This window comes from Humulus lupulus, chromosome 9 (assembly GCF_963169125.1).
Source record: "Humulus lupulus chromosome 9, drHumLupu1.1, whole genome shotgun sequence".
Classification (NCBI taxonomy): Eukaryota; Viridiplantae; Streptophyta; class Magnoliopsida; order Rosales; family Cannabaceae; genus Humulus; species Humulus lupulus.
The window spans coordinates 22606671-22678759 of record NC_084801.1 but is presented as its reverse complement, the minus strand read 5'-3'; the positions used below and the strand labels follow the sequence as shown (position 1 = coordinate 22678759).

General features: G+C 37.6%; 2 protein-coding genes and 1 pseudogene across 3 annotated transcripts; 2 read left to right on the top strand and 1 right to left on the bottom strand.

Annotated features, from left to right (window-relative positions):
• The first annotated feature begins 32037 nt into the window (after positions 1 to 32037).
• On the top strand, positions 32038 to 35290 carry LOC133802453 (putative wall-associated receptor kinase-like 16). Of its 2 annotated transcripts, XM_062240766.1 has the most exons (3): positions 32038 to 33025; positions 33460 to 33648; positions 33987 to 35290. In XM_062240766.1, exons 1-3 carry the CDS (start codon positions 32140 to 32142, stop codon positions 35204 to 35206), a joined length of 2295 nt encoding a protein of 764 aa, XP_062096750.1. In that variant the 5' UTR covers positions 32038 to 32139; the 3' UTR covers positions 35207 to 35290. The 2 variants fall into 2 exon arrangements, with proteins under 2 accessions (XP_062096750.1, XP_062096751.1); XM_062240767.1 differs by lacking the exon at positions 33460 to 33648.
• A 6311-nt stretch (positions 35291 to 41601) lies between these two features.
• On the bottom strand, positions 41602 to 58018 carry LOC133799508 (wall-associated receptor kinase 3-like; annotated as a pseudogene).
• A 3948-nt stretch (positions 58019 to 61966) lies between these two features.
• LOC133799507 (uncharacterized mitochondrial protein AtMg00810-like) lies at positions 61967 to 62521 on the top strand. Its single transcript, XM_062237521.1, has one exon. The coding sequence runs from the start codon at positions 61967 to 61969 to the stop codon at positions 62519 to 62521; it is 555 nt and encodes a 184-aa protein (XP_062093505.1).
• The last annotated feature ends 9568 nt before the right edge of the window (positions 62522 to 72089 follow it).

Sequence of the window (72089 nt, the reverse complement as noted above, 5' to 3'; positions counted from 1 at the left end):
TTGTCAGATAGAACGTACGATCAGAAAACCATTCGTTCTCTCTCTTTAGTTCATTTTCGCCACCCGAAGCATTTTTGAGGAAATCGTGAGTTCTAGGAGTCGGAATCAAGCGAGGATCGAGGCATAGCGATCCTAGGAAAGATTAGAAGCTTCTTAACCGAAGGATTCGACGGAAAACAACCCAATCGTAGGTAATCGAATTTTAAGTTTTGAGTTTTTCCGAGTTTCTAAGCTTTGAATAGATTTTGTGAATCGTTGGGTTTTCGGTTCGTTTGAGGGTTTTGAAGTATTGGGAAGCTTGGGAACTTTGTTTTGATGATTGGGGAATGTTTAGGTATGATTTTGGAGGCTTTGGAGTGTTTAAAATACGTTTGGGAATGGCCCAGAGTTGAGGGCCGCGGCCCTGTTCTTGGGGTGTCGCGGCCCTGCTTCGAAGAAGCAGGTGGAAGTTTTTGTACTTGCTGGGCACCGCGGCCCTAGATGGAGGGCTCCACGGCCCTTGCTTCAGAAAACTCTGGGGGCCGCGGCCCAAGGTGCCAGGGCTGCAGCCCTTGCCCTGTTTTCGCCCCGTTTGCTCGTTTTGACCCCGGGAACTTAGTTATGGGCCTCGGGTGTGTCCCTACTACTTGGATTAGTTTGGATTGATCTCTCGGAGGTAAGATATTGGTGTGGAAACCTATGTTGATCATTATTATTAATGATATCCCGTGTTTGGTTATGATTAGGTGACCGCTAAAGGACTAAAGGTTGATCGCTCTCAAGGGTCGTTCTTTTTATCATTTTAACTCGAATCTGAGGTAAGAAAACAGTGTATGAATACAGCTGCACCATGTATATGTATATGACATGCGTGATTATTACTGAGGCATGTTGGTTGATAAATGTGGACATGGATTGTATATTATATGCTAGTGAATGTTGTATACTTGTACATGTACTGATTAGTCAAGGTTACTGACCTAAAAGTCAGGGATGGCATAGCGTTATGAACACAGGGCCAAGTAAAGATTAGATCTAATCGATATCGGCATTGAATGGCTCTATGGCATTAATGCTGGACCGACCCTAAGGTCGATGAAACTTATAAGCGCTTGGCTAGTCTATGACTAGTTACTCAAAGCCAGGGCACAGGGCCCCGGTGACTGCTTGTCACATGGCTAGGGAATGATGTTCCAAGGTTATGACTCTATGGTCATGAAGAAGGTTATGTTGGTGACTAATCACCATGCACCTATCCTGTTTAAGTTATGAAAGGTTCATTATCTGTTAAGCCCTGGTGATCTTATTGTCACATGGCTAGAGGGGGCTGTACCCATTTCAGTGACTTTTGTGTCTGTCACCTATCTGTTTTGGACTGATAGTCCTGAATGATTATTATGATCATTGTTGATATTATATCATGTTATATTGTGTTTTCTTGCTGGGCCTTGGCTCATGGGTGCTATGTGGTGCAGGTAAAGGGAAGGATAAGCTCACCCAGCCTTGAGTGGAGAGCTTAGGTGATGTTGTGTACATATGCGGCCGCTTGACCACCACGGCCAAGGTGTTCTCAGAGGAACTAGGGGGTTTACCCTATTTTGCCGCTTAGGTCGGCGAGATTGTAAATTTGAAACAGTAATGACCATTTTGTACTGAGAAACACTTATAAATGTTTTGATAGCTTTGCAGAGCAGTTTATAATGTTAAACATCCTTTCCTCTTATTGGTTTTCCACCTTAACTTGTTAATTACATTTAGATCACGTTTTTAACCAAAGGACTCGGGTAACGGGTCAAATTTCTGGTTCACCGTAACTGTTCTGGGGTAACCAGGGCGTTACACACATTATGGATCAGGAGTAGACCCAAATAAGTTTGAGACACTCCTTAATGATGCCGAGAAACCAATTTACCCTGGTTGTACAAGATTTATAAAATTATCTGCGCTTCTTAGGTTGTACAATCTAAAAGCTAAACATGGCTGGAGTGATAAAAGCATTACTGATTTATTTAGTTTTTTGAAGGAGTTATTGCCTGAAGATAATGAAATTCCAATTTCATTTTATGAGGCAAAGAAGACGTTATGCTCATTAGGCATGCAGTACGAAAAAATTCATGCATGTCCTAATGATTGAATATTATATCGAAATAGTTTTGCAGACGCAAAATCGTGTCCTACTTGTGGTAAGTCACGATGGCAAAAGAAAAGAAATGGTGATGATGTCAAGGAAGGAGTACCTGCCAAAGTTTTGTGGTGCCTTCCGCCAATTCCTCGTTTCATCCGATTGTTTAGAAATGCCGAACATGCTAAAAGTTTGTCGTGGCATGCTAATGAAAGAATAAAGGATGGTAAATTAGGACATCCAACTGACACCCTTGCTTGGAAGAGAGTTGATTTGAAGTGGCCTTCTTTTGGAAATGAATCTCGTAATATTCGTCTAGGTCTTTCGACTGAGGGGTTTAATCCACACGCATCCCTTAGCAGTAAGTATAGTTGTTGGCCTGTTATGCTTGTTATTTACAATCTACCCCCATGGTTGTGTATGAAGAGAAAGTTTACGCTTTTGACCTTGTTGATATCAGGACCTAAACAACATGGTAATGGTATTGACGTCTATCTAGCTCCTCTTATAGATGACTTGAAAACTTTGTGGGATGAAGGGGTTAAGGTTTATGATGCGTATAGGCAGGAAGAATTTAATGTTAGAGCGGTCTTATTGTGGACAATTAATGACTTTCCTTCTTATGGAAATTTATCTGGGTTTAGTGTGAAAGGATATAAAGCTTGCCCCGTTTATGAAGAAAAAACATGTTCTGAATACTTGAAACACTCTCGGAAAATATGTTATATGGGACATAGGAAGTTCTTGCCTAATACGCATAAACTTCGGACTTGGAAGAAGGCATTCAATGGTAAACAAGAGTTTGAGGAGGCTCCTGAGCCATTGAATGGGATCCAAGTACTTGAGAAGATGTCTAAAATTGTGTTCAAGTTAGGGAAGCCCAAAGTTCGTACACCTACAAAGATGAAACGTAGTCGCAAGGCCAAGGTTGTGGAGGAGCCAAAAGGGTGTTATAAAAAGAAATCTGTTTTCTTCGAACTTGAATATTGGCCTTTCTTACTTATACGTCATAATTTAGATGTTATGCACATAGAGAAAAATGTCTGTGATAGTTTGATTGGCACTTTGTTGAATATTCCTGGGAAAACTAAGGATGGAATTAAGGCTAGACAAGACTTGGTTGCAATGGGTATAAGGGATGAATTAACTCCAAAACCAGATAAGAGATGAACATATTTACCTCCTGCAGCTTACACTCTTACTAAAGAGGAAAGAATGGAAATTTGCAGATGTTTGTTTAATATAAAAGTTCCAGACGGATATTCCTCAAATATAAGGTCATTGGTAGACATGAAAAGTTGTATTCTGACTGGCATGAAATCTCATGATTGTCATATTCTAATGCAATATTTACTACCAGTGGCCATTCGATCTGTGTTGCCTAGGAGAGTTCGAGATGTAATCACAAGGTTATGCTTGTTTTTCAAGTCACTGTGTTGTAAGGTGATTGATCCGCTAAAGTTACCTAAGTTAAGAGATGAAATTGTTGAGGTATTGTGTGAGTTGGAGAAATATTTCTCGCCGACATTTTTTGATATAATGATCAATTTGACAGTTCACTTGGTTAGAGAACTAAGATATTGTGGTCCAGTTTATTTAAGATGGATGTATCCATTTGAGCGATATATGAAGATTCTTAAGGGGTATGTTAGGAATAGAAGTCGGCCGGAATGATGCATCATCGAATGCTATATTGCAGAAGAGGCAGTTGAATTTTGTTATGAATACATGACTGGTGTATAGAAAATTGGGTTAAATGATGTTGAAAATGTTGAGATTCAGAGTCGTCATGGTAGCGTTGTATGCACAATAAGTCGAGATCTTCTAGATGAAGCGCATCGTCTTGTGTTGCAGAATATAAATGAAATTCAACCTTATATCGAGTGAGTTATATTCATATAATACATTAAGTTTAAGTTGTGTAATTTCGTATATTCAATTGTTTAACAGCATATTTATAATTGAAGGGAACATTTTAATTGGATAAAGACCAAATTTCCATCCAAGTCAAGGAACTCAAAATGGTTACAAGACGAACATTATCAAACTTTTAGTAGTTGGATAGAACAAAAGGTAAATTGTGTTGATTATTTAAAGTTGTCATTAATTAGTAATTAATTACAAGATGACATTTTTGGTTGTTTTTGGTATGTTGATTTGATAGGTTGTGTCAGAATTACAAAACACATCAAATAAGGTTTCAGACATTGTTAAGTGGATTTCTCGAGGACCTTCGGTTAATGTCATCAAGTTTTCATCATACATGATTAACGGTACTCTATTTAACACTAGGGAGCGCGATAACAACAGAAACACACAAAACAGTGGTGTTAGCCTTGTTGCTAAAACTGTGCAAGTCTCTAGTGCAAAAGATAAAAATCCAGTTGAATGTGATATGACTTTTTATGGAGTAGTTAATGAAATTTGGGAGTTAGATTATATCACAACTCGAGTACATGTTTTCTTTTGTGATTGGGTGAAAAGTGACAGCGGCATAATATATGAAGATTTTGGTTTCACATTAGTTAATCTAAAACGAATTGGGCACAAATCTGATCGATTTATATTAGCTTCACAAGCGAAACAAGTATTTTATGTGAATGATCCTTCAGACAACCAATGGTCAATTGTTCTTCCAACGCAAACAAGAGAATGGAACATTAAAGATGGTGATTTACATGATATACCTCTCGAAGAAGAACTTGTCACATTCACCGCAATAGAAGATAATGACGAAGTTGATGATGATTGTATTTGTTTCCGTGAAAACGGTGAAGGATTATGGGTTGATGATAATGGGTCTTGAGGTACCATTTAATAGGTTTCATATGTTTATGATATGTGAAATTTTTAGTTTCATCTTTTGGTTTCATCATTTTGTTTCATCTTTTGATTATGTTTCACAGATGGAGGCTGATCCTTTTGGTGGTAGTTTTGATTAGGGGGAGCAACGCCCTCATCCTTAGCCAGTGGAACAAGAAAATAAATCTGTGAGAGGACGTACATGGATGTCTAGAAACACCAAAAAAAGGAGTGAAGGACATCTTACTACTGTTGAATACAATGAGTATGGTCAACTAGTGGGTGAATCTAGAAGTAATGTTTCATCACAGCTTGGATCAGTTGTTTGAGCAACTGTGTCCATCAACATTAACAGTTGGAAAGATGTTAGTGTTGTGGATAAAAATAAAATATGGGACACAATGAAGGTATACTTTTATTAATTATATTTCATTTAATGTTTTTAAAATATATATTGTTTTGATAATATGCTTCTTATTACTTTCAAACTTGCAGAAAACTTATGATTTGGACCCCAAACAAAAGCAACAGATGTTGAAGGATGCGGGAAAGTACTTCCGAAATTGGAAGACTAATCTTACAAGGGTACATGTTTACGACGCTTTGAAATGATACCCAAATGAGTTCCCGCCAGCTTTGCCATTTGGATTTGAGAATGTCATAACTCCAGATGAATGGTTAAAGTTTGTGAACTCAAGATTAACTCCCGAGTGGCAAAGAAAGAGAGAGGAGATGCAAAATTATCGAGCACTAAATAAATGCAATCACAACCTCTCTAGAGGAGGCTATGTGCGTATTGAAGAGATGTTAATGGAACAAAGTGGGAAAAGTCTGACTGAACTTGATAGGGCAGACTTATGGAGCATGGGTCGTCGGAATGCAAAAGGAGAGCTAATTGGAGAGGCCTCTGAGATTCAAAAAAATATTGTAAGTGCTCATATTTAATAATGTTGATATATCAAATTATTAGCTTATATATATAACTTTTTGTGAATATTGTTTCACAGGATCATTACCGGCAACTCCAAGCTGAGGGTAAATGGGCACCTAATGGCCATGATGATGTGCTGACGAGGGCGTTGGGCACTCCTGAGCCTCGAGGACGTGTTAGGGCTGGAGGACACGGTGTGTCCCGCTCAGTGTACTGGAATACTCCAACACCTACCTCAACGAAAAATAAATCAAAAGCCTCTTCTTCGAATGACGACATTAGAAAGGAATTTAAAGAAAGATTTCGAAAACAAGAAGAAAAGCATCGTCAACAAGCACAACGCCTAGAAGAGTGCCTTCAGCAACAAGATGAGCTCTTGAGAAAATTATTGGCCCAACAGAGCGGGTCAGGATCTAACGTTGGAGTCCCACCAGCGCCATCATCATACTATGTGCCCGACCCACCTGTGCCACCAGCGCAGGCGTCCTACTATACTCCAGACCCAGTAGTGCCTCAAGAAGAACACCACATTACTGCACTACAACCGCTTTTGCAAGAGGTAATTAAACTTTCTTGAATATTCTGAAACCAAATAAATTTCTTTACTGCTTCAACATGATTATTTGTATATAATATGTTTCTTACGCAAGGCCGAGCATGCCAATTAACAATTGGTTCGGTTTCAAACATTGTTGCATCAGGTACACTCATTGAAAGAGAGGCAGGCAACAACTTCCAAGTTATGATTACGAGTGTTCTTAAGCCAACCTTTCCTCTCCCTTTTGCATATCCTGATTTGGACATGTACATAGTTGCTCAAGCCATTGGGACGCCAATAGCGTGGCCTAAGGATTTTGTCATTATATCTGAAGATGTATATCATGAGGTGATGCCATATTTTTACATAATTATCTTTACAATTCTATATTTGTTTGCAATTTTTTTAATTATTGATATAATTGTATACAGACTCCCTCTACAAGTAGGACCAAATCACAACGACCAAGAGCTCCATCAACACAACAACCTCGAGAAAGAAGACGACAAAAAACTCCTCCAACACAATTGGCCCACACTCCATTGGAACGATTACAGAATATCGTATCTCATTGGGATGATGGTGAGTGTGTCAATCTAGGCATAGAGTCTGAAGTTTTTGATCAGGATATGTCTCACTGTTATATATTTAAGGATGACATACTACAGTTTGCTCGAAAGGAGAAGATTGGACAAGCAGTAGTCGTTAGCTACATGAGGTATATATCTCACAAATAAGTTTGTTCATTTAATTTTCTAATTTGATTTATTCATTCATATAACAATTTTTCATATTTTTGTATTAGGTTCATTTACAGATATGTGGTACAACAAGGTCGCCAAAATAAGTTTTTATTTGTCAATCCTAATATCTTCGCCACTCAAGGGAGTTCATTCGACGATCGTGTTCAGAATCTGTTCAGACGTTGCAATGACGTAAAATCAAAAGAACAAGTTATGCTTGTCCCTTGGAACCATGGGCAAGTTTAAAAAGTTGTCATTTTTCCGACCCATATCAATAATTTCTTTGTTTAACATTTGAGCTATAAATTGTTTGTTTTTCTTATACAATGAACATTGGATGTTGCTTATTTTGGCACCATATGCATATCATGTTTATTGTTGTGATCCGGTGAATTCAGAGCTAAATAACCGTGAGGAGATTGTATCAGTGATCATCAGCGCTTTCAATCTTTTTTTTTCTATGAATCTTCCTGATGTCGAGATCCCTGATACTCTACGCATTAAGCAACCTCAGGTAAGTAACTTCAGCATAAATTTTTGAACATTTATAATAATTAAGTAGAATAATATGTATGCATTTTTTTAAAAGTTTCAATTTAATAATAAATTACTCATATTTTTAAATAATTAGTGTCCACACCAACCGGACAATGTGGCATGTGGATACTACTTAATGAGGATGTTGAAGGATTTGATTGAACATGCGAGTCCCGGGCATTACTTGAGAACTATATTATTAATTAAAATTTACAAATTATTTTTGAAACTATAAATGTAATCAAATAATTAATTAATATATTTTACTTTATATTTATTGCAGCTAACAAGCACATCATATACAGAGGCACAAATTGATGAGTTGCGACAAGAATGAGCGACATATATGTTGCTGATAATCCAAAGTTACCGACCTCGTTGATAGGTTTTTTTTTTATTTTTTTACCTCTTTCTTCATACACAATGCAATATTTGTTCATTTTGAATATGTCTAACAAATATTGTATTTCTTGTATATGTCTAACAAATATATTTTTTTCTTTCAATTTAATTGATTATTAAATCAATTTAAATTTACATTAAAATCATTTCAATTTAAATTAAAATAATTTCAATTTAAATTAAAATAATTTCAATTTAATTAATTATTAAATCAAATTAAAATAAAATTAATTATAAATTTATTTAATTTAATTTTTTTTAAATGTGAAAGACTTTCAATGTCTCCCACTCAGAGAGGTAAGTCACTTCCCACGTCTCCCAGTGGGAGAGGTTGAAAGTCAAACATTGACTTTCAACCTCTCCCACTGGGAGACTGTAGAGTCCAAGAACTTTACTTAGCTAATTGTTTAGTAGTATTATAGTATGTTTAGTGTTATCATTGTTACTTTGGATTTTTGGTTCAGACCGGGAGTTATTTGGACACTCATAGTAGTACTTATAGATTTTCTAAGTTTAACCTATAGTTTAAGAATATTAAGTATAACCTAAGGTTTGATTAATGTGTCTGATATTAAGGAATATATTATTATATTATAAGGTTTAGACATCAACCAATAGGATTTTAAGCACATGTTTTGAATGGTAATTAAGGATTTAGTATTTTTGAGGATTAAATTAAATAAGGGTAAAAGTTTGAATGTATAGGGTCAGTCAGCAGCTTTGAGCACGTTGAGGGCTTAGTCAAGGCTGTTTACTCCATTCAAACTCAGCTAAAAATGTGTAAATTCGTGTTTAAATATTCAGCGTATGCCGATATATCGCAGCTATAGGGGGCGATATGTCGCAGCACGTAGATACGGAAAACACGAATCGATGCACGGTCGCCTCGGGAACAAAGGTCCAGGCGATATATCGCCTATAGGGGGCGATATATCGCCTCCACCAGCATGAATTCAAATACATTTGAATTCTTTTCCCTTCATCCATTCAAACTCCTTCAACAGTCCAGCATCTTCTGAACGAGTCTTCAGCCTCTGCTGAACGATTATTCAAATGATTTTCACCTAAAAAGCCATTATTTTTATTCAAGTAAAATCAAGATATTTTCATTCCCAAACTCTATAAATAGGACCTAGTACCCAGCCATTATTCACCATTTGCTCTAAGTTCAGAGGCTGCTAGTGTTAAGTGAGTGTGAGAGTGTAAACACTTGGTTTGGGGAAAAACTATAAGCTTAAACATCATAAGCTTATCAAACACTTGGGAAGTGAGTTCTATAGTATTTCGGTGGAGGTTAGATTGATCTTGCAATCTTTGAGGTAAACCCAAAACTCTAGTCCTTTCTGTATTCTATGTTATTTCTTTTCTCAAAACCTTCTACTCAGTCCCCTAACCTTATTCTTATTTTTGGTTAGGGAATCCAAGTTCTTAAGCACTTAAGTGGTGGTAAGCATATTTTCGTTTAATGGTTTAGTCTTCCTATTCTCTTTCATTTCATCTCCTTTCTTTAGACTCACCCTTGTTCATTGTGGTTTTAGGAGTGTTCCAAAAGTCCTAACTCAGTCCATTTTATCCCGGTAACTTTGGTAAGGAAAATAGGCTAGAATTAATATGTTATGTGCTTATGTTATCTATATGTTTATGTTATTAAAAGTGTTATGATATGTATATGTGTATGTAGGCTTGGGCATATGACCCATATGACTAACAAGACCCCAAATGGGTTATGGGCATATGACCTACTTAGCTAGTAGGACCCCATTAACCCCATGGGCATATGCTTGTTTAGTCTATGGGACCCCAAGTAATAATGGCCATTATAATAAGTGTATGTTATATGTATTATGTTAAGTCTTTATGTTTTCTTATGAAATTGTGTATATGACTATGTGTTAGGTTTTTCCTTGCTGGGCATTAGGCTCACTCCTTTCTGTTTATGTGCAGGAAAATAAGCTTAGAGGCGGTAAGATTCGTGATGCTTGGGAGGATGTGTATCGATGATGAATGGAGTCAAGGGGCCGAGCGTTATCGATTCGAGGATGTAGTCTCCTTTTATGTTTTTTATGGTTTTACATGTATTTTCCGCATTATTATGTAATGTCTTTTATTTTTAAATCATGTTTTGGTTTTAAAGACAATGGGATCCCAAAATCCTTTTTAGTATTCTGTTTATTTGTAAATAACTCTTATTTTGCAAGTTACTCAATAAATTATGGTATTTTCGTAAAAATGTAAGTTTTATGTATAGTTTCGATAATGGTCCAATTAGTCTAGATTAGTGGGTCATTAGAGTTGGTATCAGAGAAACGGTTCCTTCGCATGAAGTTCTCCTCGATACACATGCTCAAAGCTCCGAATCGGACCGCCAAGTAAGTGTTTAAGTTACAAGTTACAAGTTACTTTGTCTATGTGTATAGCTAACAACTTTAGTGTTTATGTTTCAGTTAAAAATGAATGGAGCTTTAACCTACCAAGATATCCGAGCCATTAAGGCCTTAAAAAGAATAAGGGAGCCAAGAAACACCGTAGGAGCCCTAGAAAGGATTACTCGAAGGTTGCTTTTGTTTCACCAAGCAATAGGTGGCCTTCAAGAGGCTAAACAAATAATGCTAAGATCAACGGAACAATATGTATTAGTGATTAGGTTGTTTAAAGATTTCCATCCTGTAATAGCAGCCTTAGAAGAAATATGGGAAGAAATGAATGATGAGGATGAATCACCATTAGCAATGAGATACTACTTCCTCTTAGTTAGGTTCACCGCAAAATTTGAATTTCAATTCACCAAGGAGCAAAAGAATAGGATTCTCACAAACCTTCCTAGAGGGCATTTTGATGCTCATGATAATGATGACTATGAGGCTATAGATGATTATATGTTAGATGACGGATCAGATGTAGAAGATCCCGATTTTTAGATTAGTAGTTTTTATTTGTTTTATTCACTTTTATGTTATGATTGTAATAAGTGAAATTGTTTTCCAAATGAATAAACATGCTATTTGAATATCATGTGTGAGTTTGAATTTTTTTTCACAATCATAATAAATACTAAATAAAATGAATAATGACTGAGTTCGGTGAGGGTGGATACGAATCAATGAACCTGGTTTCCTTGTTGAGAGTTAGGGGGCCTTAGTAGTGGGAACGATTTTACTGATCCCAGCCCTCCCTCAATATGGTTAACTTTGGAACAAAGATAAGTTTCGAGCCTGAGAATTAAGTCATATAGGATTATTAGAAACACACTTAGAAAATAAAGATGACTTGTTTTTCTAAGTATAGAAACCCACTCTAATAATAAATAAAGACCTATATAATTTTTCATAAAAAAGTCATAATAAATAGGTCCGAGATATGTTTGTTTTAGAATAAGTTTTTGCCTTAGAGCCTATTAGGAAAAAGTTCTAACATGTTTCTTTTAACTGTTAGAACTCTGCTACGATGTCTCTCCGAAGATCTGCTCGCACCAACGGGAACGCTTCCACGATGTTCCAGCGACCAATGCGGTCCCTACCGTTCGCCGAAGGAGAGTGCGTGTTACTGCTCGCCGCAATGCGCCGGCACAGCCAGCTGACAACACTGCAGAGATTGCCAGACTGCGACAGCAAGTCGAGGAACTTCTGTAGCAACAACGCCAACAGGCTCAATCTCAGCCTCAGCCTCCGCCACAGCCGCAGCCGCAGCCACAGCCAATGGCCCCAGCACCCCAACAAGTTGGTCCGTATGGGGGATGGCCTATGACGAACTACGCTCCTTATCCTGTACAGCATATGGAGCCAGTGTACGAGAGGTTCCGCAAGCAGCACGCTCCAAACTTCGAAGGGACTACGGACCCCTTTGAAGCAGAAGAATGGCTAAGGAATGTGGAGCCGATCCTAGCCCACATGAACCTCAATAATGCTGACCGCATATCCTGCGTCTCATCTTTACTCAAGAAAGATGCCAGGATATGGTGGGATTTGGTCCAGCAATCCCACGATGCTGCCACTATGACGTGGACCCGATTTGTGGAGCTCTTCCACAAGAAGTACTACAATTCAGCAGTGCTTGCTACGAGAGTTGAGGAGTTCACCAATCTGAAGCAAGGGAACTTAACAGTGGCGGAATATGCTCGTCAGTTTGATCGCTTAGCCAAGTTCGCGGCAGAGTTAGTTCCGACCGATTATCTGAGGGTGAATAAATTCGTGAGAGGACTCCGACCAAAGATTGAGATGGGGGTGAAGCTAGCAAACCCGGGAAACACTTCATATGCCGACGTTCTTGAGACGGCAATTGAAGTAGAAAGGTTGCAAGCCAACGTGAGCAAAGAAGAAGCCAGCAAGCCGGAACCTAGGCAGCAGAGCCAACCTCAGGCCAGTCGGAACAACAATCAGTCCAGCAACAGTCAGTCCAACAACAATGGTAACGGACAGAAGAGAAGGCATCCTGACAACAAGCAAGCCGACAACAATAAAAGGGCACGACCAAGTAATGGGGGAAATAGGTCGGGCTACGTGGAATACCCGCCATGTGCCAAATGTCAGAAGAAGCACCCCAGAGAATGTCGTGCCAACACCAAGGAGTGTTTCAACTGTGGTCAAGAAGGGCATCGTAAAAGAGACTGTCCTCAGCAAAAGCCGGAAGGAAAGAAGGATGAAAAGATGGTTCCTGCTCGGGTTTTTGCTTTAACCCAAGGAGAGGCGGATGCTAGCAACAAGGTGGTCACAGGTCAGGTTTCCATCCTCAATAAATTATGTCATGTATTATTTGATTCGGGAGCCACCCATTCGTATATTTCGTTAGGAATGATAGATAAACTAGACAAACCTAGTGAAAGATTTAGAACTAGGTTTGCAACCGAGTTGCCTTCGGGCAAAGTAGTTCTATCATCACGAATTGTACGAGGCGTACCAATCAAGATTGAGGACAAGGAACTAGAAGGAGACCTGATAGAGCTGGTGATCAAAGACTTCGACGTCATACTAGGCATGGATTGGCTAGCACGGCATGGCGCAACGATCGACTGCAGACGCAAGAAGGTGACATTCGATACTCCTGACGGCCAGAAACTGTGCTTCATGGGACAAGCTTCAGGACTACGCACACCGTTAGTATCATCTCTCAAAGCTCAGAGAATGATGGAGAAAGGATGTCAAGCATTCTTAGCCAACATCACGAATGTGGAGAAGGAGACATCACTCAAAGTTGGAGATGTTCGAGTCATACAAGAATTTCCAGAAGTTTTCCCCGATGACTTGCCAGGATTGCCGCCAACTAGAGAAATAGACTTCACGATAGAATTAGTACCGGGCACCGAGCCTATCTCTAAGGCACCATACCGGATGGCACCTACGGAACTCAAGGAGTTAAAGACGCAGCTACAAGAACTCCTAGACTTGGGTTTCATTAGGCCAAGCCATTCACCATGGGGAGCTCCGGTACTATTCGTGAAAAAGAAGGACGGAAGTATGCGCATGTGCATAGACTACCGTGAGCTGAATAAAGTAACGATTAAGAACAAATACCCGCTACCTCGGATTGATGATTTGTTTGATCAACTCCGAGGCGCGACTGTATTCTCTAAGATCGATTTACGGTCCGGGTATCATCAGCTCAAGGTAAAGGGGGAAGATATTCCTAAGACAGCCTTTAGGACTCGTTATGGACATTACGAGTTCTTGGTTATGTCTTTTGGTCTTACTAACGCGCCAGCCGCGTTTATGGACTTAATGAATAGGGTCTTCAAGGACTACTTGGATAAATTCGTCGTTGTGTTCATCGACGACATTTTAATTTACTCCAAGGATGAAGTGGAGCACGAGGAACACTTGAGGATAATTTTGACGCGATTGAAGGAGCACCAACTCTACGCGAAGTTCAAGAAATGCGAGTTTTGGCTCTCACAAGTGGCGTTCCTCGGGCACATCATATCGAAAGACGGAGTTGCAGTAGATCCATCGAAGGTAGAGGCCGTGAAAGATTGGCCTAGACCAAAGAACGCGTCGGAAGTAAGAAGCTTCTTAGGGCTAGCAGGTTACTATAGAAAGTTTGTAGAGGGCTTTTCTAAAATAGCCACTCCACTCACCAACCTGACCCGGAAGCAACAAAAGTTTAACTGGAATGATAAGTGTGAGGAAAGCTTCCAGTTGCTTAAGGATAAGCTTTGCTCAACACCAGTACTTAGTGTCCCAACACCCAACGACAAGTTCGTTGTCTACTGTGATGCATCAAAGTTAGGATTGGGATGCGTACTGATGCAAAATGACAAGGTGATAGCCTACGCGTCACGTCAGTTAAAGGAGTATGAACAACGCTATCCAACTCACGATATGGAGTTGGCAGCGGTGGTCTTTGCGTTAAAAATTTGGCGCCATTATCTTTACGGAGAACGGTGCGAGATTTATACGGACCACAAAAGTTTAAAATACTTCTTTACTCAGAAGGAGCTTAACATGAGGCAGCGCCGGTGGTTGGAATTAGTAAAGGATTACGACTGCGAAATCCTATACCACCCGGGGAAGGCAAACGTAGTTGCCGATGCACTTAGCCGAAAAAGTTATGGGAACTTAGCAGCCTTATCCGGAATAGAAAAGCCACTACAGCAGGAGCTTATCAGTGCCGGAATAGAAGTGGTTGTAGGCAAGCTGGCTAACTTGTCTATCCAATCGAATCTGCTAGAAGACATACGGAATGGTCAGAGACATGATGATTCACTAGCAACGCACATGAATGCAGTCCGAGAAGGCAAGACTACAGATTTCTCAATATCCAGTCAAGGTTTATTGAGATATAAGGATCGAGTATGCGTGCCAGACGATCAGAGTATTAAGAAGACGATCCTAGAAGAAGCGCACAGTACTCCGTACTAAGTTCATCCAGGGTCTACCAAGATGACTCATGACATCAAGGCAGTCTATTGGTGGCCAGGGATGAAGAAGGACATAGCAGAGTATGTATCTAAGTGTCTGGTATGCCAGCAAGTGAAGGCGGAGCATCAGCGACCTGCAGGATTATTGCAACCGCTTAGCATACCGGAGTGGAAGTGGGACGATATAGCCATGGACTTCGTGACGGGTCTGCCAAAGACAAATAAGCAGCATGATTCTGCTTGGATAGTCATAGATAGACTAACCAAGTCGGCTCATTTTCTGCCTGTTAAGACTTCTTATACGGCAGACCAATATGCATACATCTACATCCAAGAGATTGTACGATTGCATGGAATCCCCAAGACGATAGTATCAGATAGAGGATCAGTGTTTACGTCAAGATTTTGGAGAAGCTTACAGCAAGCCATGGGTACTAAGTTAAGTCTTAGTACAGCTTTCCATCCTCAGACAGATGGGCAGTCAGAGCGTACGATTCAGATTTTAGAGGATATGCTACGCGCATGTGTACTTGACTTCGGAGGATCGTGGAACAAGTACTTGCCGCTGATCGAGTTCTCGTACAACAACAGCTACCAGTCGACGATCGAGATGGCACCTTATGAGTTGCTATATGGAAGAAGGTGTCGATCACCGTTGCACTGGGACGAGGTAGGAGAAAGGCAGCTTCTAGGGCCCGAAGCTGTTAGACAAGCACAAGAAGCAGTAACGCTTATTAGACAGCGTATGCTTGCTGCTCAAAGCCGAAAGAAGAGCTATGCGGATACCAAGCGACGCGATGTGGAGTTCCAAGTTGGAGATCAAGTCTTCCTGAAGATATCTCCTATGAAGGGTGTCAAGCGGTTCGGGAAGAAAGGCAAGCTCAGTCCCCGATTCTTAGGTCCTTTTGAGATATTGGACAAAGTGGGACCAGTTGCGTATAGACTAGCCCTACCGCCAGCACTAGCCGATAGTCACAACGTCTTCCACATCTCGATGTTACGCAAGTATGTGTCAGACCCATCTCACGTCCTCAAGTACGACACCATAGCACTCCAGAAGGACTTAAGTTACGAGGAACGACCGATTAGCATCCTAGATAGGGGGATGAAGCAGTTACGGTCCAAGAGCTTTCCTATAGTTAAAGTCCTGTGGAGCAATAGTTCTGAACGCGAGGCAACGTGGGAGTTTGAAGAGGACATGCAGAGCCGGTATCCGGAGTTATTTGGTAAGTAAATTTCGAGGACGAAATTCTTTTTAGTAGGGGAGAATTGTAGAGTCCAAGAACTTTACTTAGCTAATTGTTTAGTAGTATTATAGTATGTTTAGTGTTATCATTGTTACTGTGGATTTTTGGTTCAGTTATTTGGACACTCATAGTAGTACTTATAGATTTTCTAAGTTTAACCTATAGTTTAAGAATATTAAGTATAACCTAAGGTTTGATTAATGTGTCTGATATTAAGGAATATATTATTATATTATAAGGTTTAGACATCAACCAATAGGATTTTAAGCACATGTTTTGAATGGTAATTAAGGATTTAGTATTTTTGAGGATTAAATTAAATAAGGGTAAAAGTTTGAATGTATAGGGTCAGTCAGCAGCTTTGAGCACGTTGAGGGCTTAGTCAAGGCTGTTTACTCCATTCAAACTCAGCTAAAAATGTGTAAATTCGTGTTTAAATATTCAGCGTATGCCGATATATCGCAGCTATAGGGGGCGATATGTCGCAGCACGTAGATACGGAAAACACGAATCGATGCACGGTCGCCTCGGGAACAAAGGTCCAGGCGATATATCGCCTATAGGGGGCGATATATCGCCTCCACCAGCATGAATTCAAATACATTTGAATTCTTTTCCCTTCATCCATTCAAACTCCTTCAACAGTCCAGCATCTTCTGAACGAGTCTTCAGCCTCTGCTGAACGATTATTCAAATGATTTTCACCTAAAAAGCCATTATTTTTATTCAAGTAAAATCAAGATATTTTCATTCCCAAACTCTATAAATAGGACCTAGTACCCAGCCATTATTCACCATTTGCTCTAAGTTCAGAGGCTGCTAGTGTTAAGTGAGTGTGAGAGTGTAAACACTTGGTTTGGGGAAAAACTATAAGCTTAAACATCATAAGCTTATCAAACACTTGGGAAGTGAGTTCTATAGTATTTCGGTGGAGGTTAGATTGATCTTGCAATCTTTGAGGTAAACCCAAAACTCTAGTCCTTTCTGTATTCTATGTTATTTCTTTTCTCAAAACCTTCTACTCAGTCCCCTAACCTTATTCTTATTTTTGGTTAGGGAATCCAAGTTCTTAAGCACTTAAGTGGTGGTAAGCATATTTTCGTTTAATGGTTTAGTCTTCCTATTCTCTTTCATTTCATCTCCTTTCTTTAGACTCACCCTTGTTCATTGTGGTTTTAGGAGTGTTCCAAAAGTCCTAACTCAGTCCATTTTATCCCGGTAACTTTGGTAAGGAAAATAGGCTAGAATTAATATGTTATGTGCTTATGTTATCTATATGTTTATGTTATTAAAAGTGTTATGATATGTATATGTGTATGTAGGCTTGGGCATATGACCCATATGACTAACAAGACCCCAAATGGGTTATGGGCATATGACCTACTTAGCTAGTAGGACCCCATTAACCCCATGGGCATATGCTTGTTTAGTCTATGGGACCCCAAGTAATAATGGCCATTATAATAAGTGTATGTTATATGTATTATGTTAAGTCTTTATGTTTTCTTATGAAATTGTGTATATGACTATGTGTTAGGTTTTTCCTTGCTGGGCATTAGGCTCACTCCTTTCTGTTTATGTGCAGGAAAATAAGCTTAGAGGCGGTAAGATTCGTGATGCTTGGGAGGATGTGTATCGATGATGAATGGAGTCAAGGGGCCGAGCGTTATCGATTCGAGGATGTAGTCTCCTTTTATGTTTTTTATGGTTTTACATGTATTTTCCGCATTATTATGTAATGTCTTTTATTTTTAAATCATGTTTTGGTTTTAAAGACAATGGGATCCCAAAATCCTTTTTAGTATTCTGTTTATTTGTAAATAACTCTTATTTTGCAAGTTACTCAATAAATTATGGTATTTTCGTAAAAATGTAAGTTTTATGTATAGTTTCGATAATGGTCCAATTAGTCTAGATTAGTGGGTCATTACAGAGACGTGGGAAGTGACTCACCTCTCCCAATGGGAGACCATTGGATGTCTCCTAGGGACTTCCCACGTCTCCCATTGGGAGAGGTGAGTCACTTCCCACGTCTCCTAATGGGAGAGGTGGGAAGTGAGGCACGTCTCCCAATGGGAGACGTGGGATATATACTTACAATGACCCTAGCAACAACGTCTCCCAAATTGGGAGACATTGTAGACTTCCAATGTCTCCCAAATAAAGTCATAAAACCTCTATTTTGTTGTAGTGATTTCGATAAAACACAGGGTACCAAATAAATATTTACCCTATAAATTATTACTAAAAAATATTTCTTCATGTAAAAATGCATATTACATGTAGATGTGATTATCAATTTATGGGAATCATAATTATATCAATGATTTATTTTTTCTACTTTTGGAATACATTGACCTCTTATTTTTTTAAAAGGGAAATTTTTAAAAAAATTACTTGATTTTGGCAAAAAAAAAATTACTTGTTTACATTTGAACAAAGTTTTTTTTTCAAATTTACTATTTTAGGCAAATTTTTATATTTTATGGTTTTGCCTATTTTTTCTTATTTGCATTGTTTTTGAGTTGTTCTTTTAGTTATATTTTTTATATTAAGTTGTTCTAATGTATATTGTTCTTTGTGTTGTTTTTTTAGTTTATTTTTTGTTGATGTAGTGAGTTGCTAGTGAGTTATTTTTTAGTTGCTATTTTTTAAACAATAATTTTGTAATTGTGAAATTTTAAAATTGTATTTTTAAATTTGAGTTAATAAAATTGACAAAAAAAAGTTAGGGATTGTAAAAATGTAAAAAGACATTAAAAATGTGTATTTATGAATTGAGGAGTTCCTGGTATAAGTTAGTTAGACAAACTAACGAATCAATAAACCCAGCAATTTCTTACACCAATCTGCACGACTTACATACTCAGAATTGCGTGACTTACGATCATACAGGATAGATTGCTAGATTTATTAACTCGAAGGTTAATCTAAAAACTTATAACAGTAGTTGCCTTCAGATATGATCCATATTTCATGCTATCTCTACTTTAGAAATCTCTGAAGGAATGATTTAGAAGAACATTTTTGATAATAAACACTCTAGTATTTTATTGCTTCGAAATTCTCTGATTTACACAAGGAGGGACGATGGCCTTATATAGCCACATCCTTCAGCAAACAAACTTAACCAAACATAACCAAACTTAACCCATCCTAGTCAAAACCAACCATGGTTGGGATAGGATAAGGGATAAGATAGGATTCCCCGACAAAGACAAAAGCATAGGTAAGGGATAAGATTCCCTGACAAAGACAAAAGGCTAAACAACAAAGGGATAAGATTCCCCGACAAAGACAAAAGGCTAAACAACAAAACCTTATGGCTGAAATAGTTATTTAAATATTGTCTCTTGACTAATTTCATAGTTAGAGTCATATGTTGGGTCTTCATGAAGTGGGTTCCATCCTGTCAGTTCTTCATCCTCGTCACTGCCAGCTGGAGGACAGACGTCGTATTCTGTGTACATCACGTTCCATTCGTCTCCTGTGTAATGGAAGAGATAGGGGTCTTGCATATCTGCAGAGTCAGCATATGGGTTTTGTGAATCTTCAAAGTAGTCATTTTTTCGCAAAACTACCCCTTCTGTATCGGTCAATTTGTACAGAGACGAATATTTTTGTTCTAATGTTTCTTCGAGTTTGGTGACCTGACCTGTTTCATTTTTTGACAGATGGAAGGCTTCAAGGGCACTTGTTATTTTGCGAGTATAGTCGGAAGGGAATGTCTCCCAAGGAGCATCTTCTTCTGGTTTGGGCCACAATTCCGGAGGTACAATCTGGTTTTTCTCAAACAGACTCTTTTGGATGTCCATGTACTCTTGGCCTCCAAGACCACATAATGGTTCATCTTTTGACCCGTAGACTTCGAATGTTGGATTGGTAACTATATTCTGTTCTGCATCGAGCTTGGCATTGAGGCTAAGGAAGAGAACAGTATAACAGTTCATTAGACTGGCAACATTTGGGCCTGGTGGGTAGATAAAAGTTGGCCTGTTATTTTGGACCTTTTTCCATTCAGCCGATAAGACCCTTTTCCATTCTTCCAGTGGGGCAAACTAGGACAAAATATCCATTTGGACTTGGTAGGCTGGCTTGAACCTTTCTTGGTCCAAGAATGATTTTATGGATGTGTGCAAGGCCATAGTTTGTACTTCGACAGCTATGGTGAAGACACTGGCCAGGTACCAGAAAAGGTGGGCTATCGATTTTGGTGTGAAGATAGCATCTCGGAGAGGTAGGATTTGGGCAAATGAATACTTTGGATGGATTTGGGACACTCGTTGAGAGTTCTTAAAGAATTTATTTTAGGATACTCAAAGCAAGCCCTAAAAACTTATGTGTGTCCTAAAAGTTTGATTTTTTTTTTAACAAAAGTTCCTGAACTTTTTAGGACACTCATTGAGAGTCCTTAAAGAATTTCTTTTAGGACAAGCAAAGCAAGCCCTAAAAACTTATGTGTGTCCTAAAAGTTTGAATAATTTTTTTTAACTAAAGTTTTATTATATATTAAATTACAAAGAAAAAAAAAACAGCCCATTCTCTTTCTCTCCTTGCTCTCTTCCTCCATTTCCCTCTCTCTCTCTCTCTCTCTCTCTCTCTCTCATGCATGCCCACTGCCCAGCCACGAATGGCGGCGCTCCGGACACCCCCCATCTACACGCGCCAACCCACGGTGTTCTCCGGCACTCGAAACCCCTAGCCCCGAGAGCCCATGGCCTCATGCGCCCCTAGCCTAGCCGATGGAGCCTCCAAAGTTCGGCGACCACGTGGGTTTCTAAAACATTTTGGGCATTTTTCGACCACCTCGAGCCACCCTTAGCCAAATGACCACCACCACTGCATTCCTTATGTTTTGGGCTTCAAAAGCCACTGAAGGATTGGACCGAACCACCACCGTGGGGTGGTGGCACCGCCATCATCGTCGGAGCTCCGACGAGAGCTTTGGCTACCATTTAATTTTTTAAAAATTAAAAATAAAACTTTTTAGGACTCATGCTTAGTTTTTAAGGCTCTCAAATAGAGGACTCGTGCCTCGCGAGTCCAAAAAAGCCTTTTTTTGTAGTAGTGACCCCTATGCAACTAACCTAGACTTATTCCTTACTATAGTACCAAATTCATTAGTTTTATTTTGAAGATCCATTTGGTACCAATAACTTTGGTATGACTAGGTCTAGGTACAAGATTTCATACCTCATTTCTTGTGAATTATTCTAGTTCTTCTTGCATTGCTTTTATCCATGATTCATTACTAGAGGCCTCTTTTACATTTTTGGGTCCAAAAGTGGATGTAAAACATACAAATTGAACTAGATTCACATACCTTCTTGTTGCAAACATACTTTCCTCAAATTACCAAGAAAGAGGTTAGTAGGGTGATTCTTTTTTACTCTGGTAGAAGGTTCTCTCTAAATTGAGTCTGTGATAATTTCTGGACCCTCCTTCATTGTTCGTTCAGAGGTTGTGGGAACAAATTCAGTTTCTGTAACAAGTTTTTCTGAAAATGTTGGCTGAGAATCACTTTTAGTCACATCATATGATTCTTTTTTAGTGTTTTCATCGATTAACATGTCAATTTCTTCTTCATTGGAATATTCAGAAAAATATTTCAAATCATCAACAACAACGTTAGCAAACTCCATAATAGTTTGAGTTCTCATGTTATAAACACGATAAACTCTACTATTAATGGAGTAACCAAGAAAAACACCCACATTACTTTTGGCATCAAATTTGTCGATATTTTCTCGATCCCTAAGGATGTAACACACAAAACCAAACACATGAAAATAACTTACATTAGGTTTTTTACCTTTCCAAATCTCATATGGAGTTTTGGTAGTACATGGTCATAAGAACACATTGTTGATTATGTAACATGAAGTGTTAATTGCCTCTTCCTATAGTCTTTTTTAACGTTTTTTGTTGTTCAGCATCTTTGGCCATCTCTTGTAAGGTTTTTGTTTATCCAAAAAACAGTTATGGATGACATGGCAATAATTGTCAACACGTGGCAGAGATGCTACTCGCCTATCGACCAGAGATACTTCTGTATGCGAGGTTCAAGTTTTGTATGCAATCAGGCTGGTCGTATACATTATTGAATTGAAAAAAAAAAAATAGGAATGTGGAATTCCAGGTAGAAGAATGTATATTCTTTAAAGTATCACCATGGAAAGGGGTGAGGACTTAAGGGCAAGCTAAGCCCTAGATTATCTTGGCAGTTGAGCCCTGGATAGGACTGGTTAGGTTGACTTTGGATCAACTTTTTTTTTTGGCACTGTCAGTTGAATGCAGTGTGTTATGTGTTGCCATGTAGGGGACATGGGTTAAAGGAACTCATGAGTTGAGTAATAAGAATCTAAAGGTTAAGGTTAAGTATTCCAGTAAGGAATAGCCAGTTCAGATTGTAATAGAAGTAATAAGGTTCTGAGGAACAGAGTGTACCTTGAGTTAAGGTAATGTTATAGAAACAGTGAGGTCGAGGAACCGACCTAGGGAAATTGGAGTCAATTGTGTGGAATTCTTCTCTCTATATTTTTGTATATATACAAAAGTTTATAAAAAATAATAAAATATTTATAGCTTGATGAATAGTGTTTCATTAGATATAGAGAAATATTATTCATTTAGGTGATAAAAATATAAGTTTACATACTCATTGGAAGACTATTTAACAATTTTTTCTCTATATTATAAAGAATTAGACATTTTACCTCCTCCATTGGGAGTGCTCTTAATGAGCTATTTAGTTTAGTTTTGTAAACAGTGCATGGTATTTCTTCTCATTGTCAATGGCATACATTAATTTCCAAATTGCTAACACCAAAAACACGTGAGATACAAAGTTAAATTTAATATCGTGACTCACATATTTTAATTTAATAATTATTATAATATATCACTAAATAATTATAGGGTATTACCTTTTGTGGTGTTTGGTACCAAATATCCACACTCTATTTTTATACATACTTATGTATTAGAAGATTCTAGTATACCTTATTCTCAATATTCCCTAAGTTGTGGACGCATCAAAGACCAAGCTATGTGGCACTTCACTAAGCATGGGAATTATAGTGTCAAATCGGGCTACAAGGCTATTATAGTCTCTGAAAAAGAAGTCTCATCTTCTGAGGAGAATGGGAATACTTGGTGGAATGTATTGTGGCACCATAATATTCCTTCCAAGATCAAAGTCTTCATTTGGAGGGTTTATCATGAGATTCTTCTTGTTGCTCACGTGCTAATTCTTGCTGGGATCACTCTCGCTAGGAGAGTCTTTTGGTGGGTTGGAGGATGACCAAGATTGTGGAATATATCACAAGTGGCATATTCAAGATGGCCCGAGTGGACATTAAAGCTTGTTTGTGCATGATTTGGATGGTGTGGTTTGAACGGAACTATGCTCGGGATGGGGAGAAGGTTTGTGAACCTAGAGCTATTAGTGAGGCAGCAGGGGATTTTCTTTTTAAGTTCCAAGAAAGCTCAAGGCGGCTCACATTACAGTACCCTTCATCTAAACCAGTCTATCTGGCAAGTGCTCCTACTCCCTCTACTGCGATCCCAGGAGACATGGATCCTAGGCGTGCTTGGCAATTACCACCTCCATCTCAATTCAAATTGAATGCTGACACTGCCATTTGTATTCAGCAAGGCTTAATGGGGTTTGGTGCAATGATCCGAGATGATACAGGAGGCGTAGTTTGGTTCTTTACCTCTGAAGTTCGGGCTTCTCATTTGCCTCTTACTACTGAGTTAATGGCCATCCTGGAGGCCCTGAAATGGTGCCACAGGGAACAATTATATTTCCACTTGGTAGAGAGTGACTATCTTAATGCTATTAGTGTTATTAGAGCTCGGGGTAATGCTTCTGTAGATGATTTTATTGTTGGGGGCATCCAAAATTTCTTGTGCATTTGCCATATTGTTTCTTGTCACTATATTCCCCGCGAAGGAAATAAAGTGACCCATTTTTTGGTAAAGATTAGTCTACAGGATGATTTTAGTCGTTTATCATATGATGTAATTAATCGTTGTATTGCTCATGAATAAACAATTTCCTATTTCAAAAAAAAGATTCTAATATATAGGGAAATTTTAATGTATATGCCTAATAATATCATTAATTTTTTATTAAAAAAATGCCTGCATAATTTACTATCCCAAAATTATGACACTTCGTAAATTTGGACACAATTACCCTTCTCATTACCAACATTCTCTCTATCTCTCTCAAACTATCTCTCAAGCTCTCTCAACCACTCTCTGTTTCTCTACCACAATGGCACCACCACCACCACCACCATCCATAATGTCATCCTCGCCATTGTCGTCGTTACCTCCCATCATCATTGAAGAACCCCACCAAGAACTAATGTATTTTATTTTTATTTTTATGTTTTAATGATTCAAAAATAAAACAAAATACCATGATTTTTAATTTTTAGTGAAAGATATGAACCTCCAAAGTTTTCATCAAATTTTAGCATAGAGCATCGATTTTGCATCGAAAAAGCATCGTTTTGCCAAAAAAAATTAAGTTTTCATGGTTGCATCGCAAGAGCATTGAAACAATTCGATTTTGCATCGAAAAAGCATCGTTTTGGCAAAAAATCAATTTTTCATGATTGCATCGCAAGTGCATCGAAACAACATTAATTTTCATCGAAACAACATCAATTTTGCATAGAAATTGAAGTTTTTTCTATGCTTTTTTCAATGCAAAATCAATGCTCTTATGATGCAATTATGAAAACTTGATTTTTTTTTGCCAAAGTGATGATTTTTCAATGCAAAATCGATACAAAATCGATGTTGTTTTGAAGCTATTATGATACAATCATGAAAACTTAATTTTTGGCAAAAATGATGCTATTTCGATGTTATGCACTGAAATTTGACGAAAATTTTGTGGTTCATATCTTTTCACTCAAATATCTGTGTTTGGATGATTTCTTTTTTATTTTGATATTTTTTTGAGATCTGAAAGATTAGATCATGACGAAGCTGAGGGGTCGGGTTGCTCCCTTCCATGGCGAAGCGGAAGAAGCCGATTTGTAGGCCTGATATTATTTCTGATGATCAGTCTGAGAAGGTTTTGCAGGCGGTTCAACCGAAGGCAGTGCTTGGATTTGAGGGAGATGATGTTGCCGAACCAGAGCAGGTCGATTTAATAGATGTTGAAGTGCCTAGGCCCAGGGTTATGCAGGATAATGAGATGGATCGACAGGGCAAGTGTACCCAGCCTTTCGAGGTGGTGGACGATGGATTGGGTGCCGAGGCGAGGAATGTTTCTTGGGCAGATAGGAGTGAAGAAGGTGATAAGGTTACGGAATGGGATTTCCAGTCTGAGTCCCAGCTTCATTGGAAACAGTTTCGAACGAGTAAGCTTTCCTTTTCTGAACCGAAGCTTGAATATACTGAACCTGTCTTTAGGAATGGGCAGAAGTTGGCTCAAGTGGATATTGAAGAGGTGAAAATTCAGTCAGCAAATTGGAGCTCTGCTGTGGTTTGCATGGTGCTTGGAGCAAATCCTCCAATGGCAGTATTTGAAGGCTTCATAAAAAGAGTTTGGGGTCATCTAGGGATAGCCCAAATTTCTAGAATGACTTTGGGGCTAACTTTGGTGAAGTTCAATGATGAAGCAACTAGAGATCATGTTCTAGAGAATGGAGTTCTTCAATTTGATAGGAAACTTGTCATTATCAGGCCGTGGACAGCAGATCTTAGTGCTATCTGTTTGATTCGTTCGGTTCCGCTTTGGATTCGTCTACATGATCTTGGTTTGCAGTATTGGGGTAGCAAGTGTATCAGTGCTTTGGTGAGCACGATTGGCAAACCTCTTTTAGTAGATAAGTTTACTAAGGAGCGTTCTCGCGTTCAGTTTGTGAGGGTGTTAGTGGAGATGGAAATCACTGATAATCCTCCTCGGAGCTTTCAGTTTATCAATGAACATGGTCAGATTGTTGAACAAGGAATAGAGTATGAGTGGTTGCCTACTAAGTGTAAGAGCTGCTCTGGTTTTGGGCATTCTATGGCAGATTGTCGGAAGGAACATAAGGCAATTTGGGTGGAAAAAGAAGCTCGTTCTAAAGCTGAGAATCCTTTGGATCAACAAGAAGTTTCTGAGGGGCTTAATGAAGGGCAGCCAGGCGAGGAAGCTGATGGGTCTAAACTAGTAGAAAACTCAGATCTGGGTGTGAGCGATATTACTCTATCAGGGGAGACCAATTCTGGGCTGGTTATGGAGCGGAACAGGGAAGTGAAATGGCAAACCCCCAGGCGTGTTGCAACTTCGAATAGACAGGGCCACACTGCCAGTGGTATCTCTAATATGGCTGCTCCGGTTCAAAAATAGAAAAATCAGTTTGTTGTTCTGCAGGAACAAGAAAGGGGTAGTAAGATTGGGCATCTTGGAGGTAGTTTATCTAATGGATAAGCGCTCTATTCTGAGTTGGAATATAAGGGGGCTGAATAGGGTGAATAAACAAAGTTTAGTCCAAGAAGTGTTTAGAAAGAATAAGATTGGAATTAGTGGTTTGATGGAAGCTAAATTGCGCGGGAATAAAATTGGTGAGTTCATGGAGCATAAATTCCCTAATTGGGAATTTTACTCTAGTCCAATCACAGAGGGTAGACTGTTAATTCTTTAGCGGAAGGGGATAGCGAATTTGAGTATTTTGGAAGATTCTCCTCAGCTGGTCCATTGCCAGGTGAACTTGGTAGACCACAGGAGTGTTTTCTATATCACCTTTGTTTATGGTTACAATTCAGTTGAGAATAGAAGAAGCCTTTGGCATGATCTAACTCGCATATCGCTCTCAGCCAAAGCTTGGATGGTTTTAGGGGATTTTAATGCCCCTTTTTCAGGTGGAGGTAGATCTGGTGGTAATCCTATAGCTAGTTTCGAACTGGTTGATCCTATTGGGTGGCTGACAAATACAAAAACTGAAGCTCTTAAGAGCATGGGCTCTTATTTCACTTGGACAAACAACCAAGATGGCTTAGCTAGGATTTACTCTAAGATTGACCATCTCCTAATTAATGAGGAGTGGTTGGACATGTTTCCTCAGTCTTTGGCTATGTTTCAATGGGAGGTGGTTTCTGATCATTGTTCTTGCGTAGTCTCTAATATCCCTATGGAGGCTATGGGGATTAAATTGTTCAGATTTTATAATTTCTAGTCTAGTCATCTTGAGTTTAACCAAGTGGTTTTGAGTAGTTGGAGGGCCCCTGTTAAAGCTTCTGGTTTGAGGGAAATTTTTGTCAGGTTAGTTCGGTTGAAGCATAAATTTAAGAAGTTTAATAGGGATTGTATTGGAGATGTAGGGTCTGGTTATCAGTCGGCTTTGGAGGCTTTTCAAGATGCCCAACTTCAAGCCCAAGAGAATCCTCAAGATCTTAAATTGCAGGTGGTGGTGAAGGAGAGGGCTTCTAAGTTTCACCAACAGGAACAAATGTATCATAGTTTCCTTGTTCAACGTAGTAAGATCAACTGGATTAGGAAGGGAGATGTGAACTCCTCTTTCACGCCTTCCTGAAAAAGCGGAAAGCTGAGAATTCTATAGTCTCTTATATTAATGAGCATGGTATGTTGGTAGATGATTTGAAGGAGGTGGTGGACCATTTTTCTGATCATTTCAAGAACCATCTGGGTAGTTCAAGTCCTGCTACAGGAATAGTAGACCAGCATTGTTTAGCTTTGGGCACCAAGCTTTCAGTGGAGCAATAACTTTATCTTTTAAAACCCTTCTCCATCAAGGAAATAAGAGCTGTTATGTTTAGTATCCCTAGTACTAAATCGCTTGGTCCTGATGGTTATGGTTCTGGTTTCTTCAATTTTATGTGGAAGGATATTGGTTAGGATATATGCTCAGCAATCATACATGGTTCTCTACAGGCCAATTTCCTAAGGAGCTTCATGAAACTACTTTATCTCTAATTCCTAAAGTGTCTAATCCAGCTAGAGCCTCTGATTACAGACCTATTGATTGTTGCTCGACCCTGTATAAAGTCATGGCTAAGTTGTTATGTTCTTGGCTGGCAGTGGTGCTTCCCTATCTTATTCAATCTAATCAAGGTGTGTTTGTTCGCGGTAGATATATTGCTCACAATATCATGATTCTTCAAGATCTAATTAAGAATTATGGTAAAGCTCTTACTTCTCCTCGCTGTGCGATTAAAATTGACCTTAGCAAGGCCTATGATACTGTTGACTGGCATTTTTTGGAAAATCTCTTGAAGGCTTACTGCTTTCCAATGAAGTTCATTGGTTGGGTTATGAATTGTATCAGGAATACCACTTATTCTTTATTGATAAATGGTCGAGTTCAAAGTAGTTTCAAGGGGGAAAAAGGTCTGCGCCAAGGGGATCCTATGTCCCCTCTTCTCTTTGTTCTCATTATGGAATATATGACTAGAAGTTTGCAGCTGGCTGCCAGATCCCCATCATTTCGGTTTCACCCCATTTGTAAGAGCCTGAAGCTTGTAAACTTATGTTTTGCAGATGATGTCATTCTGTTTTGCAAAGGCTCTCTTGCGGCTGTTAGTGTTCTTAAGGACTCTCTTAGGAAATTTAGTGAAGCATCTGGGCTGACAATAAATGCTAAGAAGTCTCAGATTTATTTTGGAGGGGTTAATGCAGCCAATAGGACTGTGATAACGCAGGTTCTTCAACTTCCTGTAGGGACTTTTCCTCTTCATTATCTTGGGGTTCCTATGAGGCCTACTAAATGGAAGCATGTGGAATGTGAGATTATAGTCCAAAAAATGAGAACTAAACTGTTTTCCTGGTCTAGTAAGCACCTGTCCTATGCTGGTCGTTTATTGCTCATTCAATCTATCCTTTTTGGCTTGAGAAACTATTGGATGACTGTGTTTATCTTACCTCAAAGCATCATCAAGGAGGTTGAGAAGTTATGTAGATTGTTTCTATGGGGGGCCTTGGGGACTCGTAGTAAACTTCATATAGCTTTTTGGCAACAAGTTTGCATGCCTAAGGCTTATGGACGGCTCGGGCTCAGAGATGGCACTAGCTGGAATAGAGCACTTCTAGCTAAGTATGTTTGGGCTGTCACTACTAAACAAGACACTCTTTGGGTTAAATGGATTCAGCATGTGTTACTTAAAGGGGGTTAACTTTTGGGACTATGTTTTGAAGCAAGACAGTAGCTGGTATTGGCGTAAACTTTGCCATCTAAGAAACAGATTCAGTGAAGGGGAGGTAATAGCTGCTGGTGTTTCTGGGACATTCAGGCCATCCAAGCTGTATAATAGCTCATTTAACCAGCAAAATGTGGCCTATAAGAACGCGGTCTGGTGTCGTACAATTCTCCCTAAGCACTGTTTCTTATTATGGATGGTGGTCAACTCTTTCCTCTTAACTAGAGATAACTTGGCTAAATGTACCATTCAACTTAATAGTTCTCTCTGTCCGGTTGTGAAGACCAGCTGGAGAGCCATCACCATCTGTTTTTTGAGTGTTGTTTATCCAAGAGAGTCTTGTCATGTATCTTTTCTTGGCTTGGGTTTCATGCTTGGGCCACCAAGTACTCGGATTGGACTGTGAGGCTCAGTTTTGGGCAAAATGACAGTATGAGCATGATCCTAAATATGGTCGTAGCAGCTGTGGTTTATCATATATGGAGGAATAGGAATAGATGCATTTTTTATGGTCTCTCATTGACAGCTAACTTTATAGCTAAAGATGAAATTACCTTAGTCCAATACAAATTGTTCATTGTTCATAGTAGGAAGGCTCTCCCTCATCTCAAGCTTTTCTTAAGAAAGCTTCATTGTATTTAGAGTGAGGTTGTAACTTTGTTGGTTGTATCTTGGCTTTGTTTGGGCGGTTTGCCCTTGATTGTACTTGCTTGTTTGTTCAATGAAGGTTATTTCTTCTTGATCATAAAAAAAAAAAAGATTAGATCATGTAAAACATAAAAAATCATGGTATTTTGTTTTAATTTTTAATCATTAAAACATAAAAATAAAATTGATTAGTTCTTGGTGGGGTTCGTCAATGGTGATGGGAGGTAATGATGGCAATGGCAAGGACGACGTTAAGGATGGTGGTGGCGTTAAAGTGGTGTTCTACCGCTGTAGGGAGGTGGTGATGGTAGTGCCATTGTGGTAGAGAAACAGAGTGGGGTTGAGAGAGCTTGATAGATAGGTTGAGAGAGATAGAGAGAAGGGATATTTGCGGCATAAATACCTAAGTTCATGATTTTGTTGTACTTAAATACATAATTTATATTTTTGACTGCATAAATATGAAATGTTTATTTTTTGTTGCAACCATTCTGTTTTCCGTTAAATGGCAAATAATAAAAAAAAAATTAAAAGTAAATATATGCTACAAATATAGAGAAACTGATGTATGATATAATGTAAAAGTTTGAGGTAAATTATAACAAAAATATGTTTTGGTGATGTATTTTGTAATACACTTTCTCTATAATATTTAACTAAAACTCATAAAAACATTTTCCATTAGCTCCTTTATACATATATTTATAATAGTTATGCACAAACTCCAATTAATCTATAGCTACATTTACATAATATTTACATATCCTTTATATAATATTTTAATATTTCAGCTTTCTCTCTCCCATTTAGTATATATATTTAATATTTTTTTTCTTTTTCAATTATTTTATTTTAATTAATAAAATATGTTTAAAGATATAATATTTAAATGATGTAGAGAAATATGTAGAAAATGTGATGTATGATATAATAAAAAATTTAGAAATAAAATAAAAAAAATATGTATTTTGAAGAACAATTTTAAAAAATGAAGTAAAATATTTATTTACTTGGTGTGCTCTAAAAATTTTTGGGACTAACGCCACCATCATTTCCCGTCTGAATCTGTCGGTAGAATTAATATAATATTCAAGTTACCAAAGTCATGAGACCTTTATGTCTTAAAGTCTTGGTCTTTGTTCATCAAGTTGATGGCTTTGTTCATAATTTCAATTAATTAAAACAGTCCACTTTAAGCTTGGTCTTTGATTATCAAGTTTTATTTATTTATTTGTGGGTATATATATTTTTTTTGTATTTTGTGTTTTTTATTTATTTTTTTAATATGTATTTTATAAAATAATTTAAATAAATTTACTTTTATGAAAAAATTTTAAACTAAAATCATAAATAATTCATCAAACTAATAATTTATAACAAAATTATAATATTTCTGTCTAAAAATTGTGTTGTCATATTTAATTTTTTCATTATTAAAATTGAGTTTAAGAATATATTTAAATTATTTTACAAAATATACAATCTAAAAAATAATTTATCAAAATAGAAATCTCAGCTAATAATGTGACAAAACAAAAAAATAAAAAATATATACAAACTTTTATTTTAAAGTGGACTGTTTTAATTAATTGAAATTATGCTGCTACGATTTTTAATCACACCGGCACTAAATTTATTTTTCATAATTCCCGAAAAGTAAGGAAGCACTAGTGCATGTGTTGTAAAAAATACGAAAAATTAATTAAAATAAAACTGTACACTTTATCCAAATCCAAATTGAGTAATAATAGTGACACGTAGAATTTAAACAAAAAAAAATGTACATGTATGTGTATACGTAGCGTTAGCCTTCACTAATAAAAAACAACTAAAAAGTGTCCTTATTGTGGTCCTTTTATAATAAAATATTATAGGTTGGAAGGAGTCCTGGTTTTGATAAAAACAGGAGGTATGGTTATGACAACTACGGAAGTGGAAGTTCTTGGAAGCTGCTGTCTCGATCCTTCAGTACTTTTTTATTCAATTTATCCAACTTGGATGCATTAAAATCATAAATGCATTAAAATCATAAAGAAAAAAGAGTCTATAATATATATATATATATATATATATATGTAAGACCGCGGAAGAGAAAGAGATTTCATAAGAACAAAGCTTACACACATATACAGTTTGCTTTTCTACCCTTTAGAGAAACAAAAATAAGCTCATCAATATGGGCTTAAAAATTATAAGGATAATAATTCATCTCATGATAGGCGCAATAATCTCTGACCAAGCATTTTGCAGCAACAACAACAGCTCCATAGCAACCCACATAAGGGGCTGCAACAATCAGTCATGCGGGGGTTTAGAAATTCCGTTCCCATTCGGCCTTGACAAAGGCTGTTACATGGAACCCCCGTATCTATTCCAGATCTATTGTAAGACGTCCGGGCCGAACCTGTTCATGTCCGATTTCAAAGTCAGGAACATATCGGTTCTAGATGGCGAGGTCACCATCATGCTGGCTATTGCCAAAGATTGTTACAGTAAAAATGGCACACAGATAACTAGCGATTTCTCAGACTTCACGCAAGGCTTGAATGGATATTTCAGCGTTTCCTTCACAAAAAACAAGTTTTACTCCATAGGTTGCGATAATTTGGCAACCGTCAATGGTTATCGCAACGATACAAACTACACAACCGGTTGCATATCCTCGTGTAGTTTCGCCGACGAAATCGACTTGAAGTCTTGCTCTGGCGTAGGTTGTTGCCAAACTTCCATCCCCAGCGACCTTAGAAGGTACGGTTTGAAGTTGGATAGCAACAATAATCATAAAAGCGTTTGGAGTTTCAACCCGTGCAGCTATGCTTTTGTTATGCAAGAAACTGAGTTCAAATTTTCAAGCTTGGAAGAATTCACCAATGTCACTGAGCTTCCGCTCATTTTTGACTGGGCTGTTGGGTTCGATTCCTGCGAAGTAGCCAAGAATAATACGGAGACTTACGCTTGCAAAGAGAACAGTGTGTGTGTTAACTCCACTTCTAGATCTGGCTACCTTTGCCGGTGCTCCGACGGCTACGAAGGAAACCCATACCTCCCAAATGGTTGCATAGGTACTTAACTCTCTCGACCCTGCACTTTATTTTTTTCTTTATTTTAAGACGAAGGATTATTAATTGTTTGGAAATTATTTAAGTCTTAAGATGAGTTACTCTTTTCCAAAGCAAACTGTCCATGAATTTGTGTTAAAAGAAAAATTACGGAAATGAGCTATAATTGTGGACCATCCCAGATGGTTGTATAGCTAAAAGTAACACCAAAAAGCATGGCTTAATTAATTAGTTCATTTGTCCAATAAGCTGTCTAACAAACGTGCCCAAAATATTTAGTCATAAATCAGTCTTCTTAGCTTTTATACAATTATTTCTGAGCTGTTATGGAAACTGTTTGTATTAGCTCCACATACTAAGCTATAAATCTCATATAGTATATAATTTGATGAGTCGAAAAATCAGTATATTTGATTGTATATATGTTTCTTTATCAGATATTAATGAGTGCAAACTGCATCCGAACTCCTGCCAAAACGGAACATGTATAAACATACCTGGGAGTTTTAAGTGCTCATGTCCAAAGGATTATACGCTGGTGCTAAACGGAACCTTGTGCAGTCCTCAATTTCTTATGATTGATAATTCTAATTCAAGAAAGCGTATAATTATCTACTCTGTTTTGAGTAAGTATTCAAACATTCCACCCTACCTACCCTTCACATTATATATTTACTCTGTTTTCTGTTGCTTTTTTTTTTCTCTGGAAATTAGATAATAATGGAGCAAAAGTTTAGATTCTTACAGTAACTTTATGAGTGAAAATTCACAAGAAAGAAAGTATACTAGTAGTGTGTGATTTTATTATAATCATGAGTATAATCTTAGTCATTACAATAAGCTCTTTACATAGACACTTTAAAGGAATCATTTGCTCATAAACTTCAATTAATCCAGAGAAGTAGCAAGTTTCAACAATAAAGTCTCACGATTTTTTTTGTGTTAATTCTTTCGAACTATATAGGTACTGCTCTTGGATGCGTTATTCTACTTATTGCTTTATGGCGCTTGGTAAGGGTCATCAACAAAAGAAACAAAATTAAGCGCAAAGGGATACTTTTCCAAAGAAATGGTGGTTTATTATTGCAACAACAATTATCTACAAGTGAATTTAGTGTAGAGAAAACGAAACTGTTTAACTCAGAGGAGTTGGAGAAGTCAACCAACAACTTCGACAAGGATAGAATTCTTGGCCAAGGAGGTCAAGGCACTGTTTACAAAGGTATGCTAACAGATGGAAGAATTGTTGCTGTTAAGAAATCGAAAATAGATGATGAAGGAAAAATTGCAGAGTTCATCAATGAAGTTGTCATTCTTTCACAGATCAATCACAGAAATGTGGTCAAATTATTGGGCTGTTGTTTGGAGACTGAAGTTCCTCTTCTAGTTTATGAGTTCATACCTAATGGTACTCTAGCTCATTATCTCCACGACCACAAAAGAGAGTTTCAATTAACATGGATCATGCGCTTAAGAATTGCTACAGAAATTGCAGGAGCACTTTTCTACTTACACTATGCAACTTCGACTCCAATTTACCATCGAGATATCAAGTCATCAAATATATTGTTAGATGAAAAATACAAAGCCAAAGTTGCAGATTTTGGGACTTCGAAAACAGTTGAAATTGACCAAACTCATGTCACAACACTTATTTATGGAACATTTGGTTATTTGGATCCGGAATACTTTCAATCAAGCCAGTTCACTGATAAAAGTGATGTTTATAGCTTCGGAGTGGTTCTAGTTGAGTTGTTGACAGGTGAGAAAGCAATTTCTATTACAAGATCCAAAGAAGGTAAAAGCTTAGCCACGTATTTTCTCATTTCAATGGAAGAAAATCGTCTTTTTGAGATTGTTGATACTCATGTTATTAATGAATCTCAAAACCATATTAACGACCAGATTATGGCAGTAGCTAACTTAGCCAAGAAATGCCTGAACTTGAATGGAAAAATGAGGCCAACGATGAAAGAAGTTTCAGTCGAGTTAGAGAGAATCCAGATGGCAAACAATGCTGATGACTATAGTGGTCCACAAAAAGCTGAAGAGATAGAATATATAAGAACTGAGCAAATTGAGCCTTGGGATTTTTCTTATGCCACAACCAGTACAAGTAGCATGAATTATGCTTCTCCTTCAACTATGGTTGAACTACCACTGCTATCTTCCGAAACTCATTGAAAACAATTAAATTTTTAGTTTCTTTATTGTTGAGTTCTATGTAAAGAATAATGTGATTATGACAACCCATCTTTTTTCCCTCGACTTTCAATATTCCTTACACTCTTTTTCATTTTATATTTGTTCGTAATTACTAAATCCTACTTTTAAATCTTGTTGTGATAGGTTGAAGATTAAAACTAAGATGAATATTCTAACCAAGACAGTATGTAACAATATTCTATAACTACTAGTAGACATAAATATATATTTAGAAAGCATCGATAAATAATTGATTTTTTTAATTAATGAGCTTGCTTTCGTGTCTACGGTTTGGGCATGTGACCCTAAATCCTCTTCTCCACCATTTAAACTAAGAGTCATTGTTTAACTGTTACATCAATATAACAAACAAATGTGTATATTCTGATAAACTAATTACGTCTAAGACTTAGACACACTTAGATGGACTACAACAAACCAAACACTCACAGTTTTCACTTTCCCTCACTAACACTTATAGGACTCCTAAACACTCACACACTCCACATAGGGATCAAGTCTCTGTTCATATTTATAATTCTCTAGGTCATGACTATTAGCAATTGTAAATCATATTTAATTTCATAACATATCATGTATATGAAAAGGAAAAATACTTTTACTACTGGTTTCATATTGGACTCTTCATGTAATCATGACTAAGTTTATTAGATAAATTACAAAATACTAATTATATCATCTCTTTCACACATCTAAATAACACAAAACATCACATTAAAGCTTATAAGCTGGCAAATTTCAAAGAAATGGATAATGAATCCTTTCTCCCATCGTCATATGGCATCAAGTTAAACTGATTTTTTATACTATCACACACAGCTGCTAAACTGCTCGAACCACATTCAAGATCAAAAGAGTTGCTATAAGGGTAATTAATTGAAGGATATTTTGAGAGTAGATATTCTGTTAGAATTTTTGGTCTGCATTAAACATCCGAACATATCAGCAAAGTTACGTTTTTCTTCCAGTCGTGTCTACTATTTCGCCAGATGTGTCTGCGTTTATTTCTGGTATTTTTTAAGTTAGATGACAGTTGTAAAACCCCCTATAAATAAGTCTTATTATCTCAGTTGTTTAAAGAGTGAGATGAGAACAGATTTCATTTGTAAAATAGGAGCTTTTTTAGAGAGAGAGCTTGAGAGAGAAACACTTGGGTCTTGGGTGAGAGATTTCTTTGTACATGGTCAAGTGTACTTGGGGTTTTGCTTGGGTTTAAGGCATTGTAATCCATCAAGTGTAGAAGTTCTCTAGTGGTGACAAGTTGTAATCTTCATTACTGTTTCATAGTGCAGAGAAGAACATCCCAAGGGGAGTTCAAAGAGGATGTAGGCTCAAGTTATTTGGGCTGAACCTCTATAATTCTTGGTGTTCATTTTATTGTTTTTCTTGCTGATTTTCCTATAGAATTTGTGTATGTTGTGTCTATTGGTTTGTTGCTTTTGTGTTTGTAGATGAAGCTGGTGTGAGGAAGGTAAATTCCCTAATAGTGGTATCAAGAGCCAGGTTGATTGACAAAGTTTAGCTTCAAGATCAAAGGTGACAAAGAAGGGAAGAACTGGCTGAATCAAGTTCTTCATCAGAAAGTGACACAGAAAAAGTTTCAGTCAAGAAAGAATTCCAAGAATCGAGTTCGAAGGTTCAAGAATCTGTTCAAAGTCTCTTGGATTGGAGTTATTGCAACAATATGAGTAATATGAAGCTTGAAATAGAGAGGTTTGATGGTAATGGGGATTTTAGAATTTGGAGAAGGAAGATTAAAGGAATGTTGGCTTCTCAAAAGTTATTGCGTGTTCTTGAAGATCCCATTTCATGGCCTGAAGGCACTACAAAAGATCAAAAAGAAGAAATGCTCGAATCAGCCATTGGGATTATGATTTTTCATTTGTCGGACTCTATCATTCGAATGGTTGATAAAGAAGACACTCCATCCAAGATTTGGAAGAAACTAGATGAGTTATTTCAGCAAAAGACTCTCACCAACAAAATCTTTCTTAAGGAACGAATCTTTGGATTTAAGATGAGCAGTAGCAAGAGTTTGGAGCAGAATTTGGATGAGTTTCTAAGGATGAACATTGAGTTGGCTAACTCAGGAGAAGGAGAAGCTTTAAGTGATGAAAACCAAGAAATTATCATTTTAAATTCTTTGCCTAAATTGTTTAAGGAGGTCAAAAGTGCTATCAAGTATGGTCGTACATCAATTACTTTAGAAGAAGTAATTTCAGCATTGAAATCAAATGATTTAGAGTTAAAATCAGAGAAATCTTCTTCACCAAATCTTGGAGAAAGCAACTACGCAAGGGGTCAATCACCACACAAAAACTCAAATGGCTATCATGGTAAAAGGCACAACAAGAGCAGAGGTAGATCTGGTTCCAGAGGTCCAAACAATTCAAGGGCGTGTTTTCATTGTGGCAAGCTTGGTCACATGAAGAGAGATTGTTATCTCTGGCTGAGAAAACAAAAGGGCAGGAGTTCCGTCTGTGAAAGTGCTAGATCCATCTACGAGGGAAAATCTGAACATACGGATTCAGCAAATATTGGAAAAGCTTGCAATGATGTTGAAGCTTTAATTGCAGCAACAGGAGAAAATGAAAAAGATTGGATCATGGACTCAGGGTGTTCATACCATATGACTTTCAATAAAGAATGGCTTCAAGATTTCAGAGAGTTGAATGGTGGTAAGGTTATTATGGGGAATAATCAATCTTGCCAAGTAACTGGAATAGGCTCAATCAACATCAAAATGTTTGATGGTGTCATTCGAACATTGAAGAATGTCAGGTATGTTCCTAATCTGTCTAGAAATTTGGTTTCACTAAGCGTGCTTGATGATGCAGATTATACAGTAAAGATAGAGCGTGGAACCATGAAGATTTGTAGAGGTTCAATGGTAGTTCTTAAGGGAATTAAGAAGGACTCTCTATACTATCTATTTGGTGAAACAGTAACTGGCAGCAGCACTTTAGCTGAGGCACCAGAAGATCACAAGGCAATCCTATGGCATAGGAGGCTTGGTCACATAAGTGATAAAGGCTTGCAAGTGTTAAAGCAACAAAGCTTACTTGGAAAGGATAAGGTGAGCAAGGTAGATTTTTGTGAGAATTGTGCTTGGGCAAACATCACAGATTGGCTTTCAAAGTTGGGCAACACAATTCAAGGGGCATACTTGAATACCTACATGCAGACTTATGGGGTCCAGAAAAGACTCCAACAATTGGAGGTAACAATTACTTTCTTTCTATTGTAGATGATTTTTCTAGAAAAGTATGGGTGCATTTATTGAAACATAAAAATGATGCATTTGAGGCTTTTAAAAATTGGAAAATTCTTATGGAAAATCAAATAAATAGGAAGATTAAAATATTGAGGACCGATAATGGATTAGAATTTTGCAATGAGATTTTTTATTCATATTGTAGAGAGAATGGTATTCAAAGACATAGAACTGTGAGATTAACACCTCAACAAAATGGGGTGGCTGAATGAATGAACCGAACACTACTTGATAAAACTAGATGTATGATGATTAGTTCAGGTATACCCAAGGGATTTTGGGGGGAAGCTATAATGACAGCTGCATATCTAGTAAATAGATGTCCTAATACAACTATAGAGTTTAAGACACCTGAAGAAAAATGGTCCAATAAACCACCAAACTTGTCTCACTTAAGAGTATTTGGGTGTGCTGCTTATGCACATCAAAGAGAGGGTAAATTAGATCCTAGAGCAGTTAAGTGTGTATTTTTGGGTTACCCACAGGGAACTAAAGGTTACAAATTATGGGTTAAAGAAAACAAAGGTTACAAACTTATAATCAGTCGTGATGTTATATTTAAAGAAGATTGTTTTCCTTGTTTATCTCAAACTAACATTCCTGCAGGTCAAGAACAAAATAGTACTAACAATGCAGGTATAGTAGAGACTTTAGTTCAGATGGAAACAAGAGCACCCAACACAAATCAGGTGGAAGGAAATAAGATTCAGAACCTCACTCAAACTCCAGCTGAAATGCAACCAGAACAAAGTGTAGATGCATCTGAAATACATGCAGATCCGACTGTGTCATATCAACTTGCAAGAGACAGAGTTAGGAGAGAACCAAAACCAGTCCAAAAGCTTACACTTACAGCTTGGGATGACATGATAGCTTATGCACTGATGTCTGCACTTGAGTTAGCTAATTCAGAACCCAACTCATATGACGAGGCAGTAAAAGGTTCAGATTCAAAGCATTGGATTGATGCTATGAAGGAGGAAATGAGGTCTTTGTATAAGAATGATACTTGGACGTTGGTTAATAGACCCAAAGACAAGAATGTAGTAGCATGTAGATGGTTGTTCAAAGTAAAAGAAGGCATGGATGATCAAGAACCAGTGAGATACAAAGCAAGGTTGGTTGCTAAGGGCTTCACTCAAAAGGAAGGAGTGGATTTTACAGAGATTTTCTCACCAGTCATTAAATATAAAACCATAAGAATCATGTTATCTTTGGTTGCCCAGTTCAATCTGGAACTTGACCAGATGGATGTAAAAATTGCTTTTTTACATGGTGACTTAGAAGAGACTATTTACATGGAGCAACCAATTGGGTTTGAGATGTTCAAAGGCCAAGATAAAGTTTGTTTGCTCAAGAGATCGTTGTATGGCCTCAAGCAATCTCCTCGGCAGTGGTATAAACGTTTTGATGGGTTCATGATAAAGCATGGTTTTCAAAGAAGCTACTATGATCCTTGCCTCTACTTCAAAGGACAACAATTCAAAGATGTTGAGTATCTACTGTTGTATGTGGATGATATGTTGCTGATTAGTGACAAAAGGGACAAGCTGAATAAATTAAAGGCTCTTCTCAAAACAGAATTTGAAATGAAGGATTTGGGCATGGCTACAAAGATTTTAGGTATGGAGATCAAGAGAAATAGGGATCAACATACCATCTTCATCAGTCAAAAGTCTTATGTTGAAAAGGTTCTAAAAAGGTTTTCTATGAAGGGTGCTAAAGCTGTCAAACAGCCATTGACAAGTCAATATCAGCTTACAAATAGTGATTGTCCTAAAACTGAGTTTGAAAGGGAAGATATGGCCAAGGTACCTTATTCTAATGCTGTTGGAGCTATAATGTATCTAATGATTTGCACTAGGCCTGATTTATCACACTCGATTAGTGCTCTAAGTAGATACATGGCAAATCCTGGAAGAATTCATTGGGATGCTATGAAGTGGTTGCTACGTTATTTGATTAATACTACTAGACATGGGTTGGTGTACAAGCGACATCTTAATCAGGTGGAAATCAGTGGGTTTGTAGACTCGGATTATGCTGGAGACCGAGACACTAGAAAGTCTACTACAGCCTATTACTTTCTAGTAAGTGGGAATTGTGTGAGTTGGAAGTCTCAACTACAATTTGTAGTTGCACTTTCAACTACTGAAGTTGAGTACATGGCTGCTACTGAAGCAATCAAAGAAGGTATTTGGATTCAAGGTCTTCTAAAAGAGCTACAAGTGTTCAAAGGAAAAGCTACAATTTTTTCAGATAGTCAAAGTGCCATACATTTGTGTAAGAATCCAGTATTTCATGACCGGACTAAGCATGTGGAGATCAAGTATCACTTTATTCGTGACAAGGTCACTGAAGGTGTAATCAATGTCGAAAAAGTCCCCACAGAAGAGAACCCCGCTGATGCTGGAACTAAGATATTGCCATTGAGCAAGTTTAACTACTGTCTAAGCTTGCTCGGAATTGATCATGGATGATAGTTGGTGGCTGAACTGGGATCCTTGGGAAGTTATGTTTATCTCTGCAATCCATGTTTAACGAAGACCAAGGTGGAAATTTGTTAGAATTTTTGGTCTGCATTAAACATCCGAACACATCAGCAAAGTTACGTTTTTCTTTCAGTCGTGTCTACCATTTCGCCAGATGTGTCTGCGTTTATTTCTAGTATTTTTTAAGTTAGATGACAGTTGTAAAACCCCCTATAAATAAGTCTTATTATCTCAGTTGTTTAAAGAGTGAGATGAGAACAGATTTCATTTGTAAAATAGGAGCTTTTTCAGAGAGAGAGCTTGAGAGAGAAACACTTGGGTCTTGGGTGAGAGATTTCTTTGTACATGGTCAAGTGTACTTGGGGTTTTGCTTGGGTTTAAGGCATTGTAATCCATCAAGTGTAGAAGTTCTCTAGTGGTGACAAGTTGTAATCTTCATTGCTGTTTCATAGTGCAGAGAAGAACATCCCAAGGGGAGTTCAAAGAGGATGTAGGCTCAAGTTATTTGGGCTGAACCTCTATAATTCTTGGTGTTCATTTTATTGTTTTTCTTGCTGATTTTCCTATAGAATTTGTGTATGTTGTGTCTATTGGTTTGTTGCTTTTGTATTTGTAGATGAAGCTGGTGTGAGGAAGGTAAATTCCCTAACATATTCATTTTCTTCTACGGAAGAATTCACTTTTCCCCATGGATGCTTTGACATAGCTCGTAGTCCCTTTAATTCCATTGCAACTTCTTTCATGGTAGGTCTCTCCTCTCCTTTTATCTCCAATCACCATTTTGTTAGCTTCGCAGCTTCCTTATTTGTTTCCATCATTAAGAATTTCATCATCAATGAGATTATGCACCTGATCATCTTCTTTCGATGAGAGAAGAAGCATGGCTAACACCATTAGTTTTATCAAACCAAAATGCTTTATTTCTTGTTAGTAGCTCCCCTAACACTACCCCAAAGCAATATACATCACTCTTATCAGTTAGTTGGTTTGACTGCAAGTATTAAGGGTCCAAGTACCCAACTGTGCCTTGCATCAAAGTTGATAATTAAAAGCACATAACTGTAATTGGTTGTTATTTGTTAGTTATCTGTATTAGCATATTTATGTTACATTGTTAATTTTGTTTTTAGTTGTTTACAGAGTTAGTTATTCTAACTAATCTCTTCTTTGTAAGCTGTAATATTTTTTTATAAGTACAATTAACACCTCGGTTTACAACTAAGGTTGTTTAGCTAGATCTTGTGACTCTTTTCTAAAGTTTCCTCTTAGATTTTCTAGCTTCATAAAACTTGTTCATGGTATCAAAGCTTTTTTGACTCACGTCCATGATACCCTCTTCTCATGACACTCATTCTGACATTGAAATTCCTGATGATCCTCTGGCGAATATGATTGCTCCAGCAACCACTATCGCTGTCGCTATTCCAACATCCACCTTTCCCTCGCAACCATGGAATCCATTTTCGAATTCTTTAACCTCTTCTCTCACGATCAAGCTTGATCGACTCAACTTCTTGGCCTGGAAATCCCAGGTGGTTCCCACCGTAATAGGTCATGATCTTGATGACCTCTTGTTCATTAGCGACAAGCCTCCACAATTCTTGATTAATGGAGACTCGAATCCTCTGTACAGTCAATGGAAATGTAAAGAACAACTATTGCTCTCCTGGCTTCGATCTTCGATGATAGAGGTTGTTCTTGCTTCCCTAGCCTCTCATACTATCTCCTTCTCCTTATGGAAGTCCCTTGAACAACGATTTGCAAGCCAGTCAAAAGCTCGTCTCCTTCAACTCAAAAGTCAACTAGCTAATATCCAGAAAGGCAAACTTTCTATTTCAAATTACGTTGACAAGATTAAGTCTTTATGTGACAATTTGGCGATTGTTGGTTATACTATTAGTGATGATGATATCGAGCTTCAATTGCTCAATGGCCTCGGCCCTGAATACGATCCAGTTGTCTCTGGTATTACTTCGAGTAATGAGTCCAAAACACTTGACGAAATTCAAGCTCTTCTCATGGCTCATGAGTGTAGGCTTGAAAGGAATCATAACATAATTGATCTTTCTGCAAAGATTTCTGCCAATCTTACTTTTGGCTATTCAAGAAACGCTTCTCAAGCTCCTTACAGAACCCCTTTCCTCAACAATCGAGGATCCTCCTATGATTCTTCAAGAATTGGTCTAAGAAACTTCTCTAGAGGTCCTCCTTCTTCCAATTCCAAGCCCTTATGTCAAGTGTGTTTAAAGCTCGGCCATACTGCAGCCATCTGTCATTACAGGTTTGATAAGGGATTTGTCACTCCTAAGACTCCTTCTTCTCAGCCTCGTGCTTACTTAGCAGAGCATGAATCTGACCCTGATCCTCAAGCCTATTCTTCTTCGACAATACCTGACTTTGGTGATGACTCAATGTGGTATGATGACACTGAAGCAACTAACCATGTTGCTTTTGGAATGGAAAACTTGGAATCAGCTCAGCGCTATACTGGTATACAGAATCCCTTGTTGTGGGGAATGGTAAGAAACTCATCATCTCTCATATTGGTCAGGCCATTCTTCCTTCCTCTTCCAAATCTCCCTTACATTTAAATTCAGATTTGAAAGTTCCTCCTTTACTAAAAATCTTGTCTCAGTTTCCAAGTTAACTAAGGATAATGATATATTTCTTGAATTTCACAAATAGTGTTGTTTGTCAAGGACAAGCAATCGAGGACTGTCTTGATCAAAGGTGAAATTCCGTTTTTAGTAATTACCAGATTAATTAAACAATGAATTAATTAAAATGCGGAATGGTAATTAGTTGTTTACACAGAAAACGATTCTGTCGGGACAGAATCCGAACTTGTCACGACAGAACTGAACACAAAAAATAGACAGTGCAAAAATTAAATAACACAACGAATTTTTACAATGTTCAGAAACCCTTTCAGATAACCTACTCCTTGGGGCCACGCCCAGAGAATAAACCAATTAGTAAAGAAACAATGTGTACAAAAGCATTGACTTAAACAATGTAAGACTCCCTCTTAAACTATTGCCGCAATCTTGTTGTACTCTTCTCTACGAATCTAGTTTGATGAAACGCTGATTCTCTTGAACTCCCTTCAAAGAACAGCGAGTGCACACTTCCTCCCGAAGTGAGACTTAGATAGAATCCTCTCCCGAAGATCCTTATGAACACGTTCACAATAGACACTATCTGATTACAATGGACTAGATAGATATCCACAAGTACACTCAACACTCTCACAAAGATTAAGGTGAACAAACTTAATCTCTACAAATAAACACACTCTTCAAAATAACATAACGTTTACAAATATTCAAAATGGAAGAGGTGAAAATTCCAAAGGCCTTGGCAAGGTATTTATAGGTAGGGAAATCGTCCAAGGCCATCATTTTCTGGTATCTTTGAAATCAATTTGCGAATTCCTTTGATTTAGGAAATCAGCCAGCCAGATGCGTTCTGTGTCGACAGAAAAGGAAACTGATGAGTCAGCAGGGAAATCAGTGTTATTTGGCAGAACGAACACGGTCATTTCTTTTGACCATGTTCATTTTCGATACCTTCTTTATTCCAGAAAAGACATAATCCCACATAATCCCTGAAAATAATCTCAAGATTTTTGCACAATATATTTTTACCAAAAATTGATTATTTGAGATAAATAAGGCAACAAATATATTCACACTTAAAGATATTTTCACATTACAAAATCCGCTGAAAATATTGCTAATTTAATCCGAAAATCAATATGGAGATATGCTACTGATTTTTCTTTAAACAAATAAAATATTTTGTCTAAATTAAAGTTTAGCCAAAAAAGGATTTTACAATCTCCCCCTTTGGCAACTTGATAGACAAGAATATTTTAAGTGTTTATTTTGAAAAGATCCTGCAAGACAAGACAGGTTAGAGCAAATAGCAAAATAGCAATGGATTGCTCCCCCTGCGAAAATTATCACAAATGTAACAAGGATAAAAAATTATAGCAAGACTCCCCCTGCGAAAAGCAATTCAAATGAAACAGGAACCAATAGTTTAAAATAGGATAAACTGATCAAAATGAACCACAATTACTCCCCCTTGTTGTCTAGCAAGAAGCCAAAGGAGTAACCCAAAAAACAAAAAGACACTAAAAAAGCGTTCTTTTACAATTTATTGAAAGCGAAAAGATCAAAATAAACTAAATGGACTCAGTTGGAAGGACCCGCTGCAAAGTGAGACATCATGGTTGAGAGACAACTCTTGAGGCTGAACACTTCTGTTTGAACAGATTCCAGGGTGGCCTTGACACCAGCGAGTTCAGCAGCAACAGAATCAGCATCGCCAGCCTTGAGAGCAATCCCTTTAGTTGCTTTAATAGATGATGGTTCCTTCTTGAGTTTGTAGTCTGCTCTGGCAGTAGGAGGAGTCAAGATCTCATATTCCAAACGAAGAGGCTTTTGAGAATCAAGCAACTTGTAGATCAAATGGGGAAACACCAAATATTGACCTTTCTTTTTGGCATTCCCTAAGGCAGTGATCTGGTCAAAAATGAGAGAGGCAAGATCAACTTGGAGATCAGTTCCGACTTTGTACAGAAAGGTCGTGTCAAAAGTAATGGTGGAGGTATGAGTAGTGGGAATCCAATTGGCGGTGGCAAATTTGTGAAGCACAACATAGTAATGAGTAAGATCGATTACTTTGAGTACTGAGTGAGGTTCCCAAACCATATTTTGTCCTACCAACTCCGAAAGCACCTTATCTTTGTTGAAATCCACAACAACATTGTCAACAGAAAGGGGCAAATTAAGAACCTTGGCAATTTCAACAGCATTGAACAAATACCAATTACCTCGGACATAAACTTGTCCAAACATAAAAGACTTCCTATCAAACAGATCATCATTGAGATTGGCATAGAATTCTTGAACAACTCTAGGAACAAAACCATCCAGCCCGGTTAAAGAACCTAACCACCCCCGATCCTCAATATTTTTAATGACCCCAAACACTCTATGGGCCGAGAATGAAATTTTTTTCTCACAGATAAAATCACGATGCACATAATGCTTCATATTTTTCTCATTGTCATTGAAACAAAAATTCAGAGAGTGAGCCTTAAAGGAAGAACCTGGAGAGACTTTGAGACCCAAGGGAGACTTGGTGCAAATCTCAGGAATTTTCACAGATTTCTTGCCCTTTGGTGAAACAGGAGGGTCCTCTGATGGGTCAGATTCTTCTTCAGAGCCAACATTTTCCTCAAGAGAGGGCTCGTCTTCAAGGGGATCTTCATCAGAGGGTACACAATCTGAAGAAGGGTCAGATTCAGAAGAAGAACAAGGTGGAGGAATTTTCTTTACCTTTGACCGAAACTTGGAACGAGGAGTGGAACCCACAGGAGACGAAGCCTTCGGCGTGGAATTAGAAGGATTAGGCCCTTTGGAACGAGGAGATTTTCGAGAAGAAGAGACCTGGAACCAACCTTTGCTTTTCTTCTTGGGTGCATGCACATCAGGTGACTCTGAGGAATCAGAATGGGGTTTGGTAGGATCATGGTCATGATCAGAGACAACCTCTGATGGAGAAGCTCGACCCCTTTTGGAAGTCCCTGGGACAGAGGCGAGCAGAGCCGCCGATGAAGGAGGTTCAGTCGAAACTTTGGGGGCTTCAAGGTCCGGAATGACCACGGCTTTGCACGTGGTGATGGAACCATCAATGTGGATGGGATGAGACAAGGTACTCTTCCTAGCTGTCTTCTTGGTGAGGGATGGAGATGCAGTCAACGAACCACCCACTGACTTGATAGACCGAGAGCCACTTCCTCTGGTTCTCACCATTGTTGTACGAGAATGAGGGAAAAAAAAACTGTCAAGGAAAAACAAGGAACCAGAAAAAGAGAAGAATGGAGACAGTTGAAGTATTGGGCCCAAGGAAATCCGAATATAAAGACAGAGAAAGGTAGGGATTTGATCTTTAATTCCTTTATTTGATAATTAAAAAGGATAAACACTTTTGGAAAGTACACACCAAATATCTCAATAATAACTGCCAACAATAGTGCACGACACAAATTGGGAAACAAGCCAAAAATGGAAACTTTTGATCTTAATAAAATATGAGATTAGGACAAAAACAATCAAGATACGACATACCCTTTTTGACACACTCAGATTTGATTTCCCTCAAAAAGAAATATATATTATTATTTTTATTATAATATTATATTAAGTAATATAACCAAATGTACCAAAAAAATATATCCCATTTTTTATTAGTGCTCAATGTCTTCGTGCCCTTGCATGTGGAGAAAGAAACAATCATTATATCAAAACACATCTTTACTATAAGGTTTAGAAAATATATTTAATATAAATCATGCTTTTCTTTTTCAAAATAAGATATCACAAAACATTTACTCCAATCACAAAAAATATTTCACTCAAATCAATCAGTGTGTATGAGACTTACAAATTTTGCCCAACAGTATATCTTAAGCATTTGTGTGTGATTGTGAAAGCAGAGATCATTGCCCTGTATGGCAATTTTTAGCCTTTTTCAGGGACATTGCCCTATGTGGCAATTTTTAGCCTTTTTCTCAATGAGTAACCAAATTAGACGCTTTCACACTACACTGAAGGCTGTTTTTTAACAGTGGTAGAGTATCTTCTACATAATTGTTAGTTACATAGTTCCAACTTACTCAAGGTTAAGCAATTTACACAACAGTGTAGGTAGCTCTATTCTAAGATGGAGCTTGAAATACTTTTCGAGGATCAAATGCTCACACACAAAAACACAAATTGAATTGAAGAAATATTAATTGGAGGGACTATTTGTTTTTGAATTTTATTTTGAAGAAAAATAGCATGAATTATATTAACTATAATTTCTAACCTGAAGTAAAAAAATATTTTGACATAATGATTGGAACTTTTTTCGGTGAGCAAGGACAAGGAGACATCACACAACTTTTTCAAGCATAGGGATAAGGTACAGCACAAACCAATTTAATTGGGACAAACCCCCAAGGATTTCCTGAGGGAATCAAACCTGACTGTATCAAGGGCTTTTGTAAAAATATCTGCAATCTGTTTGTCAGTCTCAATATATTCTAAGATCAAAGTTTTATTTTCAACGAGTTCCCTAATAAAATGATGACGAATGTCAATGTGTTTAGTGCGAGAGTGTTGAACATGATTTTTTGAGATATTAATAGCACTAGTGTTATCACAGAAAATAGTCAAAGTTTTAAGATCAAACCCATAATCTGTCATCATTTGTTTCATCCACAATAATTGCGTACAACAGCTTCCTGCAGCTATGTACTCGGCCTCAGCAGTAGATAGAGAGATTGAATTTTGTTTCTTACTATGCCAAGAAACCAGATTGTTCCCCAGATAAAAACATCCCCCACTTGTACTCTTTCGGTCATCTGCATTGCCTGCCCAATCAGCATCACTAAAGCAAACAAGGTTAGAGTTTGTTTCCTTTGAGTACCAAATTCCATATTCCTGAGTACCATTTACATAACGGATGATTCGCTTTACAGCTCTCACATGTGATTCCATAGGATCTCCTTGATATCGAGCACATACCCCCACACTGTAGCTCATATCAGGACGACTGGCTGTGAGATACAGAAGACTTCCAATCATGCTTCTGTACAAGGTTGGATCAACTTTAACACCATTTTCATCCTTGGTTAGTTTGACTGTGGTTCCCATTGGTGTTTTGGCGTGTTTGGCAAACTCCATCCCAAATTTCTTGACCAGATTTTTTGCATACTTACTTTGAGAGATGAAAGTTCCATCTTCTGACTGTTTGACTTGCAGACCTAGAAAATAGGTTAACTCACCTACCATGCTCATTTCAAACTCATTCGTCATTTGTTTGACAAATTCCTGCACTAAAATGTTAGAAGTAGAGCCAAAAACAATATCATCAACATAGATTTGTGCAATAACAATATCAGAATCAACATTTTTGATGAAAAGAGTTTTATCTACTCTTCCTCTTTTATACCCATTTGAAACAAGGAATTGAGTCAATCTTTCATACCAAGCTCTAGGAGCTTGTTTCAGACCATAGAGAGCCTTTTTAAGTTGAAAAACATGATTAGGATTATGTGGATCTTCAAATCCTTTTGGTTGTTCAACAAATGCTTCCTCATTCAAATTTCCATTTAAAAATGCAGATTTAACATCCATTTGAAAAAGTTTGAATCCAACAACACAAGCAACAGCCAATAGCAATCTTATTGACTCAAGTCTTGCGACAGGGGCAAAAGTTTCATCAAAATCAACTCCTTCAATTTGAGTATACCCCTGAGCAACTAGCCTAGCTTTATTTCTTATTATTGTACCAAATTCATCGGTTTTATTTTTGAAAATCCATTTGGTACCAATAACATTTGTATGATTTGGCCTAGGAATAAGAGTCCATACCTCATTTCTTGTGAATTGTTCCAATTCTTCTTGCATTGCTTTTATCCATGACTCATCATTCAAGGCTTCTTTCACATTTTTTGGTTCAAAGCTGGATGCAAAGCAAACAAATTGAACCAAATTCACATACCTTTTTCTTGTTACCATGCTTTCTTCAATATCACCAAGAATGAGATCTGAAGGATGATTCTTTTTTATTCTGGCAGAAGGTTCTCTCTGTATTGAATCTGTGATGATTTCTGGCCTTTCCTTTGTTGATCGATCGGACGATGTTGGAACAGATTCAGCTTCTGTTGTAATAGATTCGGTATGAGAGGGCACAACATCATCTTTTTTCACCGTAGGAGATTCTGTCTGAGAGGTTTATGCAATAAACCTATCAATTTCTTCTTCATTGGAATATTCAGAAAAATCTTTTAAATCATCAACAACAACATTTGATGATTCCATTACAGTTTGAGTTCTCATGTTAAAAATACGATAAGCTCTACTATTCATAGAATATCCAAGAAACACTCCTATATCACTTTTTGAATCAAATTTTCCAATATTCTCACGATCTCTAAGAATATAGCATATACATCCAAAAACATGAAAATAACTTACATTGGGCTTTTTACCTTTCCAAATTTCGTAGGGAGTTATGAAAGTACCTGGCCTAAGAAAAACTCGATTGATTGTGTAGCAAGCAGTGAATATTGCTTCTGCCCACAATCGTTTGGAGAGTTTTTTACTGTTTAGCATTACTCTGGCCATCTCCTGCAAGGTTCTATTTTTTCTCTCAACAACCCCAAATGTTCTGGAGTCTTGGGAGCTGAGAACTCATGAGAGATTCCTAGAGATTTACAGAAATCATCATAAACAGTATTCTCAAATTTTTTACCATGATCACTTCTAATTCTCACAATCTTGCCTATATTGCAATCTTTTTCAACTCTCAATTTAATGCACAGATTTTTGAAGGCATCAAACGTGTCTGATTTTTCCCTTAAGAAGTCAACCCAAGTAAAACGTGAAAAATCATCAACACACACAAAGATATACCTTTTTCCATTGATACTTTCAACTTGAATGGGACCCATGAGATCCATGTGTAAAAGTTCAAGAACTTTTGAAGTATTGATTCCCGTGACAGTTGTGTGGGAGTTTTTTTAATTGTTTCCCTAACTGACATGGTTCACATTTACCTGCAGATTCTCTACCCAACTTGGGTAAACCACGAACTAATCCTGCACTTGCAATTTTTTTTAAACTTTTGAAATTTATATGTCCCAGTTTCTCATGCCATAAATCAGTGGTATTACTTATAGCCGAGTGACATGTGAGAGATGGCGAAAGAGTATAGCAATTATCAATGGATCTATATCCTTTCAATATACTCACGCCATTTTGATCAACAACATTGCAATCATCACGATAAAAATTTACTGTGAAGCCTTGATCACAAATTTGACTTATACTAATTAAATTAGCCTTAAGTCCTTCAACAAGTAAAACATTTCTCAATTTTGGTAAACCATCAAGACTCAGAGTACCTTTTCCAAGAATATTACCTGACATACCATCACCAAAGGTTACTCTACCACATTTCATAGATTTGAAATTGGTGAGTATATTTGCATCACCTGTCATATGTCTAGAGCATCCACTATCAAAATACCAAGAATTAGAAGCACGAGATTTATGACAAGTAAAAGCAGCAAGACAAGTTTTTCTTTCTTTTTCAACCCAAACATATTTTGAAGGTTTTCTGACAACATGTTTTGTTTTACTATAATGGTTTACATAATTGTTTTTGAAAACATTCATCATAGTAAAACATCTGGGCCGGATGTGTCCTTTCACTCCACAGAAATGACATATTGGAATGAACCGATCTGTGTTGGGTCTTTTGAGAAAATTGGTCTGTTTAACAGATGTGGAAACAGATTTGCTTTTTGTCGAATCAACTGTGTGAGATGTACCTGCAGAAAAGTTAGCGGATGCAACAAAATGTATTCCAGATTTCACAAAAATGGTTTTTCCTTTTGATTTAAAACCATCAGATCCTAATCCAGAAAAATTACCAGTTTTTTGACCTACATCAATAACATCATCCAAAATCCTGGAATTTGGATTAAGCATTTTAACACCTTTAATCATGTGGTTAATTTCATTTTCCAATCGCTTAATTTCACAATCTTTTGCAATAATTTTTTCTTCAAGATTCTTCACAGTGTTTACAAGATCATCATTCTTTTCCTGTAAGAATTTATTATTGCTTGCCATTAAGCGATTATCAGAACAAACCCTTAACCATTGATCATACATATCTTTGTATGATTCTTTCAGGGAATCCTTGTCTAGATCAGACTCACTAGATTCACAATTAGAATTATCTTCCTGTATAGCATTGTTCAGACAAACAACCCTTTTATTATCCTGCAAATTTAGTGTTAATGCATAAACAACAGAGGTTAAGGCAAGATTCAAGTTATCTTCCTCATCACTACTTTCAGAGTCTTGATCACTTCAAGTAGCTGCCATTACCTTTTTATTTTTCTTCAGTGTGTTAGCACATTCAGATTGAATGTGACCAAATCCTTCACATTCCCTGCATTGGATGCCTCTTTTATTGTTATTGTCAAAAGGTCTAGAAAATTGATTACCTTTGGAAGATTTGAACGAGGGTTTTTTGTTACCAATCTTTTTCATATATTTTTGAAACTTTTTGGTCAACAAAGCCATTTCGTCTTCACCATCATTTTCTTCAAAATCTTTTATTTTTGATGATTTGAGAGCAACTGATTTTTCTTTGGGAGCACTTGGATTTTCCTTTTGGCGAATTTGTTGATTGAGTTCAAATGTTCGCAATGAACCCATCAATTCCTCTACTTTCATTGTGTCGAGATCTTTGGCTTCTTCAATTACTGTGAGCTTTGTTTGAAACCTGTCAGTAAGCACTCTAACAATTTTTCGAACTAACACATTATTTTCCAATTTTTCTCCCAAAACAAAATATTCATTAGCTATATCAAACAATCTTTCATAGAATTCTGTGAGAGACTCAGTCTCTGTCATTCTAAGATTTTCAAATCTAGTAGTTAACATAACAAGCCTAGAACGTTTTACATCAGCAGTTCCTTCAAATTGAGTTTGAAGGATTTCCCAAGCTTCTTTGGCAGATTCACACGAAGATATTAATTTTATGTAACCTTCACCAACGCCATTAAAGATAGCATGCAAAGCTTTGTTGTTATAACTGGATAATTTATCTTCAGCATCAGTCCAGTTAATTTCAGATTTTACCTTTGTGACATCATCAGATTCAGACGGAGGTGTCCAACTGGTTAAGATTGATCTCCACGCCTTTTCTTCTTGAGATTTAATAAAAGCTCTCATCCTAACCTTCCAATAAGGATAGTTGGAATCATTCAACAAAGGAGGACGAGTTATAGATCCACCTTCTGCAAAGAAAGACATTTCACAGGGCACAAAACAAACGGAAAAATACAAGATCGCACTAAGAGTTTAGTGACCCGCTCTGATACCAATTGAAATTCCGTTTTTAGTAATTACTAGATTAATTAAACAATGAATTAATTAAAATGCGGAATGGTAATTAGTTGTTTACACAGAAAATGGTTCTATCGGGACATAATCCGAACTTGTCACGACATAACTGAACACACAAAATAGACAGTGCAAAAATTAAGTAACACATCGAATTTTTACAAGGTTCAGAAACCCTTTCAGATAACCTACTCGTTGGGGCCACGCCCAGAGAATAAACAAATTAGTAAAGAAACAAAGTGTACAAAAGCATTGACTTAAACAATGTAAGACTCCCTCTTAAACTATTGCCGCAATCTTGTTGTACTCTTCTCTACGAATCTGGTTTGATGAAATGCTGATTCTCTTGAACTCCCTTCAAAGAACAGCGAGTGCACACTTCCTCCCGAAGTGAGACTTAGATAGAATCCTCTCCCGAAGATCCTTATGAACACGTTCACAATAGACACTATCTGATTACAATGGACTAGATAGATATCCACAAGTACACTCAACACTCTCACAAAGATTAAGGTGAACAAACTTAATCTCTACAAATAAACACACTCTTCAAAATAACATAACGTTTACAAATATTCAAAATGGAAGAGGTGAAAATTCCAAAGGCCTTGGCAAGGTATTTATAGGCAGGGAAATCGTCCAAGGCCATCATTTTCTGGTATCTTTGAAATCAATTTGCAAATTCCTTTGATTTAGGAAATCAGCCAGCCAGATGCGTTCTGTGTCGACAGAAAAGGAAACTGATGAGTCAGCAGTGAAATCAGTGTTATCTGGCAGAACGAACATGGTCATTTCTTTTGACCATGTTCATTTTTGATACCTTCTTTATTCCAGAAAAGACATAATCCCACATAATCCCTGAAAATAATCTCAAGATATTTGCACAATATATTTTTACCAAAAATTGATTATTTGAGATAAATAAGGCAACAAATATATTCACACTTAAAGATATTTTCACATTACAAAATCAGCTGAAAATATTGCTAATTTAATCCGAAAATCAATATGGAGATATGCTACTGATTTTTCTTTAAACAAATAAAATATTTTGTCTAAATTAAAGTTTAGCCAAAAAAGGATTTTACAAAAGGGAAAGTTAGAAATGGGTTGTACATGCTTGGTGATGACTCCCAAAGCCTCTCTTCCACGAGTCTGCAGTACCATTTAGCCACCACTTCTGATTCTTCTTCTAGTGCTTTCAATCATTGTCAAACACTTTCATCCTCTTGTAATAAATCATGTATTTCTTATTGTAATAATTGTACTATGTTTTCTTCTTGTACTGAAAATTCAATCAATAAAAATGCAATTTCCATTGACTCATCTCCTCAAGTTTACTCTACTTCTACTTTTATTGATATCAATATATGGCATTGCAAACTTGGCCACCCAACTTCTCGAGTCCTAACAAAAATTATGTCTAAATTAAAATTCTAAATTTTTGTGAGGCTTGTCAACTAGGGAAAAGTCATAAGCTACCCTTTTCTATGTCTAACAATAAAGCTACTCAGCCTTTGGAACTCATACATACCGACCTTTGGGGACCAGCTCATACTAACTCTAAACATGGTTACAAATATTATGTACATTTTCTTGATGATTTTAGCAGATTTACCTGGATTTTTTCGTTGAGTTTGAAGTCACAAGCCTTTGAAGTGTTCATCAAATTCAAGAGCCTAGTTGAAAAGCAATTTGATACTACCTATTAAGTGTGTACAGGCTGATTGGGGAGGAGAATACCGAGTGTTTGACAGATACTTAAAGGACTAAGGAATAAGATTTCAACACCCATATCCTCATACACATGAGTAAAATGGGAAGACTGAGAGAAAACACAGACACATTACTGAGACATGACTTACATTATTAGCCAAATCTGGTCTTAACATGTCATAATGGTGGCATGCTTTTCAGTGTACAATATACTCTATCAATAGGCTGGCCGCTCAAGTTCTTTATGATTTGAACCCTTATGAGTGTTTATTTGGTCATGCCTCTGATTACAACTTTTTGAAGACTTTTGGGTGTATCTGTTACCCTTATTTGCTCCCTTGCAATGCTCACAAACTCACATTCCGATCTGCACCTTGCATCTTTTTCGGGTACTCTCCTCAACATAAGGGTTACTTATGTGAGAATGCTGATGGAAGAATCTTCATAGCTTGGAATGTTTTGTTTAATGAAACACAATTCTCAGGTTCAGCTCCACTAACTGAGCATCATGTACCTTCTATGAACCCCACTTCTTTTCCTACTACTCAGTTTGCAACACCAACTATTTCTTCTACTAATAATGGTGTTTCTCTTCCTGTAAATCCTTCCTTTCCTAATGATGCTACACCTAAGTTACCTTCTGTTTCTGAGATGTCAGCAGCTACTTCTAAGAAGTCTTCCTCCTCAGATTCGATTACTGATTCTCCTACTCTCTTTGCTCCATCCCATGATACAGCTGCTAATATTCCTATCTCCGCTCCTCGAACTCATCAAATGGTGACTAGATCCCAGCTTGGAATTTACTAGCTGAAAGCCTATCAAGCTACTCTACATCTTTACCAGAAGCATTGTTACCTATTGAACCTTCCAGTACACGAGCTGCATTGAAGGATTCTCAATGGTTTGCTTCTATGAAAGAGGAGTATGATGCATTGATCAAACAAGGCACTTGGACTCTAGTTCCTTATGACCCTAGCATGCATCTAATTGGTAAAAAGTGGGTGTTTCAAGTGAAGCTTAAAGCAGATGGTTCAAGGGATAAATACAAGTCTAGACTTGTTGTTAAGGGCTATCTTCAAGAATTTGGAATAGATTATGTAGAGACTTTAAGTCCAGTTGTTAAACCAACGACTGTTAGAACAATATTAACACTTGCTGTCTCTTCTTATTGGGAGGTCAAAAAATTAGATGTCAGTAATGCCTTTTTAAATGGCACTCTTAATGAAGTTGTTTACATGAAACAACCTCATGGTTTTATTGATCAAGACAAGGCTAGCTATGTCTATAAACTCAACAAGGCATTATATGGATTGAAATAGGCTCCTAGGTCCTGGAATGACAGGCTAAAATCAACATTACTCATCTGGGGTTTTGTAGCTTCCAAGTCTGATACTTCCCTCTACATATATGGCTCAGGTCCTACACTTGTTTTGCTACTAGTATATGCCGACGACATCTTGGTGACAGGGCCTAACAATACTTTCATCACCAAACTCATCTTGTATCTTAGTTTCCAACTCAAGGATCTTGGTCCCTTACATTACTTTCTTGGTCTTGAGGTGTTTAGGAACTCAACTGGTATGTAACTTTCGCAAACAAAGTACATTACTGATTTATTGTTGAAGTTGCACTTAGAAGGGGCTAAAGCTTATCCTAGTCCTATAAGTTCTACACATACACGTTCTCTACATTCTGGTACACCATTCAATGATGTCACATGATATAGGAGCACATTGGGGGCCTTATAGTACTTGACTCTAACCAAACCTGATGTTGCTTTCATAGTCAACAAGTTGAGCCAATTTGTTCAAGCTCCAATAGTTACACATTGGGAAACTTGTAAAAGGTTACTACGGTATTGAAAGGGTACTATTTATGAGGAATTTCTCCTTAAACCAGTTGCTATTCTCACTCTACAGGGCTATTCAGATGCTGATTGTGCTAGTTGCCCCAATGACAGGAAGTCAACTGGTGGTTATGCCATGTTTTTAGGAGGAAATTTACTGTCTTGGTTTGCTAAAAAGCAACAAGTTGTTGCTTGTTCAAGTACGGAAAGTGAATTCTGTGCCTTGGCTAATGCAGCTGCTAAAGTGAAATGGCTCGTTTCTCTCCTAACCGAGCTTCATGTCACCTTACCTGAATCACCAGTACTTTGGGTTGACAATCAAGGGGCTGCAGCTCTAACTGCTAACCCTGTTTTCCATGCTCGATGTAAACACATCGAGATGGATCTTAATTTTGTTCAAGACCAGGTGCTTGCTAAGGATCTCTTAGTTTTTTATGTGCCTTCTTCGGATCAAGTGGCAGACATTCTTACCAAAGCTCTGCCTATTGATCGATTTGCCTACCATAATTCCAAATTCAATGTGGTGAACACCCTTTTTCGTTTGAGGGGGATAAAAACACATAAATGTAATTGATTGTTAGTTGTTAGTTTTCTGTATTAGCATATTTCTGTATTAGCATATTTCTATTACATTATAAGTTTTGTTTTTAGTTGTTTACAGAGTTAGTTATTCTAACTAATCTCTTATTTGTAAGCTGTAATATTTTTTCTATAAATACAATTAACACCTATGTTTACAACTAAGGTTTTTCAGCTAGATCTTGTAACTCTTTTCTAAAGTTTCCTCTTAGATTTTCTTGCTTCATAAAACCTCTTCAATAATTGATCTTCATCTTGTTCAATTAGCCTGGACGTTAAAAAATCTGACACTTTTGCTACGTAGTTTTCATCCAAAAGTATATTCATAGTCTTTACATCTCTGTGTACAATTGGGGTATTAGTTTTATAATGCAAGTATGCTAGACCTCCTGCAGTTTTAGTTGCTATCTTTAATCTCAATTCCCATGAAAGTGATGGTGCTTCAGTGTCTTTATTATGGAGATGTTGAAAAAGAGTTCCATTGGTAATGAACTCATAAACTAATGTAGGCACTTCTGTCTCTAAACAACCTAAAAGCCTGACCACATTTATATGGTTAATTTGCATGAGCATAATTACCTCATTGATAAATTGTTCAGTTTGCTCTATTTGAATAACTTGAACCCCAAAATTTTACTTTTTTATGGCAACTACCTTGTTGTTTGCTAATATTCCTTTATAAACTATTCCATATCCTCCTTCACCAATGATTCTACTTTCATGATAATTGTTTGTAGCTCTTTCTAGCTCTTCCTTTGTAAAGATTTTAGTTGTCTCAAGAGGTTCCTTTTCAATATTTGACAATGTTTTTTGTAACATCAATCCACCATTTTGTTCAAAGAACTTCTCTTTAAGCTTGGTCAACTTTATTTTTCTCATTCCCCAATGATAACCATATTGTTAATTCTGTTGTATTTTGCAGTTGTATTGTTTTACTTGTCAAAACTAGATTAGTTAAAGATAGGTGTGCTTTATTTTATTTTAAACATTTATGTTGTAACAACTCTCTCTTGTAACAGTTACTCTATAAATACATTCTTAATCTCTCACTTTGAGATTAAGCTTTTCTCCAAATTCTCTCAAGAAACTCTTTCTTCAAAAACTCTATTATTGTATCAGTGCCCCTGACTAACGTCCCTGACTTCGTTGAACTCTGATGAGACTATTGCTCCGGCGACCATTGCTACAACAACTCCGGTGTCAACTTCTACTCAGCCATGGAATCCCTTTTCCAATTCATTAACTTCTTCCCTCACTGTAAAACTTGATTGGGATAATTTCCTTGCCTGGAAATCCCAAGGTGTAGCCATGGTCATTGGTCATGACCTAGATGAAATTCTTTTCAGCAATGTTTCTCCTCCAAAGAAATTGGTTTCTGGAGATTCTAACCCTGCTTTTGCGCAATGGAAACGTAGAGATCAACTTCTACTTTCTTGGCTCTGATCGTTTATGTCCGAAGGAGTTCTTGCCTCAGTCGCTACCTATTCCACCTTGTATGATGTTTGGAAAGCTCACGAGCAACAATTTTCTAGTCAATCCAAGGCTCGACTCTTGCTACTCAAGGGACAATTATCAAACATTCAGAAAGGTACCTTGTCAATTTTTGATTATGTTGACAAAATTAAGTGTTTGTGTGACAGCCTTGCTATTGCTGGTTGCTGCATTAGTGATCAAGATGTTGAGTTACAACTACTCAATGGACTTGGTCCGGAATACGATCCTGTTGTTTCTGCCATTACCTCAAGTTCTAAATCGAAGAGTCTTGAAGAGATTCAAGCACTTCTGATGGCTCATGAATGCCGCCTGGAACGCCATCATTCCATTGCATATATCTCAGGGAAGATGGCTGCAAATTTGACCTTTGGCTCATCAAGAACCACGCCCTCACACACGAATAGACCCAGCTATGGCTCTGGCAGAGGATCTTCTACTCATATGGGGTCCAGACCAGCTGGTAGAAACTACTATCGTGGTCCTCCCCCTTCCACATGCCTTCCCTGTCAAGTTTGTCTAAAGCTTGGTCACACTGCAGCTATATGTCATTATCGTTTTGACAAGAACTTTGTCACCCCGAAGAACACAAGTGCTCAACCGAGAGCCTATCTCACAGAGCAAGAATGTCACACTGGTGAAATTGGAGAAGCTCAAGCATATATGTCCACCTCTATACCTGACTTTGGTGATGACTCCTCTTGGTATGCTGACACTAGTGCAACGAATCATGTTGCGTTTGGTATGGAACATCTTGCATCTGTTCAACCTAATCATGGATCAGAAACTCTAGCTGTTGGCAATGGTAAGAAACTAATTATTTCTCACATTGGTGAAGCATCACTTCCTTCTCTTACTCACTCTTATTTACAATTAAAATATGTCTTACAAGTTCCTTCAATCACTACGAATCTTGTTAACGTTTATAATCTCACCAAAGACGATGACGTTTTTCTTGAATTCCATAAAAAATGTTGTTTTGTCAAGGACAAGCAAACAGGGAATGTCTTGCTCAAAGGGAGAGTTAGGAATGGCTTATAAATGCTTGGGGACAAGTCTACCACCTCTATTCAGCCTACACTCCAGTGTCATCTAGCTATTGTTTCCAAAATCGACCATAATACAAATCTGCAAGAATGTTCTCTTGTCGATTTGTCTTGTAATTCTTGCAATAGTATTGATTCTTGTAACTCTGTTCATCAAAATTCTTAGTGTAACAATTCTCACATCAATAAAGATCAATTTTTCGTTTACTCTAATTCATCTCAACCTCAATTACATATTGTTTCTTTACAAAATGATGTAATTCTTTGGCATTTGAAATTAGGTTATCCATCCTCCAGGGTGTTAACTCAAGTTCTTTCTTAATTATCCTACCCTACCTCTTTAAAGAATCTAAAATTTTGTGATGCTTGTCAAAAGGGTAAAAGCCATAAAAAACCTTTTCCTTTATCCCCAAATAGAGCTAGTCAACCTTTAGCACTTATTCATACCGATGTATGGGGTCCCTCTCATACTCCTTCCAAAGATGGGTTCGATTCTACATTCATTTTATTGATGATTTTAGTACATATACTTGGCTCTTTCCATTAACACTTAAATCTCAAGCATTTGACACTTTTGTTCAGTTCAAAAGTTTAGTTGAGAAACAGTTTTCATTGCCAATAAAGAATGTTCAAGCTGACTGGGGAGGAGAATACAGAGTCTTTGACAAATTTCTCAAGGACCAAGGAATCAAGATTCAGCATCCTTGTCCTCATACACATGAGCAAAATGGACGAGCTGAAAGGAAGCATCGACATATAATAGAAACTGGTCTTACCCTTCTTGCACAATCTGGTTTTGACTTGTCTTATGGGTGGCATGCATTTCAGAGTGGGGTTTATAAAATTAATCGGCTTCCAACTAGAGTTCTTAATAATATCAGCCCTTATTAAACTCTATTTGGTACACTGCCTGATTATAATATTTTGAAGCCATTTGGGTGTGTTTGCTATCCCCATTTGCGACCCTACAACAATCATAAGCTCGGTTTTAGATTTGAGAAATGTATCTTTCTGGGATACTCTCCTCAGCATAAGGGATATCTTTGTGAGAACTCTGCTGGTCAAATTTTTATAGCCAGAAATGTGGTGTTTAATGAGTTCCAGTTATTCTCTCCCTCAAAAGAAGAACATCAATAGGTACATGATTCTTTCTCTCATGTTTTACCTTCAACTCAATTTATTACAACACCAGCAATTTCAGTTCCTGATGTTCCTTGTCCTTCTATTGTTTCCATGCCTGCTACTACTGAGACTCCTGCATCAAACACAACAGGTTCAGACTTGATCCTAACTATGGTTGAGCCTCTTCAGCAAATTCTAACTTATCCTCTTCCATATGTGGTCCCTACACCAGAAACATCTTCAAAATTAGCTCCTCCCGCTCTTCAATTAGATGTCACAATTGTAGTTGCACCAGCAACTAATGTTCCATCCTTATCTGAACATACAAGGACTCATGCGACGACAACAAGATCTTAGAGAGGGATTTATAAGCCTAAAACATTTTTGGATACTAAATATCAATTGGTGTAGTGAATTGAAGGATCCGAGATGGTTTACATCAATGAAGGAGGAGTTTGATGCTTTACAAAGACAAAAAACCTGGATCTTGGTTCCCTTTTCTCCTGACATGAATGCCATTGGGAATAAGTGGGTCTTTAGGGTAAAATTGAAAGTAGATGGGAGTCTAGACAAGTTCAAATCCTGGCTCGTTGCTAAAGGGTATCTTCAGACTCCGGGGATAGATTATGAGGACACATTTAGTCCTGTTGTTAAACCTGCCACAGTGAGGGCTGTCCTTACATTAGCAGTCTCTTTTAACTGGGATGTCAAGCAGCTCGATGTGAGCAATGTATTTCTGAATGGGACTCTAACTAAGATTATCTATATGCAGCAACCAAGTGGCTTTGTGGACCCTACCCAGCCTAATCATGTGTGTTGATTGAACAGAGCTTTGTATGGATTAAAACAGGCTCCTCGGGCTTAGAATGAGAGACTCAACCAGGCTTTATTTCAATGGGGATTTCAAGGTTCTAAATCAGACAACTCTCTCTTTGTCTTCGGCTCAGGTGACACTTTGGTCCTTCTTCTTGTTTATGTTGATGATTTTCTCATCACAAGACCAAATAAAGAACTTATTCAAAAGCTTATAGTTTATTTGAACTCAAATTTTTCTCTTAAAGATCTGGGGTCAGTTCATTATTTCTTACGTGTGGAGATACTTCGAAATTATATTAGCATTTATCTCTCCCAAACAAAATACATCACTGATTTGTTGGTACAATTACATATGGAGGGTGCCAAATCATGCTCAAGTCCCACAAGTTTTGCTCATAGGTTGTCTCTTGCTGAAGGTCCACCATTTGAAGACATTACCTTATACAGAAGCACACTTGGTGCCTTACAATATTTGACATTGACCAGACCGGATGTGGCCTTAATAATCAACAAGTTGAGCGAATTTATTCATGCACCTAATGTTATTCATTGGGAGGCCTATAAGAGATTGTTGAGGTATCTTAAGGGTACAATACATGAAGGTCTTCTTCTCAAGTATGCTCTCAACATGTCTCTCTCTGCATACTCAGATGTTGACTGGGCCAGTTGCCCCAATGACAGGAAATCAACAAGTGGTTATGTAGTGTTCCTGGGTGAAAATCTAATTTCTTGGTCAGCTAAGAAACAACAGGTGGTGGCACACTCAAGCACTGAAAGTGAGTTTAGACCACTTGCTAATGCAGCATCTGAACTTCAATGGCTTACCTCTTTATCGACTGAACTCAAGTTCTCTCTTCATGAGATTGTTGAACTTCATGAGATTGGGAGGCCTGTAAGAGATTGTTGAGGTATCTTAAGGGTACAATACATGAAGGTCTTCTTCTCAAGTCCACTCTCACCATGTCTCTCTCTGCATACTCAGATGCTGACTGGGCCAGTTGCCCCGATGACAGGAAAACAACAGGTAGTTATGTAGTGTTCCTTGGTGAAAATCTAATTTCTTGGTTGGCTAAGAAATAACAGGTGGTGGCATGATCAAGCACTGAAAGTGAGTTTAGACCACTTGTTAATGCAGCAGCTGAACTTCAATGGCTTACCTCTTTATTGACTGAACTCAAGTTCTCTCTTCATGATGCTCCTATTCTGTGGGTTGATAATTAAGGAGTAGCAATTCTAGCTGCAAATCCAGTGTTCCATTCTAGGTGCAATAATATCGAGATTGATATGCATTTTGTGCATGATCGCATTTTGGCCAAGAAACTTCATGTTCGTTATGTACCATCGGTGGGCCAAGTTGCTGATATACTAACAAAGTCTCTTCCCATTGATCGATTTCACTACTTGAAGTCCAAACTGAAAGTGGTCAATACCCCCTTTGGTTTGAGGGGGGATGATAACCATATTGGTTAACTCTGTTGTATTTTGCAGTTGTATTGTTTAACTTGTCAAAACTAGATTAGTTAAAGATAGGTGTGCTTTTAAACATTCTCTCTTGTAACAGCTACTCTATAAATACATTCTTAATCTCTCATTTTGAGATTAAGCTTTTCTCCAAATTCACTCAAGAAACTCTTTCTTCAAAAACTCTGTTACCCAACATATCATTAGGCTCAATGCAAATAAAGTCACGAGTCCTATGCGTACACCTGCATATGTATATATATATTGAAAGATCACAACAAATATATAACACTTATCTAAATCAAATGTATTGTGCCATTATTTTTTTTTAAAATTCAAATATTTATCATTTATGAATATTTTTATTAGTCGAATATCAATGAGAGTCACATTTTTTTTCTAGATTTGGCTGTTCAAATTTTTTTGGAACGAGGACTAGTTTATATTTTAAATATCTTTTGGTTTGGGGTTTCTTAAAAAAACTAGAAAAAGGATCATGTTAACCAAACTCCTACACCTCTCTTTCTTGTTTTCTTCCTCTTCTTTCTCCCTTTCCCTCGACCACCTCGTCGCCATAATGAAGCCCCCTTGGACAACGAAGACTACGATGAGGTTCTGCGTGAACATTGGATAGCCATATCGATCTTGGTCTTCCAAACTTTTCTTAGAATGAAATTTCCAAGAGTGTGCTAAATGAAGGAAGAGAAGCAAAACCCTTCTAAGCATTGCAACATTTTTCATCGTGGAGATCTTGCCGGATAAAAGTCTTCCACCATGCAAATTTTCAACCAAAGAGTGGTTGTATGACTATGATGTCTTGGACGAGCCCTTCACTGTGATGTTCTTCATTTGATTCATTCTCACATATCATCATGCTTTGCTGCCATCCACCATCATCACTCGTCATTTATATGACTCAACTCCGTTTCTAATATTTTTGAGCTTTCAATTTTATATTGATTGTGTCTTTAGAATCATTTTAAATAGTTAAATTCACTTACAACTTCTATAATTCATTTTGAACAACATATATGAATTTTATGTTTCTGTTAGGAGTGTTTTGTTTTGGGTATATGTGAGCCCTCTTGGAGATGCTACACTCAATTAAGAAATCCATGGAAATCATCTGAAAAGGTAAGGGTGTTCATTTATCAAGGTTTTAAATTCCAAAATTAAATTCTGAACAAATATGAGCAAATGAGTTTTACTACATTTTGTGTAGTTGATTTAATATTATAAACTATTATTTAAATTATGAATCTTACTGGACTATTATTCTATGTTCACAAAAAAAAAATAGTTGTTATGCTGCAAATTTTTTAGAAAAATAACATTTTTCATTTTATAAACTTTGAGTGTTTAAATTGGTATATTTGAGCAATAATTAATTTGTACCCACATACTCTTAGTTTTGTACAAGTCCATCCTTATTCATGGGTTTTTTTTTTTTTAAAAATGTTGCACACATTGTTTATTACTAAATGATGTTTACCCTAAAACGGACTACTTGACGTGGCAGGATTGGTCTACACATGGGAGGTACGTGGCTGTTTTTAGTAAGTGTATCCTGCTCGACCATCGATCATAAGATTATTGGTTTATCAAGCATAATACTTATGTGCGACCAGCCTTGTCGCATATATTCATTTATTTCCTTCAGATATGCAATATTGTAATTATGCATTAATTGTAATTTCTTTTATTATCTAGATACGCAAGTTGTAATTGGAATTAAAGCCCATTGACCCATGTAACCTTCTTGAGCCTATAAATATGAATAAAAGGGCTCAAGGAAGGGGACTTTTGGGATTGGGAGAATTCTGAGAGAAAATTATAGTGTTATTATTCATCGAAATTGTAATCATCCTGAAGCTTGTGAAACTCGTGAACCCTAGTTCATTGATCACACTATTGGGATTCTACATCAATAAGAACATTAAGTGGACGTAGGTCATTACCATCTGATTGGGGTCGAACAACTATAAATTTTTTGTGTCGTTTACCCATCCATCTTGATTTCTTCTTGTTTTCATCTCATTCTATATCATTTATCTACTCTGTGTCGTTGAGCAATTCGAGGGTCAAGAAATGATTTATGAGATAAAACAACATAGTTTTGAGATTATTTTCATTAAATCTTTCATAATAATGAGGAATTTTAATTAAAAAGGGATTTTGACAAGTAGTTATATAAACGTTAATCAAAGTTAATATATTTTTATGAAATGTGAAAGCTTTAACAAGATTTACGATTGGACCTTCTACTAGGCTGTTAGCTCACACCCCATTTTATTCATGTTTTTAGGTATTTATTTTGGCTACAAAAGTTTGTTAAAGCTTGTTTGTCTTTTGTGATACTACAACTTGGTATATGTTTTCTTAAATAATGTTTGGTGGTTAAGCTTCCAATATCACATTTGGAAACTGATGCTAAGACAATTGTTGATTAAATCAAAAGTAGTATAACTGATTTATCTTCTTTTTCTGATTTCCTCCAAGGTATCAAGAGTTCATTGTCTTTTTTCACTAAGGTTACCTTATTTCACTATATAGCTAAGATTGCTATAGTGTTAGACTGTGAATTTGTAAAGACTCATTTTTATATATATAAAATAATATATATTTTTTAATAGGTGGGACCCACCGAGTCAAAGAGTCAAAAGACTCATATTTTTTTATCTCATTCTCTCTCCCTGACTCCATCTCTCCTTCTTCTTCTTTCTCTTTCTTCGGCAAGCCACGGCAAGGAAACAGCCACAACCAACCCACCACCATTTCTGACATGCGCCAGAGCTGTAGCACCCCTAACCGGCGACGACGACAACCCCGAAGTTTGGTGGAAATTGGAGCGAAGACGTGTTTGTACGGAAGCTCCGAAGTTTTTCCATCAAAACTTTGAGGAGACTTTCTAGTAAACTCTGACCTTCATTTGACGAGTGGTTGATATCGTTGGAATCAACATCGCGAGAGGAACATTTCCCACTAAACCATTTCGACCAACTCTTCATTTTTCTTTGGCAAGATTTTTGGTATCTCCACCCCTTTGGTCAACATGGTGGCCTGCAAGTTGATCAAAGAGGATCAAACACTTGCCATCAAGCCTTGAGGTCCTCCCAAGGAGATTACTCCAATCGTTGAAGAGGTCGATGAAGAAGAGGAGGTTGCATTGTTGGTGTGTAAAAGAAAGATCATTGAGGGCAGGCAAAATTTTGACTAAGGTCGTGTTGAATCGGGGGCAGCAGCCGGCACCTCCGGCCAAGGAAATCAAGATAGGGAAATAAACCGGGCGACTACCAGTTTTAGACTAGTCCGATTATTCTGAGGCAGCTTGTGAGCTGACATTCTGAAGGCTTGAACTTGAATGTGACTTTACATTAGTGTGTCAACCAATAGGTCGTTCGTCATGATTTTGCCTACCATAAATATATTTTAGTAGTAGATAACACTTTACATTTTAAATGTATCATTTTTAAACAGTTTGGTACAAACCTCCTATAATGGTGCTCCTTGCATCATGGTTCCTTTACCTCGGGTATTAGGCAGGCCAAGTATGAGCCTAGTCCAAATGAGGAGCCCAAACCCAGTAAGTCCAATGAAGTAGTAATGTTAGAATCTCCCCCTCCCTCAATAATCCAAGAGTTTGAGGTTATATTCAGTCCGATCCATAATCCAGAATTGATCGTAGTAGTTTCCTCCTCTAGTTCGAAGTGTAGGGTTCTTGCTCTATTACTTTTTATTGTTTGCACATTTTGAATTATAAAATTATGTTCTAACTTTTCTGTTCATCCTTGAAGAAGAAAATATGAACCTCAAGAAGATCTTCGCCAGTGGCCTTGCCATCAAGAGGGCGAGGTTTTTGAGGAAAACCACTTCTGGAACTGGAACTGCTGCTGGTTCTCCAGCTAATACTAAGGGGACTAGTTGCACCCAAAATAAGCTCTAGCCTTCCATGGTTATGACCTAAGATGCCCCTCCCAAGCTCCTCATGATCCTTCGTAGGTCTCGCAAGTTGTCAAGCCACACCCCAACTACCATGATCCCAGGTCCACCCATTGAAGTGGGGAAATACCTAGATCCTCTGCGTGATTCGCTCCAAGAGATTGTGAGATACAAGACGAGGCATGCGAACTTGGTCAGCACCAAAGAGTTGCAGGCCATAGAGGCGAGACCTTCGGTGACCATCCTAGACTCCGCGTTGGGGGGATGACTCTGATCGTAAGTCTTATCATTATCCTCCTTCTTTAGTTCCATGTTTTCACAAACTAACCCTTCTTGAATTATTGGTTGCAGTCTTGCATGGCTCAGATCCAAGGTACTGCTCAAATCCAAACTAAGGTGGAAACCTCCCAGAACAATGAAAAGATTTCTAAGGTGCAACCTTTGGAGGTGATCTAGAGCTGCGATCAACTTCTGAATGAGGTCAAGGACCTTAAGTAGAAGATTTTGGAGGTTGAGGAGAAGGCCCAGTCCAAAGCCAGGGATGATGCTGCCAAGTTCAACAAGCTTGAGCTTCAAGTGAAGGGCCACGAGGCCCAGATTGAGAGCTTCTTTTAGGAGATGTTCAACCGATTCTGGGCATACAATCAAGAAGGGGATTTCTCATTCCATGACGCCGAAGTATGGGGGCGTTACCTCGTAGTTTCAAGACAATTTGGCGAAAGAGCGCGTGGAAACGGTTGACACTATATTCGAAGCTAGTGAAGATGGTGGGGAAGATGAGGTCTCATCCCAAGAGCCTGATGCCAGAGCTTAGGTTTGAGAGGCTCTTCTTTATTTAAATATATATTATTTAAATGGTATTGCAAACCCTTGTAATGAGGCCTTTTAGGTCGAGACAATTTGCTTGAGGCACAGTTCGAGGTTAATTATCCTCATTTAATTTATACAACTTTCCTTATATGTGTTGATTTTTTATGTTCGATCTTTCATCTCCCCCTTTTTCTATTGATTACTATTGTGTTTATAAACTTTTGAAGCTTTTATACACTTACATAGTTATAGGGAATGCTTTTTAGATCGAAACCTGTGCTTGATAGCTCGACCAATTAATTTTTAGTCATCGACCTGGTTATATCCAGGAGTTTTGATCACTTATTTATGCATACCTGTTAGGATTCAGGCCTCAGACTTGGTTTAGCTCCAGGGTTTTTGTACCTAGTTAAATTCTAGGGTTTTTGTTTTGTTTTGAAATTTCTTAATTTAGTTCGTATTCATAATTGCTTTGAAAACTCGAGCTTTAGAAAGTCGTAGAATTTCCAAATTTCAAAATTCTAAGTTGCACATATTTATCTTAAGTTTGTAGAATACTTCAAAGACTATCGAGGGTTATAGCCCCCAAGTGATCAAAATTTACAAATATTCTAGATCGCTTTTACATAATCAACTCGTGCTAAATAACAAGAATAGATTGAAAAATTATTGTACAGTGTTTAAATTACACAACAACCTTATACTATTCAAATTCAAACAATAGAAAACATGGATTTTATTCTTAAGCCTTACAAAATATGAATTAAATAGAATCCAACAAAAGTTTCCTATTACTGGTAATAGTTTTTGAGATGCAAGGCGTTCCAAGTTTGTGGAACCATCTCTTCGTTCAGTCGAGCTAGTTTGAAGGTTCCTTCCTGTAAGATCTCCACGATCTGATAGGGTCCTTCCCAGTTCGGTCCCAGTACACCGTCTTTTGGGATTTTGTTAGCTAGGAATACCTTTTGGAGCCTCGAACTGGAGCATAGTTTCTCTTCCAAAATTCAGAGAGAAAGGAGCATGTTTAGTGGAAGTGTGATGTGAGGTCCTGTAGGCCCAGAGTACTTGTGTGAGCTGTTCGGGCCATAGCCCTTTAGCATCCTCTAGATGTTTTATTAAATTTTCCTTAAGAGTTTTATTCACTACTTCAATGTGCCCATTGGCTTGAGGGTATCCAACTGAAGATAAGCTCTTAAATATCTCGTATTTCTCGCAGAAAGTTGTGAACAAGTCACTGTAAAATTAAGTTTTGTTGTCCGACACAATCTTCTTTGGGAGTCCAAATTGACCTATTATGTTTTTTTACCACAAAGTATAGTATTCTCGTCGAGGTTATAGTTGCCAGTGGTTCAACCTCAATCCACTATGTTAAATAGTCGATTGCAACAACCGCGTAGCGGGCTCATCCCTTTCTAGTTGGAAACGATCCAATTAGGTCAATCCCCCACATAGAAAATGACCAGGGTGAGGAGATCATGGTCAGCTCCATAGGTGCAGCTCGGGCGATGGTGGCAAAGCATTAGCATTTGTCACATTTGAGGACATATGAGGTCGAGTCCTTTTTAGTGTGGGCAAAAGTAACCATGCCTTAACACTTTTAGGGACAAGCTTTGCCCCCCGGCGTGGTCTCCACAAAACCCTTAATGAATTTCTTTGAGGATAGCTTGTGCTTCCTTGAGCAGGACACATCTTAGATGATGCATAGAGCGATCTCATTTATAGAGAATTCCCTCGACCATAACATACCTCAAAACCTGGTATAGCAGTTTTTGCGCATCCTTTCAGTCTTCAGGCAGTTTTCTGGACGTGAGATATTCAATGATTAAAGCTATCTAGGTCGGTCCTTCACAAATCATTCTGACCTCTCTTGACTCTTTGTCTATGCTTTGTTTATCCAAGAATTCCAAAGGGATCAAATTTAATGTCTCTGCCTCTTTGGTGGTGGCGGGTCGGGCTAAAGCATCTGCATTTGTATTCTGCTCGCGTGGAACTTGTTTGATGGAGTAAAATTTAAACTCTGACAGTTCGCTTTTTCACCTTAGCTAGATAAGCGACCATTTTGATTCCTTGAGCTTGATATTCTCTCAAGACTTGATTAACCACGAGTTGTAATTCATTGAAACATTGAATTTCCTTTGATTTCAACTCTTTTGTTACCCGAACTCAAGCCATCATAGCTTCGTACTCTGCTTCATTGTTGGATGCGTCAAAATCAAATCTCGGGGTTGTATGGAAGCGATGCCCTTTAGTTGTAATTAGGATTATGCTAGCTCCAGATCTGTTTTCGTTGGATGACCCGTCAATGAAGAGTTTCCACAGTTCTTGTACTGGTTCCCTCATACGCTCGTCCTAGAACCCAGTTCATTCAGCTGCGAAGTCATCAAGCGCCTGACCCTTTATTGCTTCTCGTGGCTTGTATAGTATTTTGAACTGACTGAGTTCGATGGTCATCTTCAACAAATGTCTCGATTCTTCACGCTTTTGCATGACCTGTCTTAAAGGTTGATCGGTTAAAACATGTATGGTGCGGGACTGAAAGTATTGCCTGAGTTTTCTCGAAGCCAAGATTAAGCAGAATGCGAGCTTGTCAATAAAAGGATATCTGGACTCAGCTCCCAATAACCTCTTACTTGTGTAGTACACTGGTTTTTGTACTCGATTTTCTTCTCGAATCAACACAGCACTAACCACGTTCTCAGTTACTACTTGGTATACACATAGACACTCCCCAGCAATTGATTTTGATAAAACGGAGAGTTCAATTAAATGTGTCTTCGGATCCTAAAATGGGTGTTCTCATTCTTCTATCCATTCAAATCACCTATTTCACTTGAGCAAATTATAGAAGGGGAGGCATTAGTCCATGGACTTGGACATGAACTGATTTAAGGCTACGACTTTTCCAGTCAAACTCTAGAATTCTTTATGCGACTTGGGCGATGACATTTTATAACAAGGATCTGATTTTTTCAAGATATGCCTCGATCCCCCTCGAGTAAACTATAAAACCTAGAAATTTCCCTGAAAAGACTCCAAAGATGTACTTTTGGGGGTTCAACTTCATATGATACTTCCTCAGTACGCCAAAACATTCTTCTAGGTTGGATACAAGGTTATTGGAAGTTTTTGACTTGACAAGCATGTGATCAACGTACACTTCCATGTTTTCCCGATCTGGTCAACAAACATTTTGTTGACTAGCCTATGATACATGGCACCAACATTCTTTAGCCAGAACGACATGACTATGTAGTAATATACATTATGTTTGGTCATGAAGGTGGTGTGCTCTTGGTCCGCGGGGTTCATCGCAATCTGGTTATATCCAGAATACACGTCCATGAAGGACATGAGCACGTGGCCAGCCGTGACGTCTACCAGTTGATCTATTCTTGGCACCAGGAAACAGTCTTTTGGGCATGCCTTATTCAAGTCAGAGAAGTGAATACAGGTCCTCCATTTTCCATTTGGCTTCGAAACCAAAACATGGTTGACGATCCATATTGAATATTTTGCTTCTCTAATGAACCTGCATTTCAGTAGGCGAGCTACTTCTTCTTCTAAAGCTTATCCTCACTCTTTCCCCAATATCCTTCATTTTTGCTATTTCGCTAGCACATTTTTGTCCAAGTTTAGGGTGTGCATAATCACACTTAGACTGATTCTCACCATATTTTCATGTGACCATGCAAAGACATAGAGATTTTTCCTCAAAAACTCGTCCAACTCCTTCTTTCGTTCGGCTCCTAGATTCTTCCAAATCTTTACCACTCTCAAAGGTGTCTCTAGGTCGAGAATTATCTCCTTGAGCTCCTCCAAAGCCTGGAGTTCAGATTGGTATTCACATATTCTCAGGTCTATTTCATCTGGTTGGGCAACCTCCTTATCAGTCTCTTGAGGTTCTTTTGCCTCTTTAGCAATTTCCATTGCCTAAGACTCCTCGTTTTCTTCAATTACCACCATGGTCTGATGCCTATGTTGTGGCTTTCCCTTCATGGAATGCTAGCATTCCCTAGCAGCAAGTTGATCCCCTCTTATGAAATTTGATTAGAGAGATTAAGCTTGATAATAAACTGTAAATAAAAACTCACGAAACTTTTATGTGGTTCAGTGGTTAAAATCCACCAAGTCCACGAGTCACTCTTATTCCTGCTTTGGAACTCTTCAAGAAATTGTTTATGAAAATTTTAGCAGTGCTTTGGCATACAAGATCTCGATCCTTTTTACTATCCATTCCCCTTGTATTTATCGGGAATTATGATAGA

Coding starts and splice junctions, on each gene's coding strand:
- LOC133802453 (XM_062240766.1), top strand. CDS start 32,140: ATGGGCTTAAAAATTATAAGGATAATAATTCATCTCATGATAGGCGCA. Junction 33,026..33,459: donor CCTCCCAAATGGTTGCATAG/GTACTTAACTCT, acceptor TTTCTTTATCAG/ATATTAATGAGTGCAAACTG. Junction 33,649..33,986: donor AATTATCTACTCTGTTTTGA/GTAAGTATTCAA, acceptor CGAACTATATAG/GTACTGCTCTTGGATGCGTT.
- LOC133799507 (XM_062237521.1), top strand. CDS start 61,967: ATGGAGGGTGCCAAATCATGCTCAAGTCCCACAAGTTTTGCTCATAGG.